The following is a 60948-nucleotide window of genomic DNA, read 5'->3' as shown; positions in this document are numbered from 1 at the left end:
CCCAAATCCAGTGATTAGTGCAGATGGACTTCACCAAAGTATATTTAGCATCCATCTCCCCCTCTACACCCCCCCCCACCCCCCCACCCCCCCCCCCCCAGGACCCCAGTCACAGTGGATTCACCAGAGGCAGGTCAAAGAGCAGCATTTGAATATCATATGCCGTCTGCTTGACCAAATACCATAAATAGTAAATAGACATCAGCTGTGGTGTTGAGGGCTCCGGAAAGTGTTCCCAAGGATCTTGATGGTGGTCCTTTCTGTTCACAACTACCCGTATAGCAATGCTGACTGAAGTCCATGCGCAAGTGTTATGCTGCGTTTGGCAGTCTGCACTAATATGCAGCCCAAAGTGACGCTAAAGAGAAATAGTATCCATTTGGAGTGGCAGAGTCTTGTGGTGGAAAAAATGATAATTAGGTCCCCTAATCAACAACTTATCTGGTTGCCAGGAGCCAAAATGTGATGCATGTCTGTTTTTGTAATAGCTCATCCACCAATCAATTTTGATCTTTTTAAACATATTTATTACCACAGTGTTGACCCTGATTCTTGTCATATTTTCTGAAAATGTAATTCTGTAACACAGCAGTCCTTATAAAACATGTGGCTGGTCCCCTGTTCTCTCCAGGTAAAATTACATATTTTTTTATAGTTCTGGCATTGACACTGTATTAGATTGCAATGAATTGGCTTCTCATCCTATTAGATTGAACGGAGAGGCAAAGGGCCGTATGCATACCGCAAACGGTTCAAAGACACATACTATTCGACTAAAGAGGAAGTGAGCTCCGTAGTCGAGAGGTAAGGACGTGTCTTATGATGATGTTAGTATTATTAACTCCTCAGGCACTAGGAGGAGAGTCGTTACAAGATGATACCACAGAATATCTAGATAATATCTAGATTTCTTTTTTTTTTTTTTTTTACCTTTTTTTGCAAGGTGCCTAGTGCCTGTATAATGTTCACCATTTACTTAACACAGTTATTATTGTATGAAGATACTTGTATTGATCTCTGTTTAGGATGACAATATTGATACTGCCAACCACTAGTGATGATAGTATCATCATGTGGTGGTACCTAAATTATGTAGTTATTAATGCTGCCTTTCACACATTTCTAGGGAAGCCCAACCGCTGTTAATATTGTATTGTGAGGAGAAGCGGGCCTTAGAAAACAAGTCTTTATATCAGCTGTTGTTCTTGTACAGTTATTCTTAATCTGGTCAGGCTTTTCAGAAATTGAATGGTAAAATGGTAGACTGTGACATTAAGATGTTAAGACAGATTGCATGGCTTAAGACATGTTCTGTAAAACATCTCTTCATCAGCAGACAATTAAGATGTGAGTCAGAAACTTGAAAGTCTGGAAAATACAATACAAATGGGTGGAATGCCGTTTCAGTACAGTATGCCATTTTATGGATCCTGTCCAATTTCATTCAAAATATATTTTTTATGACATTGGTTTAAAAGCAGGGTGCACACAGTTGTGGTTTGACAGTACCTGTTGCGTGTTCAGTTTGGCTGGATGTTTTTACACAACTTTATCCCAGATAACTAGACAGTGAGCAACATTTACGATGCAGAGCCTCATAAAGTTTAAACACGCTCATTAGGGTTTCTCAGCACATGGGAAAATATGATGTTTATAGAATGTTTCTATAAAATGGTATTAGTATAACAACATTAGAAAATTCACCCTGTTTAGTTTGTGTTTTTGTTATTACCATGTATTGTTCATAGCATCTGTCTGTTGCAAGTAGTTACAGAAGCTGTCCTGATCTCATGAAGAAAAAAAAAAAGATTCAATGGGGAATGTAAGTTTGTGTCACTGCAGCATGGCTTTATTAAGACTTAAAAGAGACTAAATATATATAGCGGGTGAGAAACTAACAATCATAATTAAGGAATCATGTTGGACACAAATTGAAGCTTTTCATTGCTGCCACCCTTAGAACACCTCACTGGGACGCACCATGACACGCTCAGAGCTGCACGGATCTCATTTTTATACTGTTAGAATGGAGACGCTCAGAGCTGCACAGATCTCATCTGTATACTGTTAGAATGGAGACGCTCAGAGCTGCACAGATCTCATTTGTATAATGTAAGAATGGAAATGCTCAGAGCTGCACGGATCTCATTTTTATACTGCTAGAATGGAGACGCTCAGAGCTGCACGGATCTCATTTGTATGATGTAAGAATGGAAATGCTCAGAGCTGCACGGATCTCATTTTTATACTGTTATTCACTGGGCGTGAGCTGGGGGGGAAGGATAAGGCAGAAGAAGCAGCAAGGAGCAGTTAGTAGGACAGAATGTGGTTACTGACTGAGGGCGACGTTGTCGCACATCCCAGGGGCAGAGGAGCCAGCAACCGAAACGGGATAGAAAGATGGTCACTGACTGAGGGCGGCGCTGCCGACACAACTCAGGGGCGAAGGACCCAGCGACTGAAGACAGGATAGAAAAGAGGTCACCGACTGGGGCCGACGCTGTCGCGCATCCCAGGGGCGGAGGACCCGGCAACCGAAAACACATATGAGGGTTATGACTTGGAAAGCCGCCCCTCGGGAGGAGATGAGAGAGGTACCCAGCATCTGAGGCTTCTGTAAGGGGTGCTCGTAAAACCCCTGATTGGCCGAGACGTCACGCTGCCTGGGACCTGAAAATAAGGACAAAGCATTGAGGTTAGTATAGGACTCGGCACGAGTGACCAATTCCTGAAGAGAGGCAGAATATAAGAGAGCCTCGAGTGAGATGAGCGCAGGAGCTGCGACAGGACAGAGTTTGGCCAGGGGTCCGCTCTGACTCACGCGGTGAGAACCCCTGAAGGTAAGGGAGGCGGCTGCCTAGCCCTGAGGTCGGGGAAGTGAGCCTCACTTGCCCCCCAGAGATGACCGATGCAAAGGCATGTAGAAGGTGAAGGATGGGAGGAGGAGGAAAACGAAACACTAGACAGAAAAGGTGCAGGTGATCAGGTCTTAAATAGTAAATAGATACTAATTAAACGGGAGATTAGAAAATTGAAAGATTAGAAGATTAGCGGCCCCCCCAGCTCCACGCCCCCTGAACCTCGCAAGCTAACATGAATGGAGACACTCAGAGCTGCACGGATCTCATTTGTATACTGTTTGAATGGAGACACTCAGAGCTGCACGGATCTCATTTGTATACTGTTAGAATGGAGACGCTCAGAGCTGCACGGATCTCATTTTTATACTGTTAGAAATATCAGAGCGATAAAGGATAAAGTTTCTAGGATCAGGTTGACTTTCCATTCGGGGGCTGCTCGGACTACAGTATGAAGCCTTACAAGGCCAGTTGTGCACTGTGAAAGTGGTTTTATCTCCAGTGGATGGCTTGTGCTTTAGAGATTTTGTATTTATAGCTCATGTGGATAAAGAATGCCTGCCTGTCCAATTACCAGATCCATAGGTCCACTAATCCAATAAAGCAATAAGTTTGCAGGCTCTCGCTCAGTCCTCTTATTCTCTGGCTGAGAGTCAGAGAGACAGCACAAGAAGGTAAGGGCTTGCTCTCTATTCTTTAATATTCAGGGCTTTTGTCCACATCTGTGCTGCTATAGCAATGGTTATTGCCAAATGTGGGGAATATTTGTATTGATTAATTTATTTTTTATGAGGATTTCTTAAGATGTGTAATTTACTTTTACAAATAAATATATAAATATATATATATATATAATTTGAGTAGCTTCTAATGTTCTTAATTCTGAAGGATTTTTAGTGAAATACATTCTGTTACTGTATGCTATTCAAGATAATCATTGATGATACCACATTTGCATTATTATTTAACTATTTGACACATGGAAATAATAAAAAAAAACATTTTAATTATTTGAATTCTTGGGTGAGAAATGTCTATAGAAGAATTAATCTATAACCCTTAAACTTAAAATACATGTGTCATACCAACGATTAGGAGTTCAGATAAAGTTGACAGTAAGTTTACAGAACATTTACATTTTTATTCATCTATATTTAAGAGAAGGCAAGGGTCATATAGAATCAACAAATACAATGATAATGTGTAACATACTTTAGCTAGGTAATGCTTTTGATGTTATATGAAGAGTCTTGCAATGATGTATATTTACATGAATGTCATTCTCACTTATTTCCCAAGTTCAGTTGAAATTAATATTACTACAAAAAAACGCACCAAAACTGATAGATTCAAGTACACAATGACAGGAAAAAACACTGAGATGATAGCAAAACTCGGCACCCTGAACTAAAGGATAATCAGAAGTATGGAGAACATCTCAAAGAGGATGTAGTTCAGTATTCAGGGTGCATTGGTCTTTTTTTTTCTTTCAGGACAGTTAAAACTTGTCATTGTGACAGAAGTCATAACCTGAGAAAAGGGTAAGAATATTGCTTTTGTTACAAATGCTGCTGGCATAAAAGTGCTACTGGATATGAACTATTTTATTTATTATATAGTAAAAGGTTTAGTTATAATAAAGCAGATGTATGGAGTGGTGTGACAAAAAAACTTTTTCAATGACATTTATTGGGATTTTTGTTCTAGTTTACTTGCCATTGTTTATTATAAAACAAAAAAATAAACTGCTGTCAGAAAACTGAATGTTATGTTACAGGCCACGTCTAAAAACAAGTATATAATATTCATAAAAGAAGACAATGAACAGAACATTCAGAAAATATCAACAACAATCTGTATTCCTTTTACATTTCTTTGAATTAGCGATTATTGGGATTTATTTCAACATAATACCATGCATCTACCATACAGCAGATATATTTTTAAATGCAATGTATCAGAAAGCAAATATGTGGACTACACTGAAGGAAATAACTTAGTCTTACTTGCATTTAATCAACCCATTAAACCTTCTTTTATATCTTAACTCATACAGAAAACTCTCGCCTGTATCAATTCTCTGTTAAATGCCCTCCTGTGTGTTCCTCAGACTCGGGTTACTACAGAATGTACATGGTATCGTCTACTGGACCTGCTGGGAGGTGTCACAGATATATTTATTATGATATACACTGGGCTCCAGATACATTTGGCACAGAGCCACATGTTTTATTGTTTTGGCAGGCATCTTTTTAGTAGAGAAGCAAGCTCTCCCAGAGGAACACTTATTTAGCCTTATCTAAAATTAGCTCTGGCTATCGCAGAAAATGTAATTCTGTTGAAGACCATTTGTGAGAGTGTTGAGAGAGTGATGGGATAAGCAAGCAAATTCGCAAATCAGATATACTGAAAGTTTTAATAAGAGGAACAAAGTGCGAGATCAGGGTGGTGGTGGCTGGTGAGCAAAAGAAAAAAAGGAAGAGAGCTTGGGGGCCCCATTAAGCCCCCAGCAGCATTAGAATCATATTATTGTATTCGGACTGACAACACTTTTCATATTATTATTATTATTATTATTATTATTATTATTATTATTATTATTATTATTATTATTATTATTATTATTATTATTATTATTATTATGTGTTTATTTATTTATTTATCCAAGGTGACTTATAGGTGTTACAGGGCAGTACTGTATAGGGTTAAAATGCAAGATTCATATTTAAATACTGTACAGTTTACAGTAAGTGCTAATAATACTACTGTACTAAAATACATTATGAACTAGGATGTAACCGGTTAGGATTACAACAAGTTATATCTACAATTACATATTAGTAGTGCAATAGTGCAAGGATAGTGCATCAGCTGAGAATCCAGTAACGTGGTGCTGAGGTCAGGTAAGTCCAGTGCATACGGGTTAGATCAAGAGATCTACAAGTGCAGTCTAAACAGGTTTTACTCCAATTCGGCTGTTCAATGCATTTTCTCCACTAGCCAACAGAGAAAACAGTAGTTTATTCTAATAAACTGTTACACACTGCAGCGTATGTTTGAAAATGCACTGTATACAACATGAATACAGCATTTAGATTTCAAGACCACATCACTAACATACTTTGCATACAATATTTTCTAAACAGAGTTGTTAAGGCAGGAGAAAGGCAAACAAAAAAATCAAGCACATTTGCTAAACTTAATTTGCTGAACTTAAATAAATGACCAATAAAATTATTACAGGTATATACTGACTATAGAGGCAAAAAGAGAGTGAACGAGTTGGCCTCCACTGAGGAAAATATGGCCATAGGGGTGGGCAGTGTCTTCTGGGAATAGTAGTTTATCTGGTACTCCTTGAAAGGTGTTTCCAATAAGCAGAAATGCAGAGGAAAACTCCCGAGGTAAAAATGAACTACTGTTTGTACAATTAGATATTCTCCCTGCCTTGTTAAATGTTGTAACTAATTACCCCCTCAGAAACCCGTATCCCCCTGGCGCATTGCGCATGAGTAAAATGAGATCATCCCACAGGCGCGTCTAATTTTTCTTTTGCTCGTGTCTGAGGTAAAATACACGTGACGTGCACGCGCAGCAGTTGTGGGGTGCATTTTGCAATCATTTACAAACTTTTTCGACAGGACGGCTTGGTTTTTTTGTAATGTGTATAATCAGTTATAGTTTGTTTTCATTAAAAACGTATTTTAATAGTTAATGGTCAGTGTAACTATGCGACCTACCTGTTTAAAACGACTGTGCCGAATTCATAGTAGCCTATTTTTTTATATATATATATATATTTTTGGATTTCAAAACTTGAAAGTTGAAAGTAAATGATTGAAGTTTTCACGAATGTTGTTGCTCTGTGGTTTGTGCTGTTTTTCAAAAAGTAAGGATATTAATATATACTATGACAGAAATATTTACCTAATACCAAATGCACTCTTTCAAAGAGCAGTGAAAAAGTGATCTTTTTTTTAGTTTTTCTGACAAATTAGTCAGGATTCTCCACGAGGGCTGACAATTGACACTAGAATACTTGAACCTTAAGGTCTACCAGCAAATGCATACTGTACATTGTTTGCATTTTAAATAGAAGTACTGCAGTTGATCTTTGTTCATTTCTGTTCAGTTAAGATCAGGTTTTGTACGTTAAACCTAAATTCATTTATCAATTTTACATACAACAACATTTCATTTTAATAAAATACGCAGGAATCAGTCCCAGTATTACTTAGACAATTGCTTGAGTTAAATAGTTTTGTATTTGTTTAATCTTCAAGAACCTGCCGTATTTGTTTAATCTTCAAGAACCTCTCTTTTATAGAGATAGCGCAATTCCATCTTCTCATGATGTCAGGTTCACAACACCTTCATAAAGGCTACATAAAGCTGAGCATAATCATTTGTCATTATTTGGTAGAAAAAAATGAATGTACTTTAAATTCAGCATTTCAACAGTATGTGTGAACTGTACCCTGTCCCCCATTAACACTTATACAATTACAGATTTATTAAATATTATATCAGTAAAAAAAAAAAGAAAGAAAGAAAAAGGTATGTATGTTATTTTAGTTTTCAAAGTGATTGTGGATAATTATGAACCTATTTTGGTTTTATGCAGGATAATATACAGTATTATGCAGCCGATATGAAGGTGTTACACAGTGTCCAGTTCAAATGAAGCATTACCCTTTGCCAGGTTGCAGAGTGATTCGTTAGTGTGTCTTTTCATTTGAAGATGTATAATGGATAAACGTTATTTTGTAGAAATCCAGTAAACAACACCACATTATTATAAAAGCAGCTCTCTGTAGTGGAACAGATGCAGCTTCTAAATGAGGTTATCCTGGCTTAAAATAAAGTCTTGTTGGTGTAAAAGAATGAATCCAGTGAAATTGTGAAAAACAACATATTGGAGAAGATGGACACAGACAGACCTTGGCAAGGCAAATTAAATAGTTTGAAAAATTAATAAATAACAAAAAATTAATAAACCTCTGGAATGGATGCTGCCTGCTGCCACCTCCAGTCAGCCTTAAAAGAGTGAGGTTTCCAGCTTTTGCTTCCATATATGGTAAAATGATAGAGAGGGGGTTTCAAGTGGCTAAGCACAGAAGAACACTCACTGCTTCTGATAAAGATACTAGAGGTGCTGGCTTGTGCAGACTGTAGAATTCCAGGGAGCAGCCATTGAATAATACATATATCTGCATCTTCAACTGTACACTCAACCAGACTGGTTCATGGATGTGACAGCCAGTGCTTCTTTGAGAACACGTTACGCAGACTGCTGCTGATTTGTGAGTAGACAGTAATACACACTCAAGTCTCTTTGGTTTTAAAGTAACAGTTCTTTATTTACCATGATACCTGTTCAAATAATCTTAAATAACCTTTAACATAGTGGTTGTTTATCTATTCTGATTTGGAGACAAACAAATTGTAAATGCGTATGTATATTTGTGTCTTTGTTTCTGTGAATGGTGATATTGTGTTGCAGTTGATGTTTGTACACACTGTAGTAAGGAAGGAATGTAAAGCACTGAGATGTGTAAAGGCAAGATCAGCTACTAAAACAACATCTCCAGTGATACCGTGCTACCCAGCTAGTGTCCATAGGGCTGCTAAAGCCAAAAGTGTTGCATCACCTTCAATTTTAGGATTGAGACATAATAAACAAACAAACAAACAAAAAAAAGCAGATTAACACAATTTAGACCTTTTATTTAACATCATGTAATCAAAGAAAATACAGGAAGCTATAACAGCAGTACAGTATTTTTCGTTTAGTATACAGTGATATGTAATTCAATATGTTAACATAACATTATTCAGCAGGTTTAATTCGACTTTATGAAGCAAAATGAGTTAATTCTGTAGGGTGATGCAAAACATTTGGCCAGAGCTGAACACTGTCAAATCAAGAATGATGCCATGTGCATCCGGACTCTCAGGGTAAAAGCTAATGTAGTGGGGGGGGTTACCTTACATTTTGTGCATATGCACTTAAAGAACATTACTTAATTGAGATAAAAAGAACAGATAATACAAAAAGAAATCTTTTGTAAAATTGAGTACATTTACTCAAAATTCACTTACCACGTTTTAAAGATATACTTTTATATAAATCATTACAACAAAGATCTTAATTGAGAATTAATTAAATCAGCTAATAAATACAGTTCTGTTTATTTCTTTATTTTACTTTCAAGTGCTGTAGGGTTCTATGTATGAGAAACATCTGCACACAGGATGAGATGTGCTGGAATCAGGACAGATCCATCACCCAGTGGTTGATTTCATAGAAATGATTTATAACGACTATCTGTACAGCCTTATTCTCTGAAAAATGTGTGTAAAAAATTACAGGTAAAAAAATGATGCACTTCCTTACTGGGATTATAAATATGTAATGATACGGTTTAATATTGATCTGTAAAGTAGCGATTCCCTTTTTGTTGCTCAGGTGAGAGAAGCTTCCCAGGTGTCAGGATGACCGAGCGGTATGACTGCCACTACTGCAAGGAGTCCCTGTTTGGGAAGAAGTACGTCCTTCGGGAGGAGAATCCGTACTGTGTCAAGTGCTATGAGAGCCTGTACTCCAATAACTGTGAGGAATGCAAAAAACCCATCGGCTGCAACAGCAAAGTATGTCACACTGCTCCTGCCCTCTAGCAGTCAGCCATGTGTCCTATTGGAGAATGCACTGGTGGGACATTACAAAACCCATAACTAAATAGGTTACAGTCCATCTGCTGTAACCTTATTTAGTGTCATTTTTATTACTTTTAGTTATTTAGTATAGTATTAATTACTTATCATTAATGTTGTGTTATGCCCCACTTTCCCCTCTGTCGTAATGTTCACAAAGCCACCTAATAATAATCTACAAGTAAAAGTTATAATTCATAATCATAATTAATTTTATCTTGATTCAGAAATTGGAAAGATTCCATTTGCAATTATCCCACAGAAACTAAAGGCTTCTCATGAGTTAAAGCTTGTGTTATTTAAAGTGGGGAATGATACATAACCCAAGTCATTGGTATGCTTGCTGTATGAACACTCCTTAGGCTTGGATCAGCTGGTGTGTAAGCGAGCACAGCTGGACCTGCCCTGTTAGTGACATTGGCTGTCAGATCTGTGCCGCATCGACTTTACTGCAGCTCAGTGAGCAGTCATGCAAGACACATCCCAACAGCTGTGAAAGACAAACCTTTCGCCAGAGCCGTCATAGTGCCAAATAACCAAAGAGACATTGAATACAGTTTGATAGATAACTAAGGGGTTTCCTCTCTCCATTATCAGGACCTAGCTCAGCAGAGGATAGAAAGACATTTGTTGTACTATGGAGGACTTTTTCTTTCAGTAGTACAATATAAATATGTTGTGGTTTCCTGGTATGAGTGGGGACCAAAATCAGGTTCTAGTTAGGGCTAAAGGTGTACAGTAAGACAATCAACAAGGAAATGCCTGTGTCTAAATGCCAGAAGCATCAGAAATACATTTAGAACTAGAGCGTCTGCTAAGAAAATAATAATAATAATAATAATAATAATAATAATAATAATAATAATAACTAGAATTCCACATACAGGGGTATAAACTATTCTGAAAGACTAGATAGGAGAGGAGGAGGTGTATAGCTCTATATAGTAGAGAATTTATCTCAGGCGAGTCAATTTGGATAGAGCTGGTAGGTAAATGTGTTTTCTATTGGGGTATGTTACAGACCCCCAGGTCAGTATATAAATGACAGCAAATTATTATACAAAGCAATTAGAACTGTACTTGGACCCTTACTGTTCCTCCTTTATATAAATGACTTGGATCAAGATACACATTCTAAGATTGTTACATTTGCAGAAGATACCATACTTGGGGGAGAAGTGGACTCAATCCGCAGCCCAGCTAATTCAAAGGGATTTGGACCTGTTCTGTAACTGGGCAAACGTGTAGCAAACTCATTTTAATGTTAAGAAATGTAAAGTATTGCATATTAGGTCGGCCAGGGTGTTCTTGGCTCACCGTGCACTAGTGACCCCTGTAGTCTGGCCAGGCGCCTGCGGGCTTGCCTGTAAGCTGCCCGAGAGCTGCGTTGTCCTCCGACGCTGTAGCTCTGAGGTGGCTGCATGGTGGGTGGCTATTCTAAATTGGGAGAAAATGATAAAAAACGATTAGCGACTACTACATTTAAAGAAAAAGAAATCCATTGTTTTCTGGTCATGGGGAGCTACTACTGCTTAACTTTCCAACAAAAACTCTGTTGTGTGCTGGCTGGGAACTTACCAATTAATAATTCAGAACTGTGGTTGTAATATGTCTGCTTGTAAGCAGTGCTGTTAGTCTATAGTCTTTAGCTTTTAATTTACAAACATTAAATAGAAATGATAAAAACAGCCCTAATGCAGCAATAATATTTACCAAATCACAAGGAAAATGTTTCAGACACAACAAAAAGTTCAGGCTTGCGTAATAACTAGCTGGGGTTGGGTGTATACAGAAGTCAGTTATATGGGTCTTACTAATGGATTTAGGAAATTTTCCATATTGCAAAATAACCTTTCTGCAGGGTAGTTGATTCATCATGATGGAATTTATGAAAACTATTTTTATTCTGTTGCTCCAGCTCCTGCTCTGTTTGGATGTTGAAAATTCAATTGCAACACATGTTGTTAATCATGCTTTTGGCATCCACAAACCACTTTAGTGGAAACGTTGTTTGTAGCTCTGTTTATAAAAACCAGACAGTGCTGCATTGACATTTCACATCTCCTGTGGGGCATTCATTTTAGAACAGAATACTATATATGCATTATTCAAACCTTGTGTGTGTCACCAGCTTCCTGTTACAAATACTTTAGCATTTGTTATGCTCAGTACTCATTCCAAATCTACCATTGAAGATCAAAATCATTTTACTCCACTGAGCTGGGCTGGGACAATGATCTCTGTGCCCATCCTTCCTTTGATTCTTTATTAGACCACCTGCCAAGATGCCCACAGTCCCAAGTCTTGTATTTAATGTATTGTAGTACAATCTGTTACCCAAAAAAATGTCTGATTCTGTGTGACCACTTATATAAATGAATAAATATAGCAGAAGAAGAATTATTAAGTCATGTCCCCATTGGCTCCTATCTTGTGCACAAAGAAGATCCTACGCAAACAATTCCTGACTATAATGGTAAATTGCCAATGGGGAAATATAAACAGCTAGCTTAGAGTAGTGTTTATCTTGATTCTTCTTCTAGCGACTTCATTCCAAAACAGCTAAAACATTTATTTTGCAACATGATTTACATTATCTTCAATACCTTATCATTCTAAGAGTTTGCATCTGTCTTAGATGTTTCAAGCCTTACACAGAATGCAAAATACTGCACTCTTAAAACATACAAAATATATAGTTATGATCTTGAAAAAAATGTTTTATTGATTCTCACCATTATCAATCACTTACTAATAGAATGTTTTCCATAGATTTATAGAGACAACTGACTCTTTGCAGGTCAAGGAAAATGTATCAGTCTGGAGATACAGTAATAATACCTGATCCTGCAAGACAGTTTAAAGCCACAAGTATTTAACTGCAGCACGTTTTTGTTTGAAGAGTACTCACAAGGCACTGCTGTTCTGTTCCAGGACCTGTCCTACAAAGACCGCCACTGGCATGAAGACTGCTTCCATTGTTTCCAGTGCAAGCGCTCACTGGTAGACAAGCCCTTCTCTGCCAAGGAGGAGCAGCTGCTGTGCACCGAGTGCTATTCCAATGAGTACTCCTCCAAATGCCATGAGTGCAAGAAGACTATTATGCCAGGTCAGTCTTTATATCAACTGGTGGCACTGAGGGTTGAGAGCTTGAGGATCATCCATAACTCCAAAAACTGATTAGAAGGAAACTCAAGTACACAAACATTGTGGCTGCTATAACCTTTATCAGTGTAATGATGAAGGCACTGGCTGAATGTTGGTCTACTTGACATACTTTTTTATGTTTTACATAAAGGACTAAGAAACTAAATTGAATTGAATTAAATTCAACCACAAAGCGCAATACTGTTACTGTTTTATGACTTTGTTTTTAAATTTGTCTTATATTTATAGTCGCCCAGGGTTGTGTTGCTGTATTATGTATTTGTGTGTGATCTTTTTCCAAACTGGATCAATTACACAGGGCAGCAGTGTGGAGTAGTGGTTAGGGCTCTGGACTCTTGACCGGAGGGTTGTGGGTTCAATACCCGGTGGGGGACAATGCTGCTCTACCCTTGAGCAAGGAACTTTACCTAGATTGCTCCAGTAAAAACCCAACTGTATAAATGGGTAATTGTATATAAAAAAATAATGTGATATCTGTATAATGTGATATCTTGTAAAGTCACCCTGGATAAGGGCGTCTGCTAAAAAATAAATAATAATTAGTTCACTTTTTTGGTGCCTTGAAACTTCCCCTGGGCACAAGAGCTGAAATGAAGTGTGACATCTCTGATAGGACAATAACATTAATACTTGCTTACTGCCATTATTTACATGTTGAATATGTCATGCAAAACATAGACATTCTTTTATCTGTCTTTCCAAAACAGGCACTCGCAAGATGGAGCATAAAGGCAACAGCTGGCATGAGACCTGCTTCATCTGCCAGCGTTGCCAACAGCCCATTGGAACCAAGAGCTTTATTCCCAAGGACAATCAGAACTACTGCGTGCCGTGCTATGAGAAGCAGTTTGCCATGCAATGTGTGCAGTGCAAGAAGGTAGGTACCTAAAAATATTGTGGGCTGGGTTTTACATAACCCAGATTGACTCTCTATGTTCTTAGTGTTACGCTGTTGATATAAATGCATTCAAGACCACTTCAAGTTGCAAATAGACTCTCTGTGATAACACTGAGATGAGCAGGTGCCTAACCCAATGAGAAGCTTGTTAAGAGAAGCAGGAGAGAAAAGTGGCAGTTGACTTGTCATGTGATTGTGAATTATGAAGCATGCAGTTTCAGATGGATGGAAGGGCAGTTGTGGCTGCAATTCATTAACATAGAAATGGAATTTTACGCTAATAGTTTAAAAAAAATTCTACCAGCTTTAAAATGTAGTGCACAGAAAAGTGATTCTAAACAGTATGTTCACAAACAGAGCACCAGATATTTAATACAACATGATCAGTCGACCTGTTCGATTATTTTTTACCTAAACTATTCGACTGTCAAATCAGTAGCCATTCTCCCCCTTTACCATTTAGAGCTGAACTATAAAACCTTTTTTTTTCAATGATCTATTCAGAACATAGTAATAGTAGCCATGTCCTTCTTCCATGATGTTGCTCTTGATGTTAAAGTCTAACTGCTGTCCTTTCTGGCAGCCCATCACCACTGGAGGAGTGACTTACCGTGATCAGCCCTGGCACAAGGATTGCTTTCTCTGCACAGGATGCAAGAATCAGTTGTCTGGACAGCGCTTCACTTCTCGGGACAACTTCCCTTATTGCCTCAACTGCTTCTGTAACCTGTATGCCAAGAAATGTGCAGGATGCACTAATCCAATCAGTGGTATGTCCTGTTTTTATCCATTCTCCCATCAGCATTGTAAAAAAAAAAAAAAAAGTAATGAAATCAGTGAAAAAGTAACTTTAAAGTGCACTTTACTGTGGCAGGGTGTTGAAATGAGTGGTTGTAATATGTAATATGAAATTCTTACATCACTTTACTAGACTAGAGTTGTGCGGTACATTTTTGGGGATTGATACATCCTGTCTACAAGTATGAATTTACTGATACAAAACAAAAGCAGTACTGTAGTACCAGTGGTATCCCTGAGTAGATATTGCTAGTCTTATTTTCTGTTTTATTTATTGATAATATTCTAAATGAAATGAACTGCTAGCATTTCTGGGTTTACAGTATTCAGTATTAGGTAAGTGGATACATTAATAATTACTCATTTTGAAACGTCAAATTATTAAATACACATTGAAGGCATTCATTTTAAAATCGTACATTTAAAAAAAAAACAGCTGAAAAATATAGGCAGAATGTAAGGCTTTCAATGAATTATACTTTACAGGAAAACGTGAGATTGGTGTGTTTGTGTGTATGGGGATTATTGTGTACAAATGCAATGCAAGGAGTGTAGGCTGAAGATACAAACTTGCTATGAGAGATACAAGATGAAAAAATAGCATGAGTTACCAGAGACAGCGTTTTGCAGCAGAATATGTTGTAACTGAATAGCACTGCATTCACAGGAATTGGAGGAAGCAAGTACATCTCCTTTGAAGAACGTCAGTGGCACAACGACTGCTTCAACTGCAAGAAATGTTCTGTTTCCTTGGTGGGGCGAGGCTTCCTTGCAGAGAGAGACGATGTCCTTTGCCCTGAATGTGGCAAGGATATCTAAAAACCACTAAAAACCATACTGTTACGAAAATGCCTATAACCAATTTTAATAATAAAACCTACTATACTTCTACTAACAAACAAACTATTCGAGTGAATATAGCAAATTTGTAACTAAACTAACCTCTGAAGTTCAGATAGTATGGTAGAAGCATTGTGGGGAGCTGATGCATGCACTAAAATGAGATTTCCTTTGAAGGTATTTTATGTGTTAGCATGTGCAAGTGTTTGATATGCAATATAAACAAAATTGGTACAAACAATATGCTACTTCTTTTTTGTAAGTGTACTGTAAATCTCAACATTTTAAAAACCCAAAGAGCAAAGTATCTGTTTATTATGTGTATTTTAAAAAGTGGTACACAGTTATGAAGAGTTTTATACTGATAACCCATATGAAAAAAAGTATAGTGCCAATAGGTCTATAATATAATGCAGAATCCAGCACTACAGTAGGAAGCGATATTGTTTTGTATGGTAATACAGCATATAATTATTTACATTCTTGTGAAGGAAAAGTCTAACAAAAAAGAGGTTTTAGTTAAAGCCCCAGGAGTACATCAGTTTTTCATGTAATCATTTGTGATGCAGTTTTAGCAAAGTCACGGTGTTGCTTTTATTTTTAATGCACTGTTTTTTTAGTTTTAATAAATATTTTTAAATTGCATTTCTGTGCCCTTCACGTTTTTATTCCACGTCTATTTACCACATGAGGAGGCTGGCTGGTGATGACGATTAGACCTGGAAGAAGATGGACACAGTCAGTACTGCAGGGTATGAAACCACTGCCTGCACATTTTAACAACAGAAAGTTTAAACAAAACAAAACACTTTACAAAAACAAACGGCACGTTGGCCAAAACAGACAAAACACTGAACAAGCACTAAAGACAACAAGTATCACGCTGGTATTAAGCCAGCACGAGTAGCAATTGTTATTATTCTTTTTAGTTTCTCTGTACTCACATTCCACCTCTGAACAACCAACCTCGATCAGCCAAAGCTTCGGGTTTTTATACATATGACCGTCTCCAAACTAGTAATAAATTAATCAATCTGGAGACCGTCACATTCTGCAACAGTTTAGCATGGATGGGTTAACTCCATCCATGCTGCAAAATATTTAACAATAAAATAACGTCTTTTTACATACAAAACAGTACATTTAAATAATAATAATACAACAAATACAAATACAAAATAACACAAAACGTGAAATACACACAGGGGTGGGGAGTACCACGCCACACAGTATCTTTCTTCTCTATGTTTTAGAATCTGTATTTCTAACTAGGTATTCTTCATAATGGTTTCAGAAAAACAAAAATCATACATATAATGCTACAATTACATGTAATTTTAACTTATATGAAGATTCAGTCTGAAGATAAAAGCCTGATATGTGCTATACATTATTAATTATTTATATGTGCACATTAACATAAGGAATTATTACCACTAAACAGCAATAAGAAGACTATGGGTTTAAGAAGATTACACAGCAATCTGCAAAATGCCTGCAAATTTCAGTATCTAAATACTTTAGCAGTTAACTGAATTGGGTCTCAAGCATCATGAGTTGTGTTAAATGTACATATCACTATCATTCGATCTTCAGTGGCAATGCATTAAAACTAATGGCAAAGCAAAGATTGTGCACAAAGGGTCAATGGTCTTCTCTTTTCTGTATATTTTTTAACAAAACCAAAACCAAATGGCACTCTAAACTGTATGTTTATTCCTCAATTCCTTAAAATCATTAACTCTACAGGGTTATTTATTTATTTATTTATTTATTTATTTATTTACATTTTTTTACTGAATCTCATTTTGGAATCTATCTGTTTATTCAAATCCAACATCAGAATTACAGGAAAATCACACTGTTTCAAACTGTGTTTCTTAGTAAAGTGTAGAGAAATATTGTGACAGTTAATTCCAAGAATTGGTATGTAAATTATCTTTGCTTTTGTCCAGCCGAGCTGCTGATAACAAGGAACTCTGGTTTGAAGAAGGGCAAATGCTGTAAAAACAGTAGAGAACTGACGACTCAAGACACTTAGGTGTGGTCAAAGCATGGTAAGAATTAGCCTGAAGCAACTAAAACCCCATGCGGAGCAAGTAGAAAGTGCATAGGTGACCTCATGATAGCTTAAGAGTGCAATCTCAACCTTGTGATCATTTAAGATGCAAAAACCTGTCTGTATAAATATGGACTGTGTGTGAACTGCTGAGTGAGACATGCTCCTCAGACACTCTCCTAGTGGTCATGTGAACTCCCAGTAGACCGGTGGTAACAAGGCCAGTTATTCTAACTACTGTTGTGCCACTGGCTCCATTGCATGCCTGGGTTCTTCATGCATGTAATCTTTGTAACTTGGAATCAATAAATGTTAAATTCTGTTTCAGTTTTAATCATAAGTCATTCAAGTCTTGATTATACTTTATCGGTAATTATTGATAATGATAATAATAACATAAATTAAATCTTCCAAACATATTGCTCTGAAATCAGTTGTGAGGTTTAAACATGCTTGTTATATAAACAGAATACCCTGTGAGCGTTCACAGAGTGCTCAATGTATTTCACTCACGAGGAAGGCCATAGCAAACCATTTAGCCATCCTCATTGGTTGAATTACCTATATGGTATTTATTACCTATATGGTAACAATATCCTGGGAGACAGTCAGCATGGTTTTAGGAAAGGGAGATCGTGTCTAACTAACCTACTTGACTTTTTTGAGGATGCAACATTGAAATTGGATAATTGCAAAGCATACAACATGGTTTATTTAGATTTCCAGAAAGCTTTTGACAAAGTCCCGCATAAAAGATTAATTCTCAAACAAAATGCAGTAGGGATTCAAGGAAATGCATGCACATGGATTAGGGATTGGTTAACATGTAGAAAACAGAAAGTACTGATTAGAGGAGAAACCTCAAAATGGAGCGAAGTAACCAGTGGTGTACCACAGGGATCAGTATTAGATCCTTTGCTATTCCTAATCTACATTAATGATTTAGATTCTGGTATAGTAAGCAAACTTGTTAAATTTGCAGACGACACAAAAATAGTAGGAGTGGCAAACACTGTTGCAGCAGCAAAGGTCATTCAAAATGATCTAGACAGCATTCAGAACTGGGCAGAAACATGGCAAATGAAATTTAATAGAGAAAAGTGTAAAGTATTGCATGCAGGCAATAAAAATGTGCATTATAAATATCATATGGGAGATACTGAAATTGAAGAAGGGAACTATGAAAAAGACCTAGGAGTTTATGTTTACTCAGAAATGTCTTCCTCTAGACAATGTGGGGAAGCTATAAAAAAGGCCAACAAGATGCTCGGATATATTGTGAGGAGTGTTGAATTTAAATCAAGGGAAGTAATGTTAAAACTTTACAATGCATTAGTAAGACCTCACCTAGAATATTGTGTTCAGTTCTGGTCACCTCGTTACAAAAAGGATATTGCTGCTCTAGAAAGAGTGCAAAGAAGAGCAACCAGAATTATCCCGGGTTTAAAAGGCATGTCGTATGCAGACAGACTAAAAGAATTGAATCTATTAATACAACTACAATACAATACATGAAAGTGCACAAAGTGTCCTCTATGTATACTGCATCACTGTAAACAAGATATTATCTATTATTAAGCAACACAGTTTTGCAAGCTTATCTCAATTTTTAGATGGTGTACATATCCTACATCTCTTCAGATTAAACAGGAACATAAAAGATGTTCCTGGTACTACAAATTTGCTCAGCAATTCTAATAAGTCTAATATAGATAGTTACTCAAGACCAGTGCCGTAACCAGCGCTGACATTCTACCGAGGTCAAACTTAGGTTTCAAGCTATAGCTGGCAGTATTTATATCACTGCTTGGTATTTACGATTCAACCTCCAAATCTATGTCACACGGCAAACCAGCAGAGAACATTAAGGAGTCTTTTGTACTTTACCAGAATTTACATGAGCATCAGCATTGATAAAGAAAAAAAAAATTAAAAAATGAGTACGCAACCTCTGTATCCTCATAGTTAGTTACGGAGGGTATCGGACGGGACTAAAAGTGAATGTGGTAGATCCTTCTTTGCCTTCAATAGGCACAAGGGTCCTTGAGGTTGCATGCTCACACCGCTGACCTTTGGTTATGCGGTTCGAATGCGTCCCTCGTAAGCTGCTGTTCCTTCTCCCTCATGACGGCTCTGGTATACTTTCCCATAAGTAATGTTTTGGTGGTTGTCTTTGAATTGAAAGGGAACGTTAGGTTACTTACCGTAACCCTGGTTCCCTGAAAGAGAAGACGACCACCAACCAGCGAAGTCGCATCTGTCGCCCTCACGGCTTCACTGCAAAAAGAGACATGCCTTCCATGTAATGAAGGTTTTAACCCCTCTGTAGGCGGGACAGTGGGCGTCATCACTGAAAGGGGCCTATCGACAGCTCTGGTATAAAGAGCTCAGAAGATACCTACCAATAGGCAGGCATATCCCATACGTAATGTTTTGGTGGTCGTCTTCTCTTTCAGGGAACCAGGGTTACAGTAAGTAACCTACATGTCCGCATCAGACATTCCAAAGCAAAACTACAGCAAAGCGCAACTCAGGCTTGAGTCATGTGACATGAGTCAGATCCCTAATTTTCGTTTCTTGCCTATTACTCGGTGGCTTCAAAAGATAGCGTTCTGATTCTAATGTCATTTGAAAGCGCAGGATTTGGGCTTTCCAAAGACACCACACATGCCCGGATGTGATGTTTCTACAGAAACTCACCATCCAATACATTCACTAGTGCAGTGCTGTATTGCACATCAAATCGGGAGGTGTGTTAAAGTGCCTTGAACTAAAAAACTGTAATACGTAGAAACACATCCAATATAAGAAAGCTGAGGCTTTGGGCTTTCCACTGATATCACATATGCCCGTCGTTCCTAGTTCTGTTTATTTTTCATAAATTGTTGTTTTTGTTTATAAACAATAATAATAATAAAAAAATATGTGTCAAGGTCTGTTTCATACCAAATTTGGCACTTATGTTCAGAAGCAATAAAAGTTTCATTTTGCTGTGTGATTTTTGTCCTTGAGGTCTTTTGTTCTCAGTGAGTAACAAAATAAATTAGAATTTTTTGTTATGCGTTTTTGTTTGGGGGGTAGTTTTTTATAATATATATCAATAACTGTGTGTTTGTCAGTGAAGAAAGAGAATTTTGTGGCCTTTCGTTTAATGTGTGTTACATGCTTGTAATCCTTATGGAACAGGAGTTAAAAGGGATAACATACAAATTGGCAAAATTAGGCTCGAGTTTAAAAGGTTAAATACAAAGCCTGCTTTGCTGTGGTTTTCGTATAGGCTATTTATTTATCGATTCATTCATTCATTCATTCATTCATTTGTCTATGGTAATACTAGTAATAGAAAAAATATTTACAAACACACTTAAAAATAATATGAGGGATTTTCATTGTTGTGTAATGATTTGTGTTAGCTTGTTTGCAGGTTTTTATAGATTGGTATTCGATCCAGCTGTAGTATTGCTTTATATGCCTGAATGCGTGTTGTTCCCCTCCACCGATAAGGAGGCATTAGTTGAAAGACAGGTTACTTCTATTGAGGTGAGCAGATATATTTTGATTCCTGCAGTGTTTAGTCTGCAGGTGCACACCGCTCTCGTAGCTACTTTTAAAAATGTGTTGGCATTATTTTTCAGTAGGTATTTTAGTTCAATTTTTTAAATGTATGAATTGCTCAGGTCACAGTGCAGGAGGTGGGTCTCTGTTATGGGAAAACAATCAAGTGCCCAGAAACAGCACAGACACTTTTTCAAGTAAGGTTACATTGTTAATAATTTCAAAAAGGATGAAGGTTAACTTATGATGCTGACTGAAATAAATACAAACTTCCCAGCATTCCTTGGAACTTCTTTTCAGTCTCTGTTTCCCATTTGTCACAGGGCTAAGTCTCTCCCATGATCCCTAGCAATCAGGAAATCAGTGAAAATCATGTTAAGAAGTTGTTTTTTACTATTGTTTAACATTTTTATTTTCCTTCAACAAAAATTGAGCAAATTGGTCTTAAGAGAAATTACATTTTTATAAATGTGCTATTGCAGATATATCGCTTGTTATCCCTTTCTTGTGAAATAGCATAGTAGTTTCCCCTGTTAGCAAATACAAATGGAAAAGAAGATAATGTGGGTTAACATGCCAATAACAATCATCTGCAAGTAATGATAAGAGGCTATCTGAAGTAATTGTTCAACAGGATATGAATGTGCATTGATTGATACCAGCGATAGAAATGTTTCAATCACAATGATTAACTTAAATGTTAAATGTTTTTTTATGTAAGCCTGTTCTGTTTGAAGAGTTTTTTCAGAAGGTTATAGGGCTGTACGTTATGTATTGACAACCTGAAAAGTGAATAACATCTCAAAAATCCAATGGCGGTCTGGCCCAACAAAATGGGGAGGCTGAAAAAAGGCAGAGGGCTAGTGGTCCCGTTAAGCCCCCAGCAGCAATAGGATCTTATTATTGTATTCTGACTGACAACACTTTTCATATCATCTTAACGTTTTACCCCCATTGGGCTGTTAAACGCATTTCCTTCACTAACCAGTAGAGAAAAGAAAACAGTAGCCAATCATACAAACATAAGAAAGTTTACAAACGAGAGGAGGCCATTCGGCCCATCTTGCTCGTTTGGTTGTTAGTAGCTTATAGATCCTAGAATCTCATCAAGCAGCTTCTTGAAGGATCCCAGGGTGTCAGATTCAACAACATTACTGGGGAGTTGGTTCCAGACTCCCACAATTCTCTGTGTAAAAAAAAGTGCCTCCTATTTTCTGTTCTGAATGCCCCTTTATCTAATCTCAATTTGTGACCCCTGGTCCTTGTTTCTTTTTTCAGGTTGAAAAAGTCTCCTGGATCGACATTGTTAATACCTTTTAGAATTTTGAATGCTTGAATCAGATCACTGCATAGTCTTCTTTGTTCAAGACTGAATAGATTCAATTCTTTTAGCCTGTCTGCATATGACATGCCTTTTAAACCAGGAATAATTCTGGTCGCTGTTCTTTGCACTCTTTCTAGAGCAGCAATATCCTTTTTGTAGCGAGGTGACTAATAGTTTATTCTAATAAACTTAACTGTTACACACGCTAACATATGTTTAAAAATGCACTGTATACAACATGAATACAGCATTTAGGTTTCAAGACCACGTCACTAACATACTTTGCATAAAATATATTCTAAACAAAGTTGTTAGGGCAGGATAAAGGCAGACCAAAATCAAGCACATCCTATCAACCTAATTTGCTAAACTTAAATAAATGACCAACAAAATAATTATATACCCTTCTATACATATGAAACGTATCTATTAAATAAAAAGGCAAACTTTAATTTTGGAGCAAGGTACATTACAATTTGAAGAAACAAACAGAAACAGTACTCTTAATTATAATTTTAAAATAGTGTTGCCTCCATGTTAAAGCTATGTGTTTCTACTTATATTATGTATAAATAAATAAATAAATCAATAATAAAATAAAAAAAGCATATTTATTTCAAATTTTCCATGAGGCAGTGCCTCCTCAGCCTCCTCTTATGAGCCACCACTGCACAAATTTCACGACAATCCAATAGATACAAATACAGCATTTAAAAATTCTGGGGCCATTGTTACTACTTGAGTCTGCATCTCATGAACAGCAAGGATAATGCCATCTTTCTATTTGCCATTGGGCTTGAAAACGATCATGAGGGTTTTGGATAAATTATACTGAAAGGGAAACATTGGAGGTTGGTGAATGAATTTATAAATAACAATAATACAAAAATGTTAGAAATACAGGTGATTTGGGACTTCTGTTAAATGTTCATGCAGATTGGATTAGAGTGCAGATGGAACCACGGCAGTTTGATATTGGAACTAGATTTGTTTTTCAGAGGGAGCAGGCCATCAAGATATGACAAAGACTGAGTAACTGTAATATATCATCACAATTATTTTATATTTATGAGACATGTGGGGGCTAAAAGCTATTTTATTTATTGTGTATGCGTTTAAGGAAGTAAGAAAGAATACTTCCTGAAATTATGTGATTGGCATATTATGACTCTTACGTCTGAGATTATCAATGTGCCCGTTTGCTTATCCTCAGTTACAAGAACAGTTTTGCCTGACTGTTGTAACTTTGTGTTATAAATGAAGACTAAAGCAAAATCAATAATGATCCATCTTTTGCTGTTTGTAGGTTTCACGAGTCTGGCAAACCTGTCATATCAGAAAAGTGAGTAATGCACATTTACTTTTCATTTGTTAATATTAATACATTCATGTATTTTTTAAATATTTATTTAAATATTTTATTTTTTAAATATTGAAATCAGAGAAGTGGGTAGTTGCTATCTTATTACCTGCAACCTGATGTAGAAACTGAACAATATTTTGACTGTTCACTTGTACTGTAGTTAGGAGGGTGCTTGCCTAATGCTGCAAATGATTATGCTCATATATTTATTAATAGTTTTCATTGTTTTGTAGGAACACTTTCTAAAACCTATCTGTAATTGTGTGTGCTTTGTTCCCCCATCGTTATGAAGGTATTTACAAATCTTCACACGATTTACAAGATTTCATAGCCATAAACAAACAAAAAACATCCATACAAGAAATTGATTAATAAAAAAAAATGTTTGTACACCAAGCAAAAATAAAAGTACAGGATTGTAGGGTATTATAATCATCGTCCTTATGAATTCCAATTAAATAGCTGTTATTTCTATGGCATAACCATGTGTTACTGCTAACATATACACACATATATATATATATATATATATATATATATATATATATATATTGCAAACTTTATACTGTAATGGAACATATATATCTTGCTTCCTTGCAGACCATTCCAGAACATCAGCTAAGGATTTACAGTGTATATTTTACAATGTTACATATTTAAACTGCACTTTCCACATGGAAGTCCTTGAAGAAACACAGTACTACTTGTTTTTCAGGTAAGTAGAAACTGTCTTTCGTAATCTTCAAAGCATTGTAGACGATGTTCGCAAATAACAGAAGAGCTATATCTACATTATTTTCCAGCCGAAAAAAGCACACAGAAGAATGTCCAAACTACACACAGGATATGCAGAAAAGCAAAACTGTCTGTCACTTTCCAAGCCTCAACTTTCCAAACTATAAAGACTTTCCCGAGTTTACCATATATGTTAATGGAACGAGCAAGCAAACAGTGATTCAACCACTATCACAGGAATTTTACAGATTTGAAATTGGTAAGGAATATAATGTGTACATAACTTGTTTATTTGTTCTGAATTCTTAAGTGAAAAGGATCTCTGCAAAACATGTTCATTTGTAAAGTATGTGTGTGTTTCTCAAGAATTTAGGATGTATTTACTTTAACAATGTAAACTTTGTCCATTAAAGATCATATATGGATATGTTATCTTAAAATGTATTTAAGTGTGAAATATCCATAACTTCATAACTAAAATAACACTTTAGTCAAATGAATTGAATAATAATTTTGTATTTGTATTAATGTTTGCTGACCATATACGTAAGAGTGAACTCCTGACACACAGTCTTTTTCAGTGTCTTCAATGTCTTTAATAAGAGCTGGATTTAGTTCTCTGATTATTTATGATTTCTTGTTGTAATTAAGGTGTTGTTGTTTAAAGGAGTTAGTCTTGATATTGTATTTTCGACATTTTTCATTTTTCAGAAAAATTAAATCCACCATTGCATGTCAGTGTTGCAGATGACCTTAGGCTGAAATGGGAACAGCCACCTTTCAGTTTTCAAATTTCACCAAGCTGCTTTATATATGAGCTTTGTATTGATGATTTACATCTGAAGATTAAGGTAGTATAAATATTACCTCATCTACCATTAAGACTTTGCTGAACACTATGTAAAAAAAAATGTAATTGTAACATTATGTTTGAATGTTGAATGTTTATGTACAGTATAAGGAGCTCATATACGGACAGTAATGGTGCAGTTTTTCCCATTTTCCATACTATTCACTGTGATTTACTGCACTTGAATTCACTGTGCTTTATTACAACTTGCTGTGCTTAATATGGTACATGTGTATTCATTTTCTTCAGACTCAAATAGAAAACATAAACACACCATATACACTTTCAAATCTCGACTTGTCAAGAAGATACACATTGCAATTGAGAGTGAAAGGAGGTGGTAGCTGCGGGTTTAATGAATCTCTATGGAGTGACTGGACTGAAGCTATATATGTTGGTACGTTACCAGTAAGGTTAAACAATGCTTCCTTTATAACCTTTAATAACATTAATGGAGCCCTGTGGTGGAGTGTCCCGCCCCTATGTATTATTATTTATATTTTTGTTTGCGGCGCGGGTAAAAGCGCTGCGTCTTTTATTATTATATTTAAAAACCCTGTGAGGATGCATGGCTGATCAGCTACTGATTATTTAACTAGCTGACAGTCATGCATCCTTACCAAACGCGTGCAGACTCTGGCCGAGGGATAATAAGATAATTACCAACTAGTTAATCCCTCGGCCAGAGTATATAAACCTGCAGCTCTCTGCACTCGAGGTTGGGTGTACAGAGGAGAGTACGGGGAGCGGAGAGAGCGAGTAACATTTAAAAAAACAATTGCTAAAACGTGCTGGATTACCCAGCACATCACTTACTTGTTTGTTTGTTCATTCGTTTGGCCCTCGTGCCCTTTTGTTTTGTTTAAATTTTGTTTTGTTTATTAAATACGCTGAGTGCACGAGCATTCAGCTTCACCCGCCCATCCACTGTTTTTGTGTCAGTAACTTCCTGGTCCGTGACGTCATCACACTCACCACTGCCAGCCAGACTGTCACAAGCCCCAAAGAGAAACTGCTATTTTTATGATGTTGATTGGATTGTGCTGCTGTTCTTATCATTGAAGGCATTGCTGGAATTTTCACCTCCGAATTGATGAGTGTTTGGATAAGCAGCTAGCCTGAAAGATTTATGTTTAAAATCATAGGTCCTGTAAAGAACTGGTCACCTCAAAAGAGAGGTAATCCCAGTCCAGGACCACACCATTCAAATTAGATACTAGCAGAGTCAAAGAAGTCTATGAAGACTAATTCATCAGTCATCCATGTTGTCTTTCAGATGTCCGTAAATGGCCAATTATGTGTTTGAAATCAATGAGCATGATGCTGATTGTTGAAGTCTATAGAGAGGAAGGGGCATTGCTAGATGGGGGAACATTGGCATTATTTACAATATTGGGTAACAAAAATGTGTTATTATTCTATATTTATTCCACAGGCTCTGAAAAAGAGAAAGTTTCCAATAACTTGATATTGGCTTTGGTGACAGTACTTTTAATAATGATCATTTTCCTGGTGTGTATTTGCAGAAGGTAAGCTATTGTCGCTTTTATATATACTTAATACAATTTACCTTATGAAATACCTTATGTATGATTTTTAATGGTAAACCACTTGAGAAACGAATCATATGAAATGTAACCTTGGTAAGGATCAAAATAGATCAATCACATTAATACTGTAGGAGGAGGTGCAGTTTGTCATTCATTGTAGTGTTTCTGATTTGGTTTTATTGAAAACTATGAATGTATGAGAGATATTTATACCATGTTTATTTGAGGAGAAATGAATTAATTGAAATAGGTAAAAAAAAAAAAATACTGAAGGATAGGATAGGGCAGCAGTGTGGAGTAGTGGTTAGGGCTCTGGACTCTTGACCGGAGGGTCGTGGGTCCAATCCTCACTGCTGCTGTAACCTTGAGCAAGGTACTTTATCTAGATTGCTCCAGTAAAAACCCAACTGTATAAATGGGTAATTGTATGTAAAAATAATCTTGTAACAATTGTAAGTTGCCCTGGATAAGGGTGTCTGCTAAGAAATAAATAAATAATAATAATAATACATGTTGTGTAACGCAATGCATTCTTGAATATTGAATTATCCAAAATTGAAGTAAACTAAATTAGTGAAAATTATAGCTAAATAATAGAAAGCGATATACATTCAGCACTAAAATGTCAATGGTTTTGTAAAATTGGGGAGGAATGTGTGCAGGAAATCCCTTGAAACGTAATGTTTTCAATTCTTGTCACACATTTGTAAAGCAACTCAAAAAGTAAATGCATAGGAAAACCAATTTTGAAAGACTGGCTGTAGTCCACTTTCTTACTATAAAAATCATATTTCTCGTTTTAGGTATAAACTACTGTATAGACTGTATCCACCAATTCCACATCCCAAAATCAAAATTGATGAAGCCAGTTTGGTAAGAGCTCATGTTAGATTGTTCTGCTTTTGTAATTACCAGTATTTTATGTGTAACAACAGGGGTGTTTATAAGTACAGTAACACTACTCTAGGTTAAACAAATCTCTGTTTGCAAGCCATGCTTTTAGACTGTCTTGCACTTCCGGGGTAATTTTACCCTCTGTTAAATTGTCCCTACCACTTCACCGGCTTCTTTCCTGTCAATGACCAGTCAGCTGCTTCCCCTAAGGTCTGGCTTGCTGTCAGCCAGTAACATGCTTTGATCCAGAAGACACTTTTTTTAGCCTTAAACATGTTTTAAAAATGTCTATTTCTATGATGTCCGATATAATTAACACATTTAGCTAAAATATCTCAATAAAAAGATATCTTTATTTTCATCAGAAATGGATCCAAGCTCAAGGACACACAAGTAATTCTAATGGTTACTGAAGAGGATGTCATTCCCTAAAAGAAACCCTGAACCTGCCAGGACTGCAAGCCTGGCAAATAGTAATCACACTGAAACAACAACAGAGGATTATATCGAAATATAAACCTGTATAAAGGGGACAGTTGCAGTTATATAAGTTACTGATATTAATGTTATAACCTTTACTGGTACAGTTGGGTAATGGTCATTTGTTATTTGTTTAAATGCCCTGTATATATCTTGTTTCCCTGTAAAATTATTTTCAGCCACACTATTAAATAAGTCATTTGTTGCTTCATTTCCATGTGTCCTGTTGTTTATTTTCCTGAAATTTGGTATTACATGGCCCTTTTTTTAGCATACAATTTAAAACATAAAACAGGTGGGGTTTTTTCCCCAATTTCATGTAAATAGCATATTTTTTCCTAGATTTAATCCCAAAAAGTCCAGATCCAGCTAAATACATAAGCGTATCACAAATTCAACATTTAAAATCAGTCTATAAATCTTTTTTTTTTTTTAGCGAATCAACATTTACCTAACAGATACATCTGAAAAATATTATCGTTCAACAATTACATCTAAATAAAATGATCTCAAAAAATAAATACACCCCTCCATTTCATTTTCTGCTACTAAACTCCACTCTCTCATTTTCACCCGCCTTGACTACTGTAACTCCCTCCTCCTTGGCCTCCCGTTTCCGTTCCTTTTCCCTTCTTGCTCCCAGTCATTATAATAAACTCCCACTTGTCATAAAACAGTCACCTACACTACGTAGTTTCTGCTCCTCCCTCAAAATTGCAGCCATTATTAGCATTAGACAGATAGATTACGTTTAAAATTAGACATGCTTAAAATTCAAAGGTAGAGCACAGCACACAGTCACGATAAAGAATCAAGAAGTGCAGGTAACATATTTAATGACTGGTGAAATACAATTCAAAGCTGCTGCAGTATGTTCATTGTTTTGTAATTTCAAATATTTTCACAAAACAAACATTAAACTTGAACGCTACAGTGTGCAGTGAAAACCACACCATGAAAAAAACACATTTGTAGGTGAAAATGCGCTAGAATAAAAGTCGCTACATTTAAAAAATACAAGTTAAATTTTCGGTCCACTAAAATAAATGGCTTTACATAATCTCTGTAACTAAGAAATTTGCGTGTCCAGTGTAAAAACACAACACGAAATAATAAATTAACGTAGCATCCAAAGTAGCACTATAGCATTAAAATGTTCAATACAGAAAAAAATGCCTGAGTTACAAGTTGTTGCAGTGTTTAAACGAAAAAAAATCCAAAATATGGATTGTAGCATAAGAGGAAAGCATAATCATTCAGACTGCGGAATCTGTATCATCTGAGCCGAAACTCCACGTCTTTGTCATCTGAACCTTCATCATTCATCATTGATGATGCAAGCAATTGGGAGGGGTCAAACATAAGCAAAAAACACTGTTTGTCATATAATATACACATCTCCCCAACACCACAGTAAAAACAGACACAATGAAGTGTTCTTACCTTTGTATAAGTTAGTGATCAGCAGATGTGCCAGCCGCATGAAGAGCAGAGCGCATGGTTTTCACTAACTACTGTGCAGAATAAATTAATTTTTTTCTATGGGTAAATAGCGGGACATTTGCTAGGAAATCAGGACAGGGACTGTTGGTATAGAACATGGCAGTGTTCAAGTAAGGTGGATCAGGGCTTTAATAAATAATGTTACCTTATTTATTACTGATTTTGGATAGCTTGTCTCAGTATTTTCTTAAATTCTGTGGACTTTATTACTTATTTTGTTTGAAATATTTTAATTTTTCTAAATATCATTTTCATTTACTATGGTACTATTAGCCCTTCCAGGACTGTTGAGGGGCCAGGGTGTCTGGAGCGTGATCAGGTTTGAGGGGCCAGGGAGTCTGGAGCGTGATCGGGTTTGAGGGGCCAGGGAGTCTGGAGCGTGATCGGGTTTGAGGGGCCAGGGAGTCTGGAGAGTGATCGGGTTTGAGGGGCCAGGGAGTCTGGAGCGTGATCGGGTTTGAGGGGCCAGGGAGTCTGGAGCGTGATCGGGTTTGAGGGGCCAGGGAGTCTGGAGCGTGATCGGGTTTGAGGGGCCAGGGAGTCTGGAGCGTGATCGGGTTTGAGGGGCCAGGGAGTCTGGACCGTGATCGGGTTTGAGGGGCCAGGGAGTCTGGAGCGTGATAGGGTTTGAGGGGCCAGGGAGTCTGGAGCGTGATCGGGTTTGAGGGGCCAGGGAGTCTGGAGCGTGATCAGGTTTGCCAAGAGGTCTTCCTTAAACCAAAGGTGTTAAAACTTACTGCTTACACTGGTGTTTTTGTTTAGTATAGTTCCTAAATAAATTACCTTAAGGAACATTTTGGTCGGAAGACTAGTCAGAATGTCTGTGAATTTGTAGTCTTAAAGTAATCACATAGATTACTTACCTATTGTTAAAATAAGGCAATATGACCTACAGTTGTAACAAATGTCTGGGCTTGAATGGCCCTGCAGTGCACCACAGCTGTAAATAGATGAGACTTTGTAGATTTACTTTTTTTCAAGTTATAATGTGTTAGTGCCATCTTGAGGAAAAATGATCACAGTGCAACAAATCTATCACCAATGATCAAATATGTGTTACAACTTAATATGACCGGGTATATATAAAGATACGCTCAGTGATTTGTGGGTGCAAAACACCCATAATGCTGCCATAAAGTCTGATTTTACTGGCCGCTAAAAATGCAGCATATGTAAAGAATGGTGTTCACCTGTCGTCCTGCACCCGCTGTCAAATTTGCCATCATAAATCCATTAAAATGATACTGAAATGCACGGAACTGGGTGGGATCTAGACTGCTATCCCTGCACATGTGAAAGTGCTGTGTTCTCTACACTACTAGCCTCTGGTTCCTTTCAGCCCACAGTTGGAATGTCTGGAGGGATAGCCCAATTCACCTTTTCCAGACTGCTAAGCAAAATTCTGGCTGTCATGCTAAAAAAGGCAGTCCAATAGATACAATTTCCTAAAGATACTAGCGTCACTGATCTTGGCTGAGGCTTTTTCAAACAACTCAGTTTCATGCTGAGTGACCTCAACCGTAAGGACTCTCAGCTCCTTCACAGAAAACTTTTCTTTTCTGTGCACCAAGGTCTTTAATGACATTTTTTTTTGGCTTGTATTTTCGTGCTTCACAAATGTCATACAGCAACTACTGCTCTATGTACTCCTAACACTGCAAGAGTGACCGCTAAACAGACCGATGCACTCATTGAGACCATTATTATCAGAATTGCGGATCATTATTTGTGCGTGTTGAGTAATTTGCATTGCTCTTAAGCTTACATAAGGTGCAGTGCAAAATAATTGCCTGGCCACAATGCATTTTTAATTGCCCATTTGCAATTATTTGCACTGCACCTATACCAATATGTCTTGCCATTGGTATGGTAGTCCCTCCATAGATTTAAATACACACCATCATGAATACAAATGGAAGTCCTTTAAAACATTTAGTAAGCAATGTAGACCATACCAACAAGCTGTTAAAGCAAATTACCTTGCTGAATGAATTTATAGTAGTGGCCGATAGTGAAGTTTATATTAGTAACATACACTTAAGCATGTATACATTTAAAATGCATCATTCCTTAATGGTTTGGTTACAAATGTACTTTTAGAATACTGTATGTGTGTTTACTGGGAAGTCATGCAAGAAACGAAACTTTATTTTTGTATTTTTTATTCATTGTCCTGGAGGAGAATGCCCCAATTTAAAACACAACTGCTAGATACAGAGCTGTGCAAAAAAATAAAATAAAACAAACAAAAAAAACGGTACATGGTGCTTACAGTGGAAAATACATTATTTACTGTGTTAAGGAGACTTCTTGGTCACTAGGTTTCAAGTATTAGACATTATTTGGGCCCTATAAATACTTGACAGGGAAGATTCTGAATAAGCTTAATGGTCCTTTATGGTTCAGCTGTTCTACATGGTCATCTTCAATGTTCCCCAGTGTGTTTAAGAATTATGGAATCAGTTTAGACAAATTTCTTGAATTCGTCATACAGGACCAGCACAAAGGCACCACCCATGCCCCTGAGAACATTGGACAATGCACCCTTAAAGAAAGCCTTTCCACCTTCATCCTTTGCAATCTTCTTCCAGCAGTCAATTGTTCCACTGTACATGATGTCAGCTGTGAATAGTGAAAACATTTTATTTTCATGCACCTCACTAAAAACTAAAGACTGTATCTGTACTGCAAATTAGCAAAGAATAAAGGATTTTTCTGTAGAAACTTGGTGCATCCCAACAGTGACCTCAATCATAAAATGTATGAAAGCATTATAAATTCAGCCAAACATTTTAAAAAGAGGTTTTCTTTACCTACAGTATAATGATTATCACACGGTTATATTTTTTCCCACCACAAGAGGGTGTTAATGTAACTGACACCAATCCAAGCCTAAGGTCCAATACCAGCATATTTTAACCACTATGTATGCAGTGCACCCAGCAATAAAACATCTTTGGAGAGGTCTATTTTAATAAATACAGTGGGGAACCAATTATGTAACTGGTTTTATTTCTGTAGCCTTAAACCATACCTCAGAATTAACAAGGTGATAATCATAACGATGGTGGACACAATCTGTTTTACACTTGTGGTTATGAACTTCTCGCGATTCTTGCAGTCTGTTTCTTTCACGTTATTTATACATATACCCCTTATTGATTTGCAATTAGAACTGCAGTCTTGTTGTGTTTTCTTTTTCAGTGTTACACAAGTTTAAACTAGCCATACATTGGTAAGCCCTTTTCATGAACTAACCCGTACGCAGAAGTCAAATTACATACAGCTCAGTTAGCACTAATTCTATAAAAGGGTAAGGTAATCCAAAACAAGTGTTTAATAAGGGTTTGTGAAATCAGTTGTTAAGCAAGACCCAAGTTTATTTACCTCCTTTACGGCCAGACTGCATCATCATACGACGACGCACAGTATCGAATGGGTAAGACATTACACCAGCCACTGCAGTCACAGTCTGTGCAATCATCCAGCTGATCACAATGTGGGTGTTCTTTGGATCTGGAAGCATACCTGGGGGAAAAGAATAAATAAATTAAAATTGGTCTACGGAGGGTGATTTGATATTCTAGACAAGATCTTGGTTTTATTATAAGTTTTCATAACAAGATGTAGAATTGAACATACATCATTACATATACTGTATTAGCAGACAGGAAACAGAATGGGTCACTCCATTACAGGCAAAAGCCCACAATCAATTTCCGGGGGGGGGGGGGGGGTGATTCTGGGGAGCCAACAGCTTTTACTCAATAACTATACATGATAGAAATATATCTGGAGGTGTCAGTGTACATACCCTTGGCTGTATCATAGACACCAAAGTAGGCAGCTCTGTAGATGATGATTCCCTGCACCGACACATTGAACCCTTGGTACAAGCCTTTAATACCATCAGATTTGCTAATCTTCACCAGGCAGTCGGCCAGGCCTTTGAATTCTCTGGTGGCACCAGCTTTGCCCACATCAGCAGCCAAGCGTGTTCGGGCGAAATCCAGAGGGTACACAAAACAAAGGGATGTGGCTCCAGCAGCACCTCCAGAAGCAAGGTTACCAGCAAAGTAGCGCCAGAACTGGTTCTTATCTACACCACCCAGGAAAATCTGCTTATACTTGTCCTTAAAGGCGAAGTTGAGGGCCTGAGTGGGGAAGTATCGGATGACATTGGCCAAATTGCCACGCCAAAACGACACAAAACCCTGCTCCTTGGGAATACGCACGATACAGTCGACAATGCCTTTGTACTGCTGGTCTACCGCAATCTGTTTGCTTGCATGTTGTACCTGAAAGTGGAAGGTGACAAATGTTACAATATTCTCCAAATAACTCAATTAGGCTTTCAATTATTAGCTATTTTTTTTATATTACTTGGATAGTCCATAAAAAACACCTTGTTGGTACAAAAAAGATGTGAAAAAGTTAAGAGCAAAGCAGGTGCAAGAAATGGCTCCATAATAAAGTGATCGAACTGATATTAACTACCTTTAATTGATTAAGCTGCCCATACATATGTAGATTGTAAATTATAAAACTACAGCTGATCAATGAAACTTTGAAGGTAGCAAATGTGACCTTGAGGAAGATGTGTGGCGATTTGAAGGCGACTCAAAGCTGAAGCACAGTAATTACATAATGAGATTTACTTCAACCTTTATTGTAATCAGAAAAATTTCCGCAGTTTAAGCTTTTACAACCATTTGTGCAAATGTTGTGGCCCACTGTAAAAAGAAATGCATCACCTACAATTTCTTGGGACTGCCAAAACAATTTTTTTCAACACTTAAGTGTTATAGTATAATAAAAGACAGCTGAATACAGTTTTGCCCACTGTTCTCATTCATATTAGCAAAGGTGCTGAAAGTGATAAAGAATTAAGGCTCACATGATGTAGCAGGTTGGCTTTCCATGGCTGAAGTGGCTTACATAGTTGTTTCATACCGCAACTCAACTAAATTACACTGCTCGTTTAAGGACACCTACTGTGCAAGTACAAGACGTTGAATAAAACCACATTTTAATTAAGAGTTGTTTCAATTAAAATCAGGTGCCGCAGTGTGCATGTGCCATTGAACGCAGCAAGGATAAGACTACCGGTATGTAAGAATATTAATAGCAATTCAGGACAAGAGGAACCTGTATTCACTACTCGTGGAATAAATAATTATAGAATAATCTAACAGAAAAACAGACTGGGACACACAAAAAATAAACGATAAAATGCAGTCAAGATGTGCAAAAGTAAATCACATTGAGCAATCCGTGCCGCAGTTTCAAGTTCAATATGGCTGCTCAAGGAGAATTTTGAAGGTTGTGAGCAAATAAGATCTTTTTTTATTTTTTATTTCAATGTACTTTAAAATGACCGCATAATTAACTGCTGTCAGAGTTCAGAATCACCTCATTTAATGCTATTTAATTTACAGCAATCCGCAATGTTATAAAAATCCTCACCTCACCTCCCCTCCCCCCACGCCCCGCTTGCTCGCTCGCTCGTCGCAGCTTCGCTTATCTTACCTGCAGCAGCAGTTTGACTCTCTCAATGGGGGCTACTGCTGTTTTTGATATGGCAGCAGCAACTCCACCAGCCAGAAAGTCTTTAGCGAAGGAGATGGCTTGTTCCGACATTGTAGCTGTAAGGATATGTGTCGGCTTCGTTGGAATGAATCAAGCTACTGTGTGTCACAAAGCCGAAATCCTCTGACAAAATGGACGATTTCCTGTTCGCGCTTGGAGTAAATCGATGGCAAACGTATCGCGAGAGATTAGCTGAACTTCCCTTTTCAATTTAGAATATCTTTATTTAAAAAGTGTTTGACACAGAGGTGACTCACGTCGTGTAAGTTTAGTAAAAAGGAGGTAGTGCCAGTTCTACATCATCATAAGCACCATTAAAAGACCACAATAATCACAGAGCACAATATGTCAAACTAAAGTCATCATATAGTTTATTTTTGACAGAAATTAAGTCTTTGATAATTTTAATGGTTGTATGTTTTTAATAATCAGTTTTATTAAAAACATAGTACACACTGACCGCATCCTTGATATTTGTATCCGGTTCGTCGGTTCCAAAAGAACCGGGTCGCACATCCTTCTTCCCCCATACCACCTCTTGCATAAATTATATTAACATATTACTGTAATATGAAAGAGCCGAAACCAGCTATAACTTTCGCTTACGGCCATACCACCTTGAGAACGCCCGATCTCGTCTGATCTCGGAAGCTAAGCAAGGTCGGGCCTGGTTAGTACTTGGATGGGAGACCGCCTGGGAATACCAGGTGCTGTAAGCTTTTCTTTCTGCAGCTCAACAGGGGGCGCTATTTCCCTGTTTTATTTTTTATATTATTAACCTGGAAGCTGTAAGGGTAAAACATCGTTTTAATGTTGGGGGTTTGTTTTGGTCCCATCAGACACACAAACAAAGGGAGTAGCCAAAAAATATATCACAGTTTAATACACACCACTGTTGTTTCCTCAATTTGTGACGAAATGTGCACCATGCATTCAAAAAAAGTTTTGAAAAAAGTAAGAAAATAAATAAGGATTAATGCAAAAGGCACCATGCTGTACAGCAATAATAATAATAATAATAATAATAATAATAAATAAATAATAAATAAATAATTTCTTAAGCACTCAGATCTTTAGTAAGTTGTCATTAATTTGTATTTTAAATAGATTTTAGCTTTTCAGACATCAATACTGTAGGTTTTAACTTTTTTTTTTTTCCTAGTCAACAGCAATACGTACAGCAGGCCCATGCTATTACAGATCACTTACAGTTTGATTCCTTTGCTGTAATGTGGTCATCTTACTGCTATAGGCCCCTGGCAATATTTTATTTAACATTATGTAATCAAATAAACTACAAAATTGTATCGCAAAAGTCTACCGGAAGCCATAATAGCAGTACAGTATTTCATGTTAGCTTGAAAACCTTAGAAACAATATTTATTCCTGAACATTTCCCACATTTTGTGTAGATTTTGGTTTGGACTAGGGGGTTTAAGACAATCAAAATATAATGTGTCAAACTGTTCAATACAGTTCCAGTTCCAAAAAGATGGAAGACATTTTTTTTTCTTCTCCTCAACATTTAGATTCTGCACTAACCAGCTTAGTTTGCGAGATTGCAAGTGTGAAGGACGGACGGACCATTCTGCTATACTCCACAGCCAAGCATTATTTATTTTCTAACAATAAGTGTTGGTACAAGGCCATAAAAGATATTTCATAAACCTTCCTATTACTCCATAACTGTCAAGAGTTACATACGGTAGTATAGATTATACATTGTATGCATTGCAATATACATTGTAGAACAGAAAAAGAGTTGTGAAAGGAAAATAGTTAAAAGGAAAGTAAACTGAAGTGCCCGCAACATTCCCTTCTCCTACGAACAATGTTAATGGGGAAGTGCGTACCCGGACTGGACTATGTCAAAATTGACATGTTTAATCTGAGCAGAGCAGCTAGGCTGTCAAACTTAGCTTAGCTGCCAACTGTTAATTTAGCTGCTAACATCTACTGGAGGTAGCAAGTATGAGACTAGCAAAAGTCCGGAAGACATTTGACACAAAGTATATTCAGAAATGCAACAACATGCACCAACATGTAGATCATTTCCTCAGCAAAACAATGCAACGAGCAAGAAGGTAGGAATAACAATGGATGTTTTGAATGTATAATGTTAAAAGAATTGAGGCAGGGGTTTTTGCTTATGGTAACTGGAAAATAGACAATAATTACTCGAGGGTGGGGAAGACTAAATCAGTGATAACACCCACATTTTAGGGTATACAATTATCAAGCAAATTATGTTGAGTCTGTGGCTTAAATAATAACATTTAATAATAACACAAATAATAAACAATAAAATAAAATATCTGCCTAGATCCATGCTGTTGAATATCATTAAATTAAGATAATAAAAATAAAGTAACCAGCTTTAGTATTTATTTATTTATTTTTTTAATTATGAAATGTGTTTAAAGAAAGGACAGGCACTAATAATTACAATTCTGTATTTAGTCAATCTCTCTCTCTCTCTCTCTCTCTCTCTCTCTCTCTCTCTCGATCTAATCTGCATGTATTTACTAGGTATTAACAATCTGAAATCCGGATATAACACACAGTCTGCATTTTATTAACCTTTGTGTTGCACGAAGGTACTTTTGAAATGCAGAACTAAGCAGCCATTCTTATTCAATAAACTAATGTTGCATTATACTGGCTTGTGCTTAATTCTTGTGACGAATGCCGAATTCTCAGAGGGTAATAAAGAGAGTCCACATACATTAAATTACAACATTTTATTATGTTGAAAGATAAAACTAGTGTTCTTTATTGTATGTGGCTATTCAGAGTGTCCATATTAAAAAACATTGTGCTTTGGTAAAGAAACACTTAACTGGATTCAGAACATTTCACTACAGTCCTGGCATCTGTAATATTAATTCTGTAACAGCGCAGGCTCAAATATTTGAAATTAAAATGGGCACATCTGTATTACAATAAGCAATACAATTCTGTAGTGTTCATACAACTTTCTGATACAATGGAAGTTAAAACTATCTTTGTAGGGGTTTGAATGAAATAAAGACCACACACTAATAATGGCAATAGCACCTTCCATTATTAAAGTGCACAGGACCCAGACACTACGCTGGTAAAATCTTCTGGGTTAGAATCATGTGAAAGTCACATTACTGTTTAACGAACAGGATTGCGTCCAGAAAGTTTCCTGTGTGCTTCGGTTGTATTTCAGTAAAAGCGTATTTCTGCAGGAGCTGGCTGTACTCTGATCCACTCCTCTGCTTCCCTTCAGTCATGCTGAGGGCCTGCAGCAGTGCTCTTGCTGGGCTCCTTCGCTGCTCGTCCAGAACGATCTCAGCCACCAGCAGCCCACAGCCTACACATTTGAAACACAGAAATGGATAAAAACAGGTTCATGTGTCAAACGTCCCCCACGGTCCTGCAAGCACGCATCAAGCCTGCCACAACAAGTGGATGATGGAACAGTGTTGTAAACGTGGGCCTCTAAACACTTTCCAATGCTGTATCACTCTATGGCCTATATGATGCTGTATGTGTCTCAGGGCGAAGGCTAGGTGTGAACCGGCGACCCCACACATCGCAAGCGAGTGTCTAAACCACAATGGTTTTTAGAGCTTTTAACCTCATCTCAGCTTACCGACAAGGGACACCGCTGTTCCATTCCAGGGGTCTATCACACAACACTGTCTGTTACACATGCAGGAGCCCAGCGTGTTTTCTGCCTGTTGTATTGATCTTATTCACCGTTTCGAAATGCAGATAATTGTTTTGTTCTTGACAGGCAGGAGATACAGTCCACAGCTAGGTTCCTTGTCTACGCTTCTATGTTTGGTGAAACTCATTGCTGCTTGTTTTGTATGATCAATTATGTCCAATACATTTATTCAAAGCACTTTCATTTTAGCTTTCTAGTCGGGAAACATCAACATTTGTACAATTTTTCCAGTACCTGCTGTTCTTACTGTAATCCTGCATATTGTACGGAGGGGCCTTACTCTTGTTGCTACGTAGTGCTGTAGTGTCCCTAGCAACCGGTGTGTGACACGTTTTCATGAAACTGATAAAAAGAGGTCATTCCATGCTTCTGCTTCAAAACTGCAAATGAAGCAAAATTAAATAACTCCGGATGTAACTGTTTAACTGAACATAAATCGCTAACCATCAGATTGGATGACACCTTTAAATTAACCTAAAAATTTTAAAAAAGACTTCTGGTCATCTAAATACAAGAAATACAAGATTCCTTGCAATTTTCAATCTTCACAGAGGAAAAGTGCTCCTGGTGTCTCGTACTGACCTAACACTATTTAAATGCTAGATTCGATACTACGTTCTTACCTGGTGTACAGATCTGAGAGATTTTGCTTAACAGAACATCGATCTTGTCTTCAGACCAATCATGAAGAACTCTGGAAAGGATATACAGGTCTGCTTTAGGAAGATCATCTTTGAAAAAGTGTCCTGTTTTGAAAAAAATAATAACAAAATAAACCAAAAAAAAAACAAAAAACTTTTGTTGGAGAAGGGGCGTGTACTGCTCATAACCTAAATCCTTAAAGACTAATTGAAAAAATTCATTTTGCTTGAACCCACCATTAAAACATTAAAAAACAAAGCATTTCATTTTTTATACTGTGGTGAGAAGTCAGCTTACCTGCTGTGAACGTCACTCGATTGGTATCTTGTTTGTGAGGCCGAAAATGGCTGCTCATTTCTATAACAGCTGGCAGATCATAGACTGTGATAGTTAAATCTGGGTACATTTTCACAAGTTCATACGCCATTGCTCCTGTGCACCCTGGTGACAAACACATATCAGTTACTTCCTGTATTACAGCTAGGGGAGTCCATTGGACCTCTGATTGAAGCTCTTCAGTCTCAAGAGCCAGTAAGAAAGAAATGCAGAATCTGAATTGAACATTAAGTGTGTGAATACCTCCTACATCGCATGCGGTTTTAAACCGAGAGAGGTCAAAGACTGCTGCAACATCTCTTCCCGTCGCTCGGGCAATGCTGTGCATGGCGTTCATAAAGCACAGCCTCACGTCTTTTTTGTTGCAGTAGGCATCCTTAAACAAAAAGCAGAGATTCATGAATAAATTCAGATAGGAGGAAGAAGTACAAGAGGGAAATCAATGTTGTTCTCTATTAAGACCGCTGTAATATTTGTATATATACAGTTGTAGTCAAATGTTTACATACCCCAATGGAAATGTATAATTACAAGAAGTACAAGACTCATGGTACTGTCACAACGCTCCCTCGGTCTGGAAGAAAGAAAGTTCTTTCACCAAGAACAAGCAGAAGAATTGTAAGGAAGGTTAATAACAATCCAAGATTGACTACCAAAGTGAATTGGCTGCAAGTGGGACTGGGGTTTCCATTTCAACCATAGGTCGAGTATTGCATGGCGAAGGTCTCAACGGTTGCAGGCCAAAGAAAAAGCCACCCTTAGGAAAATGTCACAAAGACAATAACTTACAGTTTGCAAAACAGCATTTGAATGATGGATATGAGTTCTGGTCAAAGGTTTTGTGGAGTGGTTAAACAAAAATCAAGCTATTTGGTAACGCTGATAGTCGTTATGTTTGGAGAAAGTCTGGTGAGGCGTACAAAGAAAAGAAAACCTTACCATACTGTCAAGCATGGAGGTGGTAATATCCTTTTAATATCCTTCTATAGGGCTGTTTTTCCTCTAATGGCACAAGAAATTTAGTTCCACTACATGGTAAAATGGATTCCATGACATACCAAAAGATATTGGCCAATCATCTGAAACCCTCCGCTACAAAACTTGGTTTAAAGCGCAACTAGACGTTCCAACAGGACAATCTACTTCAGAACGGTTAAAGAAGAATAAAATCAAGGTTCTGCAATGGCCTAGTCAAAGTCCCGAACTAAATCAGATTGAGAATCTTTGGTATGAGCTGTAGAAGGCTGTGCACAACAGAAGTTCTCAGAATTTGAATGAACTGGAACAATTTTGCATTGAAGAATGGTCAAATATCACTAAAGAATCAAGCCAAAAGATCATTGATAAATATCCTAATCATTTAAAAGAGGTTATTATTGGGCTCCTGAGTGGTGCATCCAGGAAAGGTGATCCACGTGGAGTGCAGGATGCGCCCCATAGCCTGGAGATTGCAGGTTCAAATCCAGGCTATGTCATTGCTGACCGTGACCAGGGGTTCCAGGGGACGGCGCACAATTGGCCGAGAGCCGCCCGGGTAGGTAGGTATTAGGTCGGCAGGGGAATCTACAGTTCACCGCGCACCAGCGACCCCTGTGGCTAACAGGGCGCCTGTGGATCTGCAATGGAGCCATTCAGATCTGTGTTGTCCTCCGGCACTATAGGTCTGGTGGCTTTGCTTTGGATTTGCAGAGCGAAAAATGATGGATTGGCAGGAACACGTTTCGGAGGATGCGTGTTCCAGCCTCTGTTTCCCGAGTCAACAGGGGTTTGCAGCGGTGAACCGGGATAAAAACAATAATTGGGCATTCCAAATTGGGGAGAAAACTGGGGTAAAAAAAAAAAACCATTGGCGACGACTAAATTTAAAAAAAAAAAAAAAAAGAGGTTATTATTGGTAAAGGTGCCTCAACTAGCTTTTAATTTCATTTTCTTTGTCAGGGTAGGAATACTTTTGAATTCGCATTTTTGCAAAAAAATTGCTAAAATAAATAATTATATTATTTATTGTAACTTTTGCTACAAAATATTTTTTCTATAATTATTTGTTTGAGAAATTTCTAGAAATTATAAATTTCCATTGAGGTATGTAAACGTTTGACTACAGCTATATATATATATATATATATATATATATATATATATATATATATATATATAAATTTCACTGATTATATATATATATATATATATATATATATATATATATCAGTGAAATTTATTCCTAGTCACGGCTTCAAAGTCATCACTATTAACATAAAAAGCTGATCACCATGACCTATATCTATTGAATATGATACCCCCAGACTATGTTCATTTTAATAATTTGTGCTTTGTAACACTTAATGTATTTGCTTACGATTGTAAGTCACCCTGGATAAGGGCATCTGCTAAGAAATAAATAATAAGAAGAAGAAGAAGAAGAAGAAAATCCTTTCATCCAAACTGGATAAGTGGCTCTCCAGATATATGCAAGTATGACATTAAGACAGATGTTTTCCACATACTCCCAGATTACAACACACTAAAGAACGTTCTTAGCAAGTTTAATCTAAACTTTAATCTAAAGTTCTCTAGACATATGCAAAACTGTAAAACCACATGCCGAAGATGTTTTAAAACAATTTGTTGAGCAATTTGCCTATATAAAAAAATATATTTTAAACAAATTTTTTTTTATTTTTTTATTTTTTAAAGGCATGTGGTTACCTGAAAGAGATCCTCTGTTTTGCTCCCGAAGGCTTTCTCATTCTGGTTAGTCCCTTCCTGAACAGCATGCTCCAGGTGTGTGAACAGTGGCCAGACGTGATCATTACCGTGAATAATATACCCGTGGAGGGAATATTCACTGGATGACACCAGGTACATGTTTGCTTGCTCTGTATTTTTATACACTGTAAAAAAAAAACGGGACTAATGTGCTGTGCATGTCTACATGTAAAACCTCATCACTCACAGTCTCAAAAGTATTGAGTGTTGGAAAGTATATTGGAAAACACAAAATACATTTTATAGGCACTAGGGGTCTCCAGAGGACAATGATATTACTATTAAAGTCCTAGGAAATAATGTTCAACTGATTTTGAAAACAAAACATGATATGCCATGTATGCACCAATGTGTAATTATGTATTTTGAATTCAACCATTTACACTTTCACTATTGATCTCATGGAGTATGCTTCTTAATATGACAACAAACCAAGTAGTACACTATTGTATTTTTATATATGCAACACATGCTATAAGTAGAGGACACTGACTGATCGTTCATGGTATATGGTTTTTCATGGTCGTTCATGGTATATGGTTTTTATTCACCGCAGGGGCTTTGTAAGGACATCATCTTAAGGTGAATAAAAAACAGATAACCACGAACAATCATTCAATATTCTGTTTATATTTTATAAAATAAATAGCAATAACACTGGATATTAAATCAATTCAGGGATTATTTTACTCTTTACTTTCATTTTCAACACACTATGCTTCGACTCATTTCGAACCCTGCTTATGGCCTCTTCGCAACCGTCTTTTTAGATAGAACTTTGCAGCCTCTCTGTTGTTTCCTACTCTTACCAGTGTTAGTGAAGGGGCTGTTCCGAGAAGTCAGACAGGCAAATCAGTAAATTCTTGCCTAAGCTCGTTCTCAATGAATTCGGGGTCCAAATCAACAATAGAAATCTGAAATTATTTCAGATATTTTAAAACTACCGACATGCAGCTCCGTCCTGAATTTCAGCAATGCACCACTGGATTGGAATGTAAGCAAAGACACATTCGAAACTAGTCCCGATAAGCATGTTATCCCGCTTATGTTATTCCACTTAAGTGGACAACAAAAATGTGTCCCACGCTAGAGACACCCACGCTTGTGGTATAAATACAATATACTGGACTGTACAATGAGGGACGTACCCAGAGAGTCTAACTGATGGGTTTTCTCCAGCAAACCAAGTGCCACACAGCCATCAAGGAGTCGCTCTGTTCCCTCAACAGAGGTCTGAAGTTTGTCAGCAACTTCTCCAACTTTCAAGCTACCATGATGGTTTAACAGGTCAAACACCTTCAGTTTGGATGCCACAAATAAAGTCTGCAACACAAACACGAGATTCACATATTTATTCCTAAAATAATGTTGCATTAAATTAAAATGCTGTGTGTACATGTATGTGTTTGTTTGCAACCCCAGTCCCTTGACTGAAGGCAGCACAACTTGACTCGGGCCACATTTCCAAAGTGTTTCCTCTGTTCTTTAATTAACTCCAAATTTTTTTGAAAGGAAAAAGAAAAAAAAAAAAAATCATGTTAATGTTACAAAATGAGAGACCAAACAAACACCTTGAGAGTGCCTAAGGGAACTTGAAATGTATAACTTGGTTGTTTGGTTTTAGTTTTGTAAAATTAACAGGTGTTTTATGGATAATACGAAGAATTGAAAAAAAAGTACAAAAAACAAAAAACTAAGTCCTCCCAAAAGCAGTTTTTGACTTTACTATTACAATGTTACAGTAACTGGGTAAAATCCCAGTTCAGTGTATCTTTAAAGGGGTGCAATGTATATTTTCCTACCTGTTGTCAGGATTGTACTTGGAAAGTATCCCACAGTCTATGACCTTTAACCAACATCATTTTCCCTTCACAAGAAAAGTAAACTCAGAGTTAAAAACTACCAGTAGTAAATACCTTTGAAGCTTTAAAGCCATCCAAAAGACCTGCAATGTTGTGAGGAAATTCTACAGGCCCTTTAGCCGAACCCTGAGCCTCCACTGACACTGCAGCGCAGTGGTGTGAAATACTCCTGTTGTCTTGGTCACCCAGTTGGTTGCCTATCCTGACTGCCTCTCTGTTCTCCGTGTGCCTCTCCAGTCCACTCTCAAGGTCACCAGGATTATCGAATGTTTCCACGTTTGGTATAGACTCATACTTTGTGTGCCGGATCTCACTTTTGGGTGGGGGGTTGTAGATCTCTGCCAGTTTCTTGCAAAAATGATTCAGGGGGAATCCCACAACATTAAGAAAGTCTCCGTGGACGTATTCAACCAGCATTCCTCCTAAAGCCTGAATACCATACCCACCGGCTTTATCCCTTTAAAATAAATAAGACAAGGAGACAGCAACAGATTACTACAAAAAAATAAATAAAGACTCAATCTACAAATTCGGCAGGACATCAAAACAAACATTTCAATTTTTATTTACCATACGTCATCATAATTACAATTCATTGGCAGACATTTTAAGATTCTTAGATAACTAACTATTATGCCTGTTTCATGCATTCTACAAACATTTCATCCAACAGAGAAAATGAAGAAGTCTTTTGTACTTTACCAGATTTTTTACATGAGCATCACCATTGATGATGCAAAAAAAACAACTGAGGACACGACCTTGGTGTCCTCATAGCTAGTTACAGCCATGCCTACAGATAGGTCAGCATTACCACTATCAAGATAAGATTGCCTGGCGACGGCTTCTAAAATTTGCGGTTGCTCGCTGGGTCGATTGCATGCAAACTTCCCTAAGCTTCATCTCTGTACTTTGCTGCCACCTACTGTTCTAAAATGATATTACACACTGTACATTTATGGAAGTCTAGTACTGTAGTGGTAAGCATTTTAACAACAATCAACCCAAACTATTCACTACGTTTTAAAAGATTTGTGAAAACATTACATAATAGTAGTATACTTCACATGTTGAATTATGCTATGCAGTACATACAATAGATGCTACAATAGACCGCACATGTAAAAATGTACATGTGACAAACGCAGACATGTTTCTCTATATAGCCATTGATTCAGATACATTCAATAAAGTGTGTTAAAGAAAGCATGGACAAAAGAATGCCCTAACCAAGCAATTCTCTACAAATATGTTAAACCCAGCAAGACATAATTTCAAGTTGTATGGGATGTATACAGGTTTTTTCTTTCTTTGGGACACTTACATTGGTTCACCGCTGTGAATATATTCCCACAGTAGCTCCTCTGATAGGTCTGCAAACTTTACTTTTGTTTCTTCATAAAAATCAAAAACATCATACTCCATTTGACTGTCTGTGAAAAAATAAACACACAATCCAAAATATAAAAAAGACACAAAACAGCTGTACAATGCATTCTGTATGCTGTAGTTTGCATCGAGCACTGAATCTGAAATCTAGTTTGTTTGAACAGGGTTGACCACTAAATTGTATTCTCGAGAAGATGTGATTTGCAAACAATATTTTCACAATCACTGTGCATCTGTTCAGGTTGCAAGAACACACCAAATGTGAGCATATAGCAGTCCAAGACAGGTAGTATCGTCATGTCAGTTTGCAAATGTTTAGAAGCATGAAAAAATGAAATTATTAAATAATTAAACATATGCATGATTAGATCTACAAATTCATAACTTGTAAATAACTAACCAAACATTTGACTGTATGTGAAATGTTAGCAGAGGTTGTGTTAAGTGACAAGTCAGACGATAAGTTAAGGTGTCCTATGGCCCGTACACCTCTATACAGAAGCATGGCAGCAGCATGCGCGTGGGCAGGTCAGTCACTCTCCAGATAGCTTGCTGGACCTCTGGGGCAGGCTTGTACAGAGGGGTGTGCCTGGCAGCCCTATAGGCATGATGCTCTTGAGTGAATACTTTCTGTGCATTGTGCCCCTCTGGTTCACCCATGTTGCCATGATGGTTTGCATAGACTGCGATACCCATGGACTGTTACTACACGTTCTGGGTCTGTCATCATTCCACATCTCTATCACATTCTATTTACAATCTCTATGGAAATTTACCAGAAATGTTAGCAAGATACATAGGTCTGATATCTTAGTTAAAACATGTGAAAGCAGATTTTAGAATAAATGTAACCACATATATTTAGAGCTACACTCTAGATTATCTTAGATAAACTGTAACATCCTGTATTAAAGTTAAAATATCTGCACTTACCAGTCTCGCTGGTACAGTGAACTACTGCAACCCCTGTAAACACGCTGTGCTCTTTACCACTCAGCCTAAAAGAAGATAACGCAATATATATTAATGTACCACAGAGCAGTATCTTTTACACTATCTACTGTGTAAACAGTATTGGTGTAACACGAACTAGGCTTAGTTAAACATAGATCTTTCCCAGACATCTTACACAAGAATTTATTTCACAATGCAATCCGTCTTTTTATTTATTTTTTTGGACACAGGAAACGGACCTGGAGAGCATCCTGTAAGCGTCTTGTTTGTCAGCTGGTTTTTCAAGAATGTCTCCTTCTATAGTCTCAAATATAAAAAAGAGAAATGAGCATTAGAAGCTATACTTTTACATTACGGTACATTTCACAGATCACACTTCATTATTTCAACCAGAGGCACATTTGGACACTTAGAATTTCAAACCTCAAACTTGATGTACCACAATTTGTTTTGGTGGAAGTGGATACTCCAAAATGTATGAAAACTGAATGTAGAAATACCTTACCACTATAGTATCTGCTCCTATCACAATGTCTGGTGTTTTGAGATGTTTCTGAAAAAACAGAGATTAACAAAAATAGTCAATAACTATACATCGTGCACAGCAGCTTGCCTTCAATATGTAACTGAAGGCAAGAACGTTTTTTGGTTTACTACAATTAGGAAGCCTTGAATTGAACAGCATTTGTTAGTTTAAATTTGGCATCAAGTTTTGATCTTTATAACATAACACAATGCATTGTGTTATTAACTGTATTATAATTTGCACTTTTAACAGCTTTATACAGGTAGTGGAAAAAGTGATATCTGTGCATTAATTTGAAGTGCAAGGCAAAACAGGTGAGCAACTGCAGATCAATTGACTGCAAATTTCAACCTGGGGCGCGAGCAGCCCGTTTCATCAAAAACGGTCTGCTGAGAACTCCACAGAGCGGGATACCATAGTGGCCCAGTGCCCTATTAAGTGACTTTACATTGGTGTTTCCATTTTTTTGTCCACTACCTGTATATTTCATATACAAGAAAATAAGTAACTGATGTAACGCAAATGACTTACGAGTGTAAATCACTCGCTACAATTTCACAGAAATCCATTCAACTATTTTGAAGCCATTGTGATAATGGTTGCGTCAAATGGATTAATCAAGACTGGGGTAAATGAAGTTAAACAGGTGTCAGCACATGGTTAAAGCATTACTAAGACCATGCCTTTTACCATTCATTGATTAACAATTCAAACACAAATCCATTGTTCATTCTCCTTGCAACTTACAAACGGCATTCTTCTTGCCACCTCCAGAGCCTTCTGCTTGGCAGTCTCTATTGCATATAAATGCGGAGCTGCGAAAGACGACTTGTCCAGGGTCTCCTTAAACCAGGAAGGAACCACTTCAAAGCGTAGTCCCTGGGACATTAAGAGAGATGAACATCAGACATGTCACAGCCCAGGGGATTTAGTGCACACACCATAAAATAAGAACACTATCAATTAAGAACTATAGCATTGAGGCTTATTGCAGTAATCTACAGCAAAGAGACACTTAAGTGAACTCCACTACGATCTCTACACTGTCTTTTACAAATCACTCACCACATTGGTAAGAATCTCCCGTCTCCTTGGAGAAGCACTTGCTAGGACTACTAGCCTTCCAGCTAGTTTGGTTATCACCGGGTTCAGCACCATCTTGATAGCTCTGTAATTGGAGACATTTAACTGAATGTTTTATATCCTCTGAAGTGGCATCATGTTATATGTTTATTATCCCAAGACACAGTGTGTAGAGATTTGCCACAGGAAAAAAAAAAATACAAGGGCGCTGAAACTAGGGGTGCAGCAGCACCCCCTGGCTTTGCATGGCTTTCATCATATACAGAGGTTACAGTTCTGTTCAATGGCTTTCAGCACCCCCACTTTAAAAATGGTTCCAGTGCCACTGGTAAAATGTATCTTTCTACTTACTGTAAATATGGTGCTCTTTGTCCTAAAAAAATTGCACACTTTTTGTACACTTAATAATGGTGTTGTATAGAATTCATAATTTTTTTAAAATATTTTTAATAAAACCAACATGTGCCAGTAATGTAAGCATCAACCCCAAGCTAAATATGCTGTGAAGTGGTTAAGGGCAACCGTTTTCCCTTTATAGTTGCCTGGATCTCCTTCAACAGGAAATCAATTAAAAGACCTACAGACTCTGGTGAGATTGATTTCTGGTCAGAAAACCTATAATATGTCTGATCAGTTAAGGGCAGATATAACACTGCTGGCACATTATTATTTTACTTTAATAAAATAGCTAAAAATACCTTTCTGTATTGCTGCAAGGGGCAGTCTCCTCAAGAAAGGCATACAAATACAATTTGACCAAACAGTATACAGTACTGTAGATAAAATGTGTACATAATGGCAAACGTGTTTTAAAAATACTATTTTGTACACTCATTTTTAGAGAAGCTCACAGGCAATTTTGTTCTAACGGAGGACTATATATTGTAGAACGTTCATTTTAGAGTTCTGTGCGGCAGGATACATAAAAAAAAGAAGAAAAAAAAACGCAGTTAAAATAAATACAAATTATAATTACTTGTGTTGTAACATTGAAGTATAAAAAGGAATACGACCTTCCACACCGGACATTACCAGGTATCATGTTCCATAACATCTGGCAATGCCCTCTGTGCAATTCATCAGCTATAACAATGGCTCTATTAATCATGACACTAGCTGGTTCCGCTACTGCGTTTAATCATTATATTATTATTATTATTATTATTATTATTATTATTATTATTATTATTATTCACACAAACCGTCTCTCTGATTGTAACTTCATTCACTGTGCACGTGCCCCTCTCATGTTGTTTGTAAATGTTGTGTTTCATTTAGTGTCTGGCTTATTGTAACGTTAGATATAGCTGCTGACTGAAGGAATAATAACTTAAAGTAAAGCTGTGTTCCAATTCCCAGTACTCGTCACCAGGTACCACGAGCTCAGCGGCAGCTCCTGGAATTATCAGTATAGCACATTTTGAACAACAACCACACAAAATCGACATACTATACAACTAGAATTAGTTTGGAAGCAACAGTAGTAACCTGACACAGTAGTTTATTCAACACACAAACAAATAATTCTGCACGTGGAAACCCAAATGAAATACGTAGTAACATCATAAAAAAGATCGAAACTGACGTACCACTATTTCTAACTGTTGAATGGATTCTTGAAACGATACCTGATCGGTCTCCAGCCACGCGATTTCCTTGCAACAAACAAGAACCCAGTTTAGTTTGTAGGAACTACAAGGAGGAGTTTATTTGCGCATGCTTTCTACTGCGCCAATCTGCTGCAGAAGGTGCGGTGAAAGCACCGTGCCTGCTGCCTTTTGAAAGTAGCATTGCTGTTTTTATTTTTATTTTTTTACTACAAAATGTCACTGCTATATGTGTATTGAGTATTTCTGAAATGTACTTCATGAAAATGCTGCTGTGTTATAAATAGGCCTACTGCATACTTTAACGATAATGTGGAATACACACTGTCTTGCATGGGTTTCGCAGATTTGTACATATCCAAGGTCAGTTCCAAAATGTTGCTGGGCAGGATCCAGTCTCTGAAACGTTTTGACATAGTATAGTTTATTGCTCTCTAGCACATACTGCAGTTGGTTATTAAATTCCATACAAGAAACAATATTGTGTTAAAACTGACTGAATTAAGGCACAACGGGCACAGTGCTGGGTGATAATTAATTTGTAATGCTGTGTTATCACTAGGCATTGTGCACAAAGCCTAATGTACTGTAGTTTAAATAACCACATTTACATTTGTACAACAAATGTACTGTACAACAACCAGGCACACGCCGCTCTCCCTTTGTTTTCTATGGAAGTCAGCGGCTCTGTTACTAACGGAAAAGGAGATCCTAATTAAAACGATTGCTGAAGCGGTTCACAGACACGCTCGAACTCGGCGCAGCAAAGGTTACAGTGGACTACAAACAGAGCCAAATAAATACATCATTTAAAAAAGTTGTAGTAATAGTGATATGTGGCAAGTTCCTTGGTAAGAATGAAAAGCCCTCCCTAGCCTAGGGTTTTACTGACGAGTATGTATTATTATTATTTATTTCTTAGCAGACGCCCTTATCCAGGGCGACTTACAATTGTTACAAGATATCATATTATTTTCACATACAATTACCCATTTATACAGTTGGGTTTTTACTGGAGCAATCTAGGTAAAGTACCTTGCTCAAGGGTACAACAGCAGTATCCCCCACTGGGGATTGAACCCACAACCCTCCGGTCAAGAGTCCCGAGCCCTAACCACTACTCCACACACTAGTGGTATACGCAGTCTAAACTAGATAATTGTGAATTTCAGCCTTTAAATTTAGACTTGTAATAAAAGTGTTCCTATATACTATTTTTTTTATGTTAATCAAATGTCACAAACATATATAAAAAAAGAGAAAATATCTTTGCCCTCAATAGTACTGTAACACTTGCAGTTACATAAGCAATTCAGAACAAAGGTCAAAGGTAAGATTCAGCTTCTACCGGAAGGAGTATGGCCTCAAAAAATGGAGACCATGTAACCAGACCAAAACCCTCAAATTGACGGACTGTTATGCATATGTCATAATGCATGGACAGAATGGACTTGCAGAAGATCCTGGGATTGATATTCTATGCTCCCTTGATATGTTTGATATCATTTTTTAAGGATAAACTTAGAATCTTTAGCCTGTTAAAAAAGAGAGTCTGGCATCCTGTAGCACGCAAAGAAACTTATTTTAGGGTCACAGTCCAGTTAATGGAGACCTTGTTGGTTTTGTTCCACTGTAAACAGATGAACACATTTTAATCTTACTATCCAAACATCAACCTGAAATGCTCCTAACTATCTGTGATGTCAGGGAGATTTTACAGAATATAAATGATTGATAAAACCGAGAACGTTGACAGTGCACTTCTGAAATGAGTGTCTTGTTTTTTGTGGTATCTGTAGATCATTTACATAGCTGTCTTACTTTTTTAAGTGTGTGTGTGTGTGTGTGTGTTTTTGACAATGTGAATTGGTGGAGTACACAGTAAGTACTTGTACTTGTGGGAGCATGTTTCTTGGTATGAAACCATACGTTGGTTTTAACCACTTTACATTTTGAAATGTCATAACAACCATACCACAAGATGCTCCAGTTTGTACATTGCTTAGGTGCACCGATTGTACTGATTTATTTGCACTGATTCACTTGACAGAAAACTTTGATTGTAATAGAATGTTTAGAAACTAGAACATATGGCTTACAACTGATGTATTGCCTTTTCATTGTGATAGATTGCTTCTCCAACCTGACCATACAGTCCATTGTATAGCCTACTTAAAAAACAAAACAACAAAAAAAAAAAAAAAAAAAAAAAACTAAAATCCTGGCAGGTAGATTTAAAAAGATACTTTAAAATGCCACAATTATTAAGATTTATAATTGCATGTGGCCTAAAATATTTTATATTTATGATACCTTAACAAAACAATGGCTGGGTTTACATGCACATGAAAATCGACTCTACAGTCTTGACTCTGTGACTTTGTCACGCAAATCAGCAAAAGAACGTCCTTTGGTCACCGCGACTTTAAGGGCAGGGTCAATCGCTTTCTCACCATAAAAAATAGCTGTAAAAACCCATGTAAACCGGAGCAGGAAACATGCTTGTGGCTCAAGAGGTTTCAGCAGTCAAGATGCAGTTTTTCGGACTTAATATCACTTAATCTCCAGCAGAAAGGCCGTACAAAACACAGACCCCCCCCCCCCCCCCCCCCCCCTGCTGCTGTTTTACCGACAACCGCCGGTACATTTTAAACACCATCAATATTAAAATGAAAGACAAACTATCGGATACAACTCAAAAGTTTTATTCAAGCACCTCATATCAAACATCTGCACAGCCGAAACGCCGTATTTAAATTAACAATTAAACATAAAGGGGTTTATTTTCTAACTTACCACATATAAAGCACTACTTCAGAAAATGAAAAACTATAATAAAATAAACATTTCAAAAGAAACTAGTGTGTAAACAGGTATATGCACATACAAAACTGTAAAAACAACGGTAGTTTTTAATCTAAAATGAAAGTAACATATGATTTATCACGCGCGTGTCACTCGCTGCACAGAATCCAGGTTGAGCTGCTGCAGCTTTTAGATGTTCCACAAACACACACACACACAAAAATATAAATTCTAAGTAGTAAAACTTGTAGAAATTATATTTTATATAATTGTGTGTGTGTGTGTGTGTGTGTGTGTGTGTGTGTGTGTGTGTGTGTGTGTGTGTGTGAGTGTGTGTTGCAAAGGTAACCGTTACATCGATTTCAATGTAGGCCTAATTTAAATGAAGATAATAATCAGTTATCAGTTACATTTTAACCGTTCATTTATTAATGCGTATGTGTCCGTGTGAGAAAGAGTACTTAAAGGAATGATATATATTCAGTGCTTTAAAATATATTTTTACTTTATTTATATTACTGGTCCCCTCTTTTTGTGGGCTGAGATTATTTTGAATCTAAACTTAAAAAAACAGGATGTGCATATGCTTTAGTATAATACTGTTTGCAGTTAGACCATTGGTGTTTAAAATCTGCATTCGTATCTTAAATTATAGAATAAAACAAAGAAAGGGCCAAAATATCTTCAACAACAGTCTTGCTTGTGCTAGTACGGGTAACAGAAATTATTTTAAAACATTGGTTTAACTCTACTTAGTATATAGATAACATATTAATTGTGTTTTATTTTTAAGAAAACAACCACAACTTTAGAGATACACTGAGGCCACCCCTAAACTCAATTAAAACGAAGAAAAACTCAAGGAACAGAAAAATTAGATGTGGGGATAGATTACATGTATGATGCAGCTAATGAAACGCACTATTATACAATTGTGTGAAGTGAGAGAAAATCCTACAACCTCCACCCTTACACATGAACCCAAAGAGGAATGTTGGACCTTTATTGAGGGCCCAGGTCTCTTAGATCCACAGAGCTCTCATGACAAATTGTCTGGCCTTGAGAACATCAGCAGAATATAAACAGGCTTTATAACAAAGCAAGCAGAGGAACTAGGGAGTATGTCACTCATATAAGAACAAAAAATTCTATTGCACAGACATTTCCTAGAACGTAAATACCGTGATGAATTTATATAGGCAGATTATATAGTAGTACATTTAAATCACGATTAATTCTCACTAGTATAATAGTACTTATCATTTCAATAGATATGAATGGCATCAAGGATGTTTGGTGAGACACGTCACGTATAGTGTTTGGGAATGGGCAGTTGCAGTCAGTTTATTTAGATTATATTTTAGGGTGCTGGGATTTAGTTTGTTGTAAACTATTGGTTTTGTATTCCAATAGCAGATGCCATTATAACATTTTTTTTTTAATTTGTCAAGAAAATGGAAAAAACACCTATGAAGCATGTGCAGTGAAAACGGATGCTTGTCTTTAAAAACACAAAACCACAATAAGTAGATACACCCTTAGAAGGTGTTAAAGCTCAGAGAAGGAAATCCCTTGAACCTTTCTCGTAATCTTCCTTTGTTCTAATGAAAAGAAGAAAACATGTTGAATGTTGTTTGGAAGTACTGGTACAGCAGTCTTGATTCTTCTCATTTCATTTGAAGTGAGGATTCTGGGTATGGTAAACTGGGTATATTGGTATAAAAAAGTAATGCTCTCCCTCAATGTACAGCATATATTAAAGTTCACTGAAATGTTACTAAATATGAAGGAAACTTTACTTTGTGCTTACCCTTACAAAAAACTGTGCAGGCAGCTCAGTACAAAGACCATGCTACTGAAAAATGTATTTTCATTTCCATTTTCTAGGGGGCAGCAGAGTGCAACTTTAATGAGAGCAAAGACACAAATTTAGTTAGCTGGCCCACACATTTAAAGCATAGATTTATCTGAGTTTGAAAGGGGCAGTGGCCTGGCCAATTAATTAAGACATGTGTATAAGATTGGGATGTATTACCATTTGCCCTGATCACAGCCTTGAAATGAGGTGGCAAAGACTACACAGGGGCTGTGAGGTGTCTTGTCTTGATGCAATTGGTGCAGAGCAGTAAGCAGAAGATCTTGATGATGAATGTGTTGTTCATCCCAATCATGCTTGAGATATGACCTGAAGTCTCTATCATGTGTGGTGCTAGATGGGTGCATTGTTGTCTTGAAAGTAGCCACCGCGATCCCAGTAAAAGTGCATCATTGTGTGTTGAAATGAATCCACAACGATGCTTAATAAACTATGGCACTGGTTCATCCTTCCAGAGTAATCAAGGGACCCAGGTATATCAGGAGAACAGGCCCCACACTAGGGTTTAAAATCCAATCAGGTCCTAATAAAGCATCCAGACAGTGTATGTCATGGTACAGAAAAACAGTGACTGCAGAGCTGTGTGTTTGAAGGCATCTGAAGACAACAACCAATTGGCCAAAAAACACAAAGTGAGTTCAGGTTGTGAGCAAGTATGATTGTAAATATAATGCTCTATTTGTACATAGATTGAGTTTTTCTGATAGAATTTTCTTGAGAGTTTGAGACATTGGAGTGAGATATTTATCATCTATTTCCTTCCTCTAAGGGCACATTATCACAGCATTTACACTATTAAAATAACACCCTGTGGTGTCTGAATGTGCTGAACAAACTAATAAAGAAATGGCACCTCTTCAATGTAGAGTTGTACCCTGGTCAACTAGAGACATTTCTATATGCGAATGGTCAGTGCCGGATCTGACCTGATTACCTGGGTAGGGATACAGTGCCATTTAAATAACACCACAACTGACCCACAGATATAGTATATAATTAAGCCAACTAATATTCTGTTACTCTGTGTTAACAGGTATTACATTATGGAAGTGCTCCACTATGGTTGAATATACACAGAGCTTTAAATGGTTGCTTGAGATGTCATCCCGTCTGTGTAAAATAAGTGAAGAATTGAAATCCCCCAATATATGAAAAGAGTCATTGTCATTTTTTGCAGCATGTGTTACAGTAGTTGTGTGGAGAGGGATCACCTGGGGTCACTGTGTATTATGAAAAGTAACCTGACATCCCAGATGTGTTAACGACTTATTGCAATAAATGTTTCTTATCAACTGGTATGGAGCAATTTAGTGGATCAAAATGAATATATTCACACCCCAGAAATGTTAATAGACATGTCACTGTTGCATAAGTTAGGGTTGGAATTGAGAAATATGTTCTTGGTATAACACAGACATTAACAGCATGGAATACGCCAAAACTATGTTTATGATTTAAGCATCAGTGTGCGCAGGAAAAATGTACCATTTCTTGACAGTTTCTTTTTTTTTTTTACTGATTCTGAAAAATATCCAATTACATTTTTATGCGATTAAGCATATACTGTAAATGACAGCATTCAGCACTTTAACCATCTGCGGTCTTAAAGAAGAGACAGTTAATGGAGCATTGCCAACAGGAACAGCACCTCGCTAAAACATTTTAAAAAACACCACACAGTTCCTGTTTTTAAAATTGATATTATCATAAAATAGTAACCCCATTGAATGCTTTTAAATAACTTGATCAATATTTGAACTCAGTTCTCTTAATATTTTCAATGTGATCAAAATCAAACAGAAAGAAAATTAAGCAAGTATGATTTTATTTCAAATGTATGTAATGAAATAAACAGATAAGATTATAGTCCATTGTTTAAAGCAGAAAGCTAAATACAGCAGATCAAGCACTGTGACAGGGTAGTGTCACGGCCCAGGCCGGCTTCCGGCATGAATTAGACCAAAGCTGCAGTTTAGGTGCTGGTGTGCACGTTTATTTAACAAAACAACACAAAACACAGGAACAAAATAAACACGGCAAAAGGGCCAAAATAAAACATTTAAACAAAAGAATAACTATGTGTTAGGCTGGGCACAACCCCTCACCCCTCACCCCTCACCCCTCACCCCTCACCCCTCACCCCTCACCCCTCCAACAAACAAAGGATTTTGTTTCCTTTATACATGTGGCCACTCCCCAGTTAGCATCAATTACCTAATTGGGGAATGTCCAAATCTGTGATTATTGGCAGGGACAGATTTAACCCCAACTTAACACACACACACACACTATTTACAGCAGCAGAGCGTCTGCCCTGCCACAAGCACATAACATTTTTTTTTAATTGAGATCGCTCTTACAATATTTTACATGTTATGCATTTGTAACTAAAAGTAACTACATTATTGTTTTTTTTACATAAAATGTAATCTGTTAACACATTTCATTACTTATCTGAAAAAGGAAACAGATTACAGTATTGTATTAGAGGTAATGCATTATTTCTTAAAACTGCTTCAAAGTATAATAATGTTTAAAAGTTTTCATGTTCCCTCACAAAATATTTTTTTAGCATACTAGAGGTGCAGATTTAATAAACATTTGCACACATGTTTAAACATTCAATTATGTAGCTACAGTGCCTTGCACAAGTATTCACCCCCCTTGGACTTTTCCACATTTTGTAGTGTTACAACCTGAAATTAAAATTGATTTAATTAGGATTTTTTGTCACTGATCTACACAAAATAGTCCATAATGTCGAAGTGGGGAAAAAAATCTATGTATTTTTCAAAATTATTTACAAATAAAAAACTGAAAAGTCTTGATTGCATAAGTATTCACCCCCTTTTCTGTGACACCCCTAAATAAGCTCTGGTGCAACCAATTGCCTTCAGAAGTCACATAGTCCAGCTGTGTGCAATTAAAGTGTCACATGATCTCAGATTAAATACACCTGTTTCTGGAAGGCTCCAGAGTTGTTAGAGAGCACATCGAAACAAACAGCACCATGAAGACCAAGGAGCTATCAAAACAAGTCAGGTATAAAGTTCTGGAGAAGCACCAATCAGGGTTGGGTTATAAAAAAATATCCCAAACTTTGAACATCCCCCGGAGCACCGTTAAATCCATTATTAAAAAATGGAAAGAATATGGCACAACCGCGACTCTGCCTAGAGAAGGCTGTCCACCAAAACTCAGTGACCAGGTAAGAAGGGCATTAGTCAGAGAAGCAACCAAGAGGCCAATGGTAACTCTGAAGGAGCTGGAGAGATCCACAGCTGAGATGGGAGAAACCGTCCATGGGACAACTATAACCTGGACTCTCCACAAAGCTGGGTTTTATGGAAGAGTGGTGAGAAGAAAGCCATTGCTGAAAAAACCCTATATCAAATCCCGTTTGGATTTTGCCAAAAGGCATGTGGGAGACACAGCAAACATGTGGAAAAAGGTTCTCTGGTCTGATGAGACCAAAATTGAACTTTTTGGCCTTAGCGCAAAACACTATGTGTGGCGCAAAGCCAACACTGCTCATCACCCTGAGAACACCATCCCCACGGTGAGGCATGGTGGTGGCAGCATCATGTTATGGGGATGCTTTTCATCGGCAGGGACTGGGAAACTGGTCAGGATTGAGGGCAAGATGGATGGAGTCAAATACAGGGAAATTCTAGAGGAAAACCTGTTTCAATCTGCAAGAGACCTGGGATTGGGGCGGAGGTTCACCTTCCAGCAGGACAATGACCCTAAACACACAGCCAAAGCTACACAGGAGTGGTTTAAAAACAAGAACCTGAATGTCTTAGAATGGCCCAGTCAAAGCCCAGACCTCAATCCGATTGAGAATCTGTGGCAAGACTTGAAAATTGCTGTTCACCAACGGTCCCCATCCAATTTGACAGAGCTTGAGCAATTTTGCCAAGAAGAATTGCAGGATCCAGATGTGCAAAGCTGGTAGAGACTTACCCAAAAAGACTCACAGCTTAAATTGCTGCCAAAGGTGCTTCTACCAAGTATTGACTGAGGGGGGTGAATACTTATGCAACCAACAAATGTCTTTTTTTTGTTTAATTAACTTTTGTGTCACAATAAAAAATATTTTGCACCTTCAAAGTGTTAAGTATGTTGTGTAAATCAAATGGTAAAAATCCCAATTAAATGCATTTTAATTCCAGGTTGTAACACTACAAAATGTGGAAAAGTCCAAGGGGGGTGAATACTTATGCAAGGCACTGTAGAGATACTTTCGTAATGCTTTGTTCTTTAATTCAGTTGATGCACGAAATGGTCTTGGTGCAATAAAAACATCTGAAAACAGCTGAACACTGAAAGCGTGATGGTTGGTCAGTCGACTATCTCCGGTCAAATCTATTACATTGTTTGTGTGGGCTCAAACGGTTTTGTTATGTCCTAGTCCAGGATTTAATTTAGCTTCTTGTGCACAATGTTTTGTTCTTCCTCATTTCTGAGTTAGGCTGTTTGGAAGTTCAAGGTAAGGGCATGTAACTCAGGACCTTCTAAAGAAAGCTTTCTTTCCTCTTATAAATTGATGACTTCCACTTCATCCTCTGCCTGCCCTTGTGACAACGATCTAGCTGAAAAAAAGCTCTCTTTTCTTAAGTCCACTGTGTTGATATCGCTGTTGTTTGCTTGAATACTCAATAAATGCCGAAACTTTCTCCGAAATTCTTTGGAAGCAAAATAGTAAATGAAGGGATCCAGGCAGCTGTTCAAGCAGCTAAGGGAGAGAGTCAGCTTATAAGCTGGGTAGAATGACTTGTTGTAAAAAAGCTTACCAATCATATGGGCAAAAAGAATGAGGTTATTTGGCGCAAAGCAGGAAATAAATACAAAAAGCACCATGACAGCCAGATAGACGGCTCTTTTCTTCTGTGCACTGCCATACTTGCTGGTTTTGACTAGCTTCAGGATGATCCTAGTGTAGCAGAACACTGTTAAAAGGAATGGAATCAGGAACAGGACGCCAAACAGCGTAAACAGAAATGCTGCCCATGCCCCCATCGATGGGAGCATGTCTTTTTTGAGGACATCAAAACAGGTTGTAATGTTGAGCTCCTTAACCCGATATGTCAAGTCCGTGCTCACCAATGGGTACAATACAAGCAAAACAATGCCCCACATTGCCAAGCAAGCCGCTAGTGCATATCGGGTTCGCTTGCAATCAAAACGCATTGGGTGCACCACTCCAATGTAGCGCTCCACACTGATGGCAGTCATGGTCAAGATGGAGCAGTACATGTTGGAATAGAACATGACAGACACCAAACTGCAGAGCGTCTCCCCAAAAGTCCAGTCATAGCTGTTGATAAGATAAGCGATCTGTAAAGGTAAGAACATGCAGAGTGCCAGGTCAGTGATGGTGAGGTTTATCATAAAAATAATGGAAGGCGTCTTGGGTTTAGTATGGAACAAAAGCAGCCACAGGGAGAACCCATTGCCTGGAAGGTTGATGCAGAACACAATAACGTAGACAGCAGAAAGGGTGTAGCTTGCTGTATTGTCAGTGAACATCCCCAGAGTTACATTATCCAGTCGAGTTGTATTCAGAGCCATGGTGCAGTTGTTTCTTCACTTAATCATGCCAATGACAATCTAAAACGGAAAAACAAGAATCAGAATTTCAAGATTGTAGATTAAGACATTTCCTGTGACACCTCTATGACTTAAACTGATATCTCTGCACCAATCAAAGCACCAGGGAAAACCGTCCTTAACCCAGACCTGTTTCAACAAGTGAACTAACGAGAGTTCATTTCTGGTGATTACATATTCCAACTGTATAATTTTGCTAGACCATTGCTGAACATACAGTGGGTGCCATGTGTGCCCACTGAACTGTAAAACAAAGTAAATCTTATCATAGAACTGTTGGCTACATTTGGTAAGTGCCAACACATTAACTGCCAGGTTTTGAACTAATAGAAATAATTCAGGGAACTGAGTTAATTAGACTTCCTTAGAGGACATCAAGGTTCAAAATGAATCTGACCACTGTCTTACCTAGAATGCCAAGTTGATATACATTTTCAAATATTATTAATTAGTAATTTAATAATTTACTTTGATTGACAGCTTTCATATCCAATACTGCAGAAGTTTTGCATTACAAAAGGTTTTATCATAAATATATTGATAAAAATAAAGTTAGGTCCTTTATGGCAATGTGGGGGGCTTGCTTTTATTTTATTGGGTAGTTTGTATCT

At 37.3% G+C, this 60948-nt stretch overlaps 4 protein-coding genes and 1 non-coding gene across 15 annotated transcripts in view; 2 read left to right on the top strand and 3 right to left on the bottom strand.

Moving 5' to 3' along the window:
* Nucleotides 1–3421: 3421 nt before the first annotated feature.
* On the top strand, nt 3422–28304 carry LOC117406470 (four and a half LIM domains protein 2). Of its 6 annotated transcripts, XM_034011192.3 has the most exons (11): nt 3441–3532; nt 4352–4399; nt 9328–9509; nt 12507–12681; nt 13448–13617; nt 14222–14408; nt 15104–16028; nt 17232–17333; nt 23521–23556; nt 24178–24292; nt 24381–24571. In XM_034011192.3, exons 3-7 carry the CDS (start codon nt 9354–9356, stop codon nt 15253–15255), a joined length of 840 nt encoding a protein of 279 aa, XP_033867083.3. In that variant the 5' UTR covers nt 3441–3532; nt 4352–4399; nt 9328–9353; the 3' UTR covers nt 15256–16028; nt 17232–17333; nt 23521–23556; nt 24178–24292; nt 24381–24571. The 6 variants fall into 6 exon arrangements, with proteins under 6 accessions (XP_058885061.1, XP_033867083.3, XP_058885063.1 ...); XM_059029078.1 differs by lacking the exon at nt 4352–4399 and having other exon boundaries at nt 3422–3532; XM_059029080.1 differs by lacking the exon at nt 9328–9509 and having other exon boundaries at nt 3442–3532.
* A 3430-nt stretch (nt 28305–31734) lies between these two features.
* Nucleotides 31735–35328, bottom strand: LOC117407519 (ADP/ATP translocase 3). Its single transcript, XM_034012644.3, has 4 exons — nt 35119–35328; nt 33404–33887; nt 32977–33117; nt 31735–32211 (listed from the first exon to the last, which is right to left on the bottom strand). The coding sequence occupies exons 1-4, from the start codon at nt 35227–35229 to the stop codon at nt 32054–32056; spliced, it is 894 nt and encodes a 297-aa protein (XP_033868535.1). The 5' UTR covers nt 35230–35328; the 3' UTR covers nt 31735–32053.
* A 450-nt stretch (nt 35329–35778) lies between these two features.
* Nucleotides 35779–35897, top strand: LOC117407540 (5S ribosomal RNA). The gene has a single exon (XR_009329456.1). It is a non-coding gene; the product is annotated as a 5S ribosomal RNA (ribosomal RNA).
* Nucleotides 35898–37904: 2007 nt separating this feature from the next.
* Nucleotides 37905–50194, bottom strand: LOC117407337 (probable bifunctional dTTP/UTP pyrophosphatase/methyltransferase protein). 3 transcript variants are annotated; one of them, XM_034012249.3, is made up of 14 exons: nt 50026–50193; nt 48419–48521; nt 48101–48232; nt 47333–47380; nt 47067–47131; nt 46807–46871; nt 45809–45917; nt 44539–44941; nt 43771–43945; nt 42563–42747; nt 40100–40232; nt 39818–39961; nt 39502–39624; nt 37905–38518 (listed from the first exon to the last, which is right to left on the bottom strand). In XM_034012249.3, exons 2-14 carry the CDS (start codon nt 48509–48511, stop codon nt 38313–38315), a joined length of 1881 nt encoding a protein of 626 aa, XP_033868140.3. In that variant the 5' UTR covers nt 48512–48521; nt 50026–50193; the 3' UTR covers nt 37905–38312. The 3 variants fall into 3 exon arrangements, with proteins under 3 accessions (XP_033868140.3, XP_033868141.3, XP_058885054.1); XM_034012250.3 differs by having other exon boundaries at nt 50065–50193; XM_059029071.1 differs by lacking the exon at nt 37905–38518 and adding an exon at nt 38851–39258 and having other exon boundaries at nt 50026–50194.
* An 8618-nt stretch (nt 50195–58812) lies between these two features.
* LOC117407338 (P2Y purinoceptor 8-like) overlaps nt 58813–60948 on the bottom strand; it is a 10929-nt gene continuing 8793 nt past the window's right edge. For all 4 annotated transcript variants that reach the window (XM_059029074.1, XM_059029073.1, XM_059029072.1 and 1 more), the window contains one exon: nt 58813–60337. In XM_059029074.1, coding sequence (XP_058885057.1) covers nt 59264–60298 — 1035 coding nt within the window. In that variant the 5' untranslated portion in view covers nt 60299–60337 and the 3' untranslated portion in view covers nt 58813–59263. The remainder of the gene's footprint in view (nt 60338–60948) is intronic.

This window comes from Acipenser ruthenus, chromosome 8, assembly GCF_902713425.1.
Source record: "Acipenser ruthenus chromosome 8, fAciRut3.2 maternal haplotype, whole genome shotgun sequence".
Classification (NCBI taxonomy): Eukaryota; Metazoa; Chordata; class Actinopteri; order Acipenseriformes; family Acipenseridae; genus Acipenser; species Acipenser ruthenus.
The sequence above is the reverse complement of the archived record's forward strand: the minus strand, read 5'-3'. Positions and strand labels throughout refer to the sequence as shown.

Bases quoted from the DNA above. Each gene is read 5' to 3' on its own strand.
- LOC117407519 (XM_034012644.3), bottom strand. From the start codon at position 35,229: ATGTCGGAACAAGCCATCTCCTTCGCTAAAGACTTTCTGGCTGGTGGA. The intron at 33,118-33,403 runs GTATGTACACTG...CTTTTCCCCCAG, and splicing joins TGTCTATGATACAGCCAAGG to GTATGCTTCCAGATCCAAAG. The intron at 32,212-32,976 runs GTAAATAAACTT...CACTATTCACAG, and splicing joins GCAGTCTGGCCGTAAAGGAG to CTGACATCATGTACAGTGGA.
- LOC117407337 (XM_034012249.3), bottom strand. From the start codon at position 48,511: ATGGTGCTGAACCCGGTGATAACCAAACTAGCTGGAAGGCTAGTAGTC. The intron at 48,233-48,418 runs GTGAGTGATTTG...TTAATGTCCCAG, and splicing joins GGGAGATTCTTACCAATGTG to GGACTACGCTTTGAAGTGGT. The intron at 45,918-46,806 runs GTAAGTGCAGAT...ATTTTTTCACAG, and splicing joins TCACTGTACCAGCGAGACTG to ACAGTCAAATGGAGTATGAT.
- LOC117406470 (XM_034010523.3), top strand. From the start codon at position 23,472: ATGAAGACTAAAGCAAAATCAATAATGATCCATCTTTTGCTGTTTGTA. The intron at 24,572-25,023 runs GTAAGGAATATA...TTCATTTTTCAG, and splicing joins ATTTTACAGATTTGAAATTG to AAAAATTAAATCCACCATTG. The intron at 25,560-26,597 runs GTACGTTACCAG...TTTATTCCACAG, and splicing joins GACTGAAGCTATATATGTTG to GCTCTGAAAAAGAGAAAGTT.